Genomic DNA, 72,089 nt, shown 5'->3' on the forward strand with positions numbered 1-72,089 from the left:
CCAGCAAGACCAAAACTCATATTATCATATTTTATCATATATTATCATATATTATCATAGATCACATTTTAACCTGCCTATGCGCATAATTTTATTTTTTTTTGCAGTTACCTTTGCCTCAGTTACCATCAATATGACCTGACTAAAGTGATTTTCAGCTCTGGACTGTGAAATATTTTTTGTAGCAGAGAAAATTTTAAAAAAACAAAACTAATCTGGCAGAAATGTTGGTCGGGTACACATCCTACCAGATGGCTGCAGTGATAAGACTTTTTAAGGTTTCTCTTTTCAAAAGAAAAAAAAAGCCAAACATGAGACAGGCCATATTGTAACATCTGGGAACCCGTGTTGAAACAATGCCCCCCTCCCGTCCGTCCTCCCTCGCGTCCCCCTGTGGACCATTAGGAGACTGATGAGTGAATAGTTAGCTGGACCAACTCAGCATGTCTGCTTCTACTGCTCACTCTTTAATCATTCCTTATCTCCGCTGACATTACCACATCTCAGCCCCTCTCTCTCTCTTCCTGCCTCTCTCACATTTGTCTAACACCCCCTTCCCTCCTCCGCCTCCTCCTGCTTGCTGTTCATGGGTGGTGCTCTGTTTTGTTTTCAGGCACAGGACAACACAATTCTGTGCCATCGTTTGTTGTGTCTGGAAATGGAGTGAAATGCCAAGGAGTGATAAATGCTAGCTGCGGATAGGTTGGATCTGAGTTGTTAGGCCTTAGCCAAAATCATCATCTCATGAATCAGACGTTGCTCTTTAATGACACAACGGAAAATATTTGCTTTCTTAGGCTTCAGTCTCATGTTCAGGCCTTAAAAAAATCACAAAAATAACCATAAATAGTTTCTTTTACTTTATAAGTGAGAGACGTGGTACTCAAAAAATCTTGAACTGTAATCTGACTCTAACCCAGGCAAATAATTCCTTGTACAGTGGAATGCTGGAAGGTCATGCTGGAAGACTCATCCACGACCCATATTCAGTTTTCTGGCTGAGGGAAGAAGAGTTCTCGTCCAAGATTTTACACTGGATGGCCCCGTCCATTAGGCCTTCATTGCGAGAGTCCAGTCTTCATAAGACTGGACTCTCACACATATCACATCACCACATGCACCACCACACATTTCCTATAATTTATAATCTTTATAATCTCTTTCTGCTATTTGCACATTTTTTTACTGTAAATTTCGAAGTTAATTTGTAGATTTTGTAGTAACCTGTAAATTGTAAATACTGTAAAACTTTTTTGTGTCATTTAATGGTCGGGCATTGCACAGCATTTCACCCCCATGTCATACTGTGTATGGTTGTGTGTGTGTGTGACAAATACAATTTGAATTTGAATTTGAAGTTGTCCTGTACTGTTAACAGAAAAACAGCTTCAAAGAAAAATGTTTCCACCTCCGTGTTTCACTGTGGGGGGATAGTGAACTTTGGGTCATGCTCAGCATTTGTCTTGCAAAAACACGGCGACTTGTGTTGATGCTAAAGAGCTTGTTTTGATTTCATCTGACCATAGCACTTTCGCCCAAGGCTTCTGTGAATCATTTAGACTTTCACTACCAAACTCAAGATGGGCCTGTAAATGTGCCTTGTTGACCAGATTTCAATCCAATACTTGTCCACTACATCTTTTCCACCAACAGCTGTCATTTTCTCATCAAAGTTCTTGCTGATGGTCTTGTAGCCTATTCCAGACTTCTGGAGGTCTGTTTTTGTCCCTGATTTCCTTTAAAAGCTTGTTGGTCTTGCCCATGGTGCTGAAGAGTGGCAAATGTAAGACACTGATTCTGTAGACATGTGTCCTTTATACACATAACAACTGAAGATCAGAAGTATTTGTACATGATTGTTTGAGTGATTGCAATCTGTGGGAGCCTAAATTCTGGCAGGGTCCTAGGAGATCAAATACTTATTTCACTCGATGATATGTAATTACATTTATACATTTTTAGTAATGTGGGTTTTTTGTGTCTTTTTTTAGTTGATATTCTTGTCTCTCCCTTAAAATGAAACTACTACTACTACTAAAAAAAAAGAAAAGAAAAGAAAGAAAGGACCGATTCTGGTCCTTGGTGCAACCTTCACTTCATCCTCTGCCTGAAAGGATCTATTTTATCCCTTTCCCCTTTTAGGCCTCAGCGTCTTCTGATTGGCTTCCTGTTGTTAGAGACTTTGACAATGGGTGGGTGGAGCTTCTGAGCCTGAGATCACCATATTAGGCGATCCCCTCCTCTACATGACCTCATAAAGATCCAAGAGTAGAAAAAACAGAGCATCTGGGACAGCAAGAGCCTCATGGGGCTTATTTGTATGTACACTAACCTCATCATATGAAACTCTGCACATGTTTAATTTGAACCTACATCAGTGGAACAGGAAATACATGACAAGGAATAAGAAAAAGCAGAATAGATCCAGACAATAGATCAAGACAAATGACTGCTGCCTGGGTGAAATTTTAAGATATTTCAGGGTGGTATAATTCATCCTGAGATTAAAATGAATCAAATCAATTTATGTTTTGTGGATGATAATAACCATACAGAGCTCGTGACCACACAATATTTTCTCACAAATGTTTGCAGGAGGCGTCTTCTTCTGGCTTATTTTCTCAAAAAATATCTCAGAGCTTATTGTAGAATAAATGGAATTTCATACCGGATTATCTGTTGTTCTGTACTTTTCCATTAGCGTTAAACCTTCACGTCTTTCTTGGTGAAGTTCATTAATTCATATCTCTCCATTGTCAAGCTTCATCTCCAATTACAATATGCCAGGGGAGCTTTTGATGCAGGCATCCCTTGAAGAAACTGTCAATATCAATATAACCATAATCCTCTTGAATTCCAATATTTTCATTACAGCACAGCATCCATGCCACACTGGTTTATGTAAAGTTTTTTTTTCCCGTTTATTTCCATGCTTTACTTTTGTCTCTCATTGTCTTTGAACAAGTTTCGTGGAATCAGTCCCTCCTCTTTTTCGCTTACTGTTAGTGTCTCTTCCCCTCAGGAGGGATGTCATGAGTTTAATTGCCGCCAGGTGACGAGGAGCTTGAAAAAACAGAATTAACCTTGTCAGCCCAGAGCCATCCCTCTTCCTCTCCTCTATCCGATGCATCAATTAAAGTTAAGCCACCGTGGCCCCCTGGTTTCAGCAGGCTCACAGTCAGGTACACAAAGAAAGGTGGAGAGGTACAGTACAGAGGAGGAGGAGAAGAGGGATTTACAGGGGAATGGACAGGGTGGATGAGAGAAACGAGACAATGAGCCAAGGAATGATAGACAGTTAGACTTGGCAGATAGACTGGCGAAGGGATAAAGGGGGATTCGGCTCTAGCAGGATTAGAAAGGAAGGATGATGGCACAAAGGCAGAGAGTAAGAGGGTCAAAAATGTGAGAGAGATGGAAAGAGATATGCATGTCGGTGAGAATCGGGGTAGAAGGCAGGGATCTGGAGGAAGAAAGGGAGAACAGGACAAAGATGAGGATGAACAGAGATCATTCATATTGTGAGTGAAATGTACCGAGGCCACAGGAGGGTTTTCAACCACCTGTTTGAAGACTGAAATCAGAAAAGACTAGAAATTCAAAAAAATGAATTGTATTGGATTTGTGGTATTTCAGTGTACTTGGGGGGAAAAGACACAGCGCATCACATCAAATTAAACAGAATCTTGGTATTAAGTGAACCTGGAGCTTATGAGATACCTGGGCTGTGGGACGGTTGACTTTTGAATTAAGGAGCTAGCAAGCTAAATGATTGCAGTTTGCAAGATATGTAGCTAATTTGCTACCTGTTATGTTAACCCAGCAACATTTAATAAAGCTGAACAGGTGGCCTTAGATCTCACTGTACAGAATCTGGCTGCAGAGCATAGGCCTAAAAAAAGTGCAACATTTTTTGCACACTTTAGGCTTCACAAGTTTTTCTTACAGTCAAGCGGACTTTACCCATAAAATGGCAAAATTCTGCTAATGCATGCTGATTGGTCAGGATTTATAATAGGACACCCATTTCCAAGCATTAGTGAGATGTTAGAGGCGTAGTGATTTCCTGAACTGTTTCCACTGTATCACAAATATTTTGGGCCATGCTGGACCTTCTCTTGAATCAGGAAGTCCAGAGAACAGCAGTCCTCCAGTAGTTATAAGGTCTTTGATGGTAAGTTCTGTATTTTCACTGAATAAATTACAAATGGACATAGTACAAAGACAACATGTTAGATTTTTTTTTGAAGACAGCACAAGAGGAAAAATAGACTGCAAATGTTGGGTACTAATTATAACATTATAACATAGTCTTCACAATGGCACTTACTGGTTTTCAAGGTTCTTACTTAGAGCATGAGCGAGAGACAGATCTGATTGAAAAATCAAAAGACACTGCAAGCTCAAAAAAGAAGCAATTTTTCAGTTAAAAGCCAGCTCATGTCGAAACCCTACCCTAATAATCCTCTACTTTAACCATAAAGGACTGTTATTTACGAAATGAACATCACATTTTATTAGACGAGACTTTAAATTGGTAATTGAGACCATAAAATCATCAGGAAAGTGTTCACTGAGGTCACAGATCAGAAATTAAAAAAGACAAACAGTCAAAGTTTGAACAGTTAATATGCTGTCTTTTTACTGTTTTCAATTAAGAAAAAATAGACTCTAAATTATTTGAAAATTTTTGGTGACCTTTCCACATCATCCCAACTTTATTGGAAACATGATTGTGCAATCAGCATGCTTTAATGGATCTGAACCATTTAACGGATGGCATTTTGACATCCTACAAGTATTTAATGCAATATTCATTTTTGGCAGCATCAGCTTGAGCATACTGGTTATTGTGCGTGTTGTCTCATTGTCATACAGAAGGAAACAGAGGCGCTGTTCATGGTATTAGGAACACCTGTGCTGCGACAAGTGTCTTCTGTGAAAACGATGTTATGGAGGAGCAACAAGGATGAATTTCTGTAATTCTTCACCTTCCTCATTCACAGTGCGAGTGCAGCGGTTTGTCTTGGAAGGCACAATGCTGTTTGTGTTGGCTTCACCTGTCCTCACAGTACTGTCTTTGTGTGATCCTCGAGACCTGTGACGCCAGGCCTGTGCAGCCTGAAAGCGCGATAATGGAGCACACACACACACACACACACTGAAACACACTTTTACGCACTCGTACACAAAGGAGCTCAGAGCTTTTAGTGCCTCTCGGTTACAACCCTCTCACCATCTCCAGTGGCATTCTTATCACCTGCCCCTTTCTCTCACACACACACACACACACACACACACACTCGGTGGGTCTTCACTCTACAGGTGTGCATTTGGGTGCAGGTCACATTTCATTTCAGATGTTCGCTGTCAGATACTTTCCCCCATAATTATACTAATGCAGGTGGCCAGCTAAACAGTCACAATATTATCGTAAAAGAAGACATATTTGTTTGAATGGAGCTTAATGAACTTCGGGAGCCTTTTACTTGGGATTTAAAACATTTTACAGCTTTTAACAGTTACAGCGTGGGTCAGTTGGTCCATGGCTTTGATGGTACCTGCATTGCTATTCCATTTACCTCACATGTCCCTGTGTCAGCCGCTTTTATATTGTTAATCAAACTTCTGTTCAAAGGATACATTTGCTGCTTTTTACCAAAACATACATTTCCCACAATGCTGCATACACACATTTAGACACATAAGCTGCCTGCAACACAACATTAAATATGGACATATCTACAGACTTTGTTGACTAAGCTTTTTAAGATTCTCTACTATGACGTATTAGCGCCACAACTACCATAATGTCCATATTTCAACTTTTCTTGAAATAGTATTTCAACCTTTTTCTAAAAAATGATCAATAATAATTTTTTTTCTCAATGTGGCTATGAAATACGGAGGGCCAAAAGAGCCACGCGCATCAAAATAAAGAATTTATTACTTCAATAATGAATTGTACAATAAAATATACATTAGTGAATTATTAATTATTAATTTTTAGTTCTTTTATATATTTATACATCACTAAAGTAATTTATTTTACTTTTAAGTTGTATTTTAAAAAAAGATTATGAAAATCCATTTTTTAATTTTGAATTTGAAAATGTTTTCAAATGAGGTTTCACTGAGAGTTTAATTCTTCAGTCTTCAATTTAAAGTATTTATAAATTTTTAGGAATGTTGATTTATTAGAAGTGTTTTTATTTTAGTTTAAATAATAAATTACTTTAGTAATGTTTCAATAAATAACAGAATTAAAAAATGCATTCTTAAATAAATTAAATAAATACATTTACTAATGAATATTTTATTCACAGCTCATTGTTGAAGCTCAAAATTCTTTATTTTGATGTGTGTGGCTCTTCTGGTCCTCCATACTAATACTCCTTTGCAGCTTCTCTAAGAAGTGCAAAATAAGCTAGTTTAGAAATTTTCCAAAATACCATGATGAGGTCATTCAGAGGTCAGCTCCCCTTCATATTCATTTTATTAATTCCTCTCTAAGTATTTTGTATTTTTAGTACTAATAATAAACTAATAAAAGGCTGTATCTTAACGGCAGTCATGGTATGTAAAAGCCATCATGGTGTCACGCATCGGTTTGAAGTTAGCATTTTGAAGTTTTATATTTTGGAGTCAAAAGTGACAATGCTTGATGAAGGGGTGAAAAAAAAATACAAGAAAGCTTGGTCAGCAAGTTTAAACGCAGAACATTCAAATAAAATCTTAGAATTTCACTCTCCAAAACTAGAGCATAGACTTCTTGGATAGTCTTTCGGTACATTTAAAGACACAGCAGCCATATTATTGATTAGTTAATTATAATATGGTGAAGCTGCCTATGTTCCCATCCACCTGTTTGTCAGAGAAGTCTTTATGAAATAAAATATCTGGAAGAAAAAAGATGTAAGGTCATTCATCTCAAATTAGCAAATTTTTTAAACATTTTTGGGTTTTTGTTTCTTTTGCACATTTAATCTGAATCATTTGAATACGAATATCTGAAAAACCATTAGAGATAAAAGCCTAAAATTTTCATTGCCCTTTCTTACCAGTAACATGAATGATGATTTGTAATTGGAAATAGAATGACCCTATATAGACCGAAACTTGTTTTTGTATTTGGTGTTAACGTATTTATTTCTTCTGCTTTTAACACTTCTGCACTGCCTTAGAATTCTACTTGCTGCTAATCAGCAAATGTTTGCTAATCTTTGAATATATTAGTAAACTAAGATTGTGACCATGGTAAGGAATGAGTGCAATATGTGCTATTTAGCTAAGTGTGAAAACAGAACCACACAGAGCTGCTGGTGCACTGCTTATGAGTCAAAGTAAGTCAAACTAATGAAGGATGGTTTCTGGTATTGAACCCGTGAATGTGGTGAAGTCTGGAAGGATTAGAGTCCTGCGTGACGTGACCTGCTTCTTCTGTTTTTCATTGTCTAGTAAACGTCAGCTTCTGCATGAACTCTGCTTCCTCATCTCATGGAGTTTGTAGATGTTGAAACCGGTGCAAAGAAAACTGTGAAAGGTAAACTTAGGATGTATTTCCAAAATAAATTTTGTTGATAAATCTTGTGAATTGTTTCTGCATGAGGAAAATCTGGTTCCCTAACAAAGCTGAATGAATGGTTTCACTGTACCAAATCATGCACATCTGGTCTGCTAGCCACATTCTCTTTCGGAAGTATTACGGTTATAAATAAAAATAAATTCCCAACAGACATCTGCTGAGTTATGAAATGTCACAGTTTGTGTTTCTAATATGTATTTGACTTTTTAATTTGCATGGTTAAAATAACAGTATGAGAAAGAAAACTAAATACGGCAGGAAGAAGCAAAGGTCACCATATCATGTCAGCTCAACCGTCCAGTGTACATTAATTAGCTTAATGTGCTTACAAGTGCATACATTAGACCAATTAGCTCGTTAAAATATGCGAATGGGGACGAGTGATGAAGCGTTTAGTGACACGCAGCCATATGTGCTCGCAGCAACCGCAGCAGACGACTCTCACAGCAGGGGGGCGGCTAGGTGCGTCAGTTCAGACGAGAGCTAATTAAATAAAGAAGCTAGTGTGGCTGTTATCTTATCATCACGTCTCTCCCAATTACCCGATCTTCTCCTTCCTGTCCCTCCTCCCTGCCTGTCCCTTTTTCCGTTATGACTTAATTTGTCCAATTCTCCCTCGAGTCGCTCTCTAACTATGGGAAAATATTTGAGCAATAATGGCGCCTGCTTCCTTGATGTTTTGTGTAGTTGTCAGCTCGTGCACCGAGGGGCTCTGAGGCCATGATTTAGTCAATGCAACCTCCCCCCTGCTGCCCTCCCTGTGCTGCCCGCTCACCCTCACTCTGTAGCACTTAACTAACTTTCACAGGCTGATAAAAAATAATTGCTGCCCCAAGGGTGGGGGGCTCCAAATACATTAGCACCACAAAGAGAGGAGCTGGGATCGCATTACAGAGAGCACTGACACTATATTGTGCAGCCTGGAGAGAGGAAAGAAATATCGGGTCAGACACCAGTGCGACGGGCGTGCCCGAGTGCACGCGCTCAAATCGCGTGAACGGCGCCACAAGATAGAGTCAGTACAGAGTCAGAGAAAAAGGAATGCACTCAGTGGTGTTTTTTTTTTTTTTTTTTTTTTCTTATTCGCCTGTTCTTGTATTTCTGTCTGTGTGTCAAAGGACCTCATCTGCCACCATGCTCCATTGCAGACCAATAAGACGGGGGTGCAGGAAGGTGAGGGGGTTTTGTGGTGGGGACGGAGTCAGGAGAGCGTGACTCGGCTGCAGGAAAGCTCTGCTTGTGAAAGAGGAGATGGAGGAGCTTGCTGAAAGGCCTTTAGCTGCTGATCCCATCCTGTTGTGTGTGTGTGTGTATATATATGTGTGTGCGTGTGGTGGTCTATCCAGCAGCTGCACCCTCTCCAGACACCTGTAGGACTTAACATGCCTGCTTGTCCTTCCTAAAGCACGTTCCACTGCTCTTAACCTCTTAACATCCACAAGGTCACCAGTGAACCATACAGTTTGCTTTTGATTAAGTCACATGGTAAAAAGGTAAATACTCATAACGTAAAGATGTTACTTGTAAGATGTGGTCTTTTCTTGCATTTTGGCTTTATAGCTGATAATCAAAGTAGAAAAATTTCAAAATAAAGTGGTAGACGTGATCCTGTGATCTTCGTTTTCTGACTACAGCATGTTGACACTCCTCCCTGTCCTCTGCCAGGACATACAGTTCTTGAACCTTTGTCTTTATCAGCTCCTTCATTGTCCTTATGTAGGTAATGTGCGGTTTACTGTATTTCTGTTATGCCCTTGGGTTGTACTGTACAGTGCATGCTGATGGATTATGTTGTCTGGGGGTTTTCGAAGCCAGTGGCCAAAAGTTCAGACTCTGTTTGACTCCTTTCAACTCTTTTCAAAAGCACCTCTTTGTTTACTTGATATGCTCTCGTGATACTCAGCATGATACGGTGACAGTTATTGGCAAGCTAGTTCTGCTGGTTCTTAATTCGTTGATACAAATTCAAACCTTCTGCACTGTACAGGAAAATTGTTATGTGTGAAAGTGTCATAACTTCAGCTGGGTGGAGATGTATTTGGATTGCCATACTGATTTTAGCTTCTAACAGTAAGTCCAGGCAAAGCTAGTGTTGTGAAAAATTCAATGCAATTTACAAGTACAGTTTTTCCCTTCAAATATACACTTTTTTCCCATGTTTTAACTGACGCCTGGTAGGACACAATGCTGTAGGTTACATTTAGGGTACATTACCAGAACGTGGCAGTAAGTTGCTTGGCAACCACTATTAGCACTAAGGTCCAAGGAATGGTGGTACGCTAACCCTACCCTAATCCTGTTTTTGAAGAAAAAGGCAGGAAATTAAACTAGCAGAGGACACCACAGAAAGAAAAACCCTATTTTATTATAATTTTTCACTATGTTGGGACCATAATGTGAAATCTAAACATACGTTTTATTCAAGCAAACCTAAAACTAGTGATTAAAGTTTGAAAATCATGGGGAAAAAATGCCTACTGAGTCAGTACATGAAGGAAGATGTGTTTTTTTTTTCTTTTTCTCGCAAACTTATATAGAGCTTTACATTTATAGCTCCAACAGTATCAATCAATCAGTCAGTCATTACATCTGATCTCAAATAGCTATGTGTATAAAGCACACCAGTTCAAAAAATCAATTTAATGGATTCCAGCCTCTCCACCACCATGGGCAAAGCCAACGAGCTGTGACAGGACATCAGGACAAAATTGTAGAGGTGCACAAGGCTGAAATGGGCTACAAGACCATCAGCAACAAGCTTGTTGAGAAGATGACAAAGGTTGGTGTGATTATTCAGAAATGGAAGAAATATATGACCATCAGTCGCCCTTGGTCTGGAGTTCCCTGCAAGATTTTGCCTCATTGGGTGAGGATGATTACGAGAAAGGTAGTGGATCAGCCTAGAACTACGCTAGAGGTGCTTCTTACAGATATGAAGGCAGTTGGGATCACAGTCTCGACAGGATGATTTCACAACCTTGAGGGGACAATGGATGGAGCCCTGTACCATAAAGTCTTGGACGAGAACCTCCTTCCCTTAGCCAGATAACTGAAGATGGGTTGTGGGTCAGTCTTCAGGCATGACAATGATGCAAAACATGCTTCCAAGACAACAAAGGAGTTGCTAAAGAAGAAGCATATTAAGGTCATGGAGTGGCCTAGCTAGTCTCCAGACGTCAGTCCCTGAAGCTTTGAGTTGCCAAGCTGCATCCAAGAACTCTAAAGGACTTGAAGACTTTCTGTAAAGACTTGGGGATCAAATATTTACTACAATCATTGACATGCAAATCAATGTAATATGTTTCTTTCTGGATTTTCTTCAATGGTTTTCTGCTTCTCTTTATTAAAATAAAACTGTCATAAAAATTAGTTCTTTGTAAATGAGCAAACTTATAAATTCAGCAGGGATTCAAATAATTATTTCCCCCACTGTTGGCTGTAGCCTTGTGTGTGAAGATCAATGTTTCATCATAGCTGAAATCTCAACAGACACTCTTTTTAATGGGAAAAGGGGAAAGCAGTAGTGTGCATCACTGTGAAGCTCCCTCCACTGTTAAGCGGTTATTACCAGCCTCGTAGAACAGCCGGAGCCTTGACTATCGCCTCTGAGAAACATCTGCTGATCGCTGCTGGCGAGGAAAAAGTGTGATGCTCAGTGGACTGAAAGGCCCTCAGAGAGATGAGAGAATCAAATAGTTTAGCCTCGGAGATTTTTTTTTAGTGACGCTAACTTTCTTTTAATCTTTTTAAACTTAATGTCTTCATATAAAAGTTGGAGTATGCTGACAGATCACGTAAAATGCTTCACTGGGAAGTCCTTGGTGTCTCTTGATCTCTTTCACAACGCTTCAAACTTTTGGTGAAATGTCAAAAGTAAATCCACCCCTCCTACTTTTACAGATTTAATTAAATCTTGAGTGTTAGTGCACTTCTGAAGTGCAGAGCTCAACAGGTACAATCACTGAACCTTAACAATAGACCTTCAACAAATTCATTTGTTTGTATCACAAGTAAAAACTCAGAATAAAAAGTCAGATATCACCTTTTTGGCCTCCAAATGAGAATTTGAGTCACTGCATAAAAAGAAAAAAGAGGGAAACCAGCAATAAAGTGAAATTAAACTTCCATTTAGTTTCACCCGCACCGCTTTTAGCCAGATGACTGTGCTTTTCTCTTAAGATGAGCTGCAATTTTATAAAGTAGAGGGCCTGGGGTTGGCTTTCTAAAAACGGACCTCAAGGTTGCAGCTGGCAGTAACAATGGCCCAGTCCTGCTCGCGTACCTTTTATCTTGGCTGTACCAGCATTGTGCTTTTCCTGGTGAAAGTGGAATTAGGTACAAGGTGAAATGGGAAAGTAGCTCTGCATGATGACCCACTGCATCCAATTCATTAATTTTTAGAGGTTTTTTACCCCCCCCCCCCAAAAAAAAACATGTCATTTATGTCCATTTAGACATCCAGCTGGCATTTACTAAGAACAGATGAAAAAATCGAATTGTGACTCTTTCTTTGATCTCTCTGTCATGAACAATGCAACACTGCATGCAACAATGCATCCTCACGGCAGCTTTGGAAACACTCGTAGAGCTAACAGTTTGAAGGAGACGTTTGGCTTACAGACTACAGGTTGAACCACATGCATTACAATACTTTTGCTCTGGTTTCTGTTTGGATCTAAGTGAAGCTTATGGTTTTATTTAATATAAAGTCTTTCAGGGCTCTAGACTAACTTTTTGACATGGGCGCACCGGTACGCCTAACTTTAAAAATTTAGGCGTACCGGCACAAAAGTTAGGCGCACTCAAATTTTTCAACCGCATCGCTTAACACCGCAGTTTTACATGTGCACTTTCTTTGGGGGGGGAAGTCCATACAGACAATATTAATTTCTAAATTATTAACTAACAAACTTGTGCTTAAAGTGCTTTGTCAATATTGTAGAAAATGTTAAAAACTTAATCATCATCTTGGCCTCCTCTGACGACCTGTTTGCTGCTGTCTGCTGCTGAAAGGCCGTGGGGAGAGGGGACACTTGGGCAGTGCATTTATCGCAGCATATAATGTGTTTCCTGGATACACTGTGCTTTTTCAGCATTCAAATATTGATGGCACCGTGTCAGAGCACTGGCTATGAATTTCAGACAGATCAGGCCTTAACTTAACAAAAAAGTTATCAATAGTTCTTTTCATCTTTTCTTATTACCCACAGCTACAGTACATCCACTTCTCTCAGGCCTAGGCTGCTCACTAGGGCTGAGTATCATCACTGATTTCTATAATCCATTCAATTCCGGTTCTCAAAGTCCTGATTTGATTCAATTTAGCCTCAGACAGTCAGAAATATTATAATTCTGATCATTTATCAGTACTGATACACATGAGACTTCATCAGAATTGTGAAAATCACAGCAGATGCCTTTGTGTGAAAGTAACTGAGAATAAAACACAGGAAAACATGAAGGAGATTTTCCTGGTCTGGCTTTTTATAGCAGATAACCTTAAAAATATTCTGCAATTTTGCATAATTTTAAGAAATTTAAATTTCTTCAGTATTGAACAGCAGAAATTAGGCTTTCTTGTCCGAGGTCATTTAAGTGAAAAAAGAAAAAGCGCTGTAAACAACGCTAGACTGGTGGGTAATAAGCGAATGAATAATGCAGAAAACAGATTTGAGACGGGAAACTGTTCCTCAAGTACAGAGAGAGAGAGAGCTGTGCAGGAAGTGTGATTTTTATCGTGGTGGAAGCAAAACAGCAAAAGTCAGAGGGAATTCATGACGACATTGATCAAATGTGAAGCGCAGTTTGCTGCTTCTTTTGCTGCAGGCTCGGTGAATTTTGGTTGGAGAGAGGCAAAACCTGCAGCTCAGAATCAGCGCAAAAAGACGTAAACACAGCGCGGACCCGAAGAATCGCTAAGCTCCGACAGCGTGTCCGTGTTCAGGCCGTCGGGTGAGAAAGCCGAGAAAGACGAAGCTGATTCTGATGTGTTGGGTCCGCTCCGTGTTTAGGTCTTTGTGTGGAATCCGTTAATGAATTGATATCGCTTTATTCAAGCTACTCACCTCTCTCTTCCACCTGCACTTTCAACTGGACCACGGCCAATCAGAGAGGTCCCGCCCCTGACTATCTCTGATTGGTTTAGTCCACGATAGGTGCATAATGTCTGTCTGTTGTTGACCACACGGAGAGTTACAGAGATTTTTTTTTTGTTACCGGAACAGTTGGTCGCACCTGTGCGACCAAATATTTATTTTTAGTCGCACCACTGAAAATTTGGTCGCATTTGCGACCAAATTGGTCGCACTCTAGAGCCCTGTCTTTACTACATCACTGAAAGTCACATTTTCTGGGTTGCCTGAGTCTCATATTTAAAGATACTTCTGGGGAGGCTGCATAAAATGCATAAAAACAATTAAGGATCCATAATTGACCTATAGACGACTAAAAATACAAGCTCTGAAGCTGGCATGAACATTTTCTTACAACATAAAGTGCTGGTACTAATGGTACCCATTAAGGGAACTGCAGTTTTGATAGTTTGTGCACAGCTCCTGCTTGCACACTGTGTGGGAATGATAACACATACAATGTCCTGCACCATTATGTTGGTCTGTTGTTTGTACTTCATGTCATTTATGTACACAGCAGCAGAACTAGCATGTATACTGTATACATAAGTAATGACGACAAAGCCGATTTGGTGTCAGATACAGATTGTGTAGCTACATAACAGGTAGTGGGCTAATTGCACCTGTGCTGGATGTTGCTGTGGAAAATACATCTTTGCTTTTTGCTATTACAGGATTTACTCTTGGATGAAATCAACTTGGGGGTTGCCCTTGGGTCCACATGTTTGACTTAGCATAGATTTTACACTGGATGCCCATCCTTACACAACCCTCCCATTTTTCAGGACTTGGGACTGACACAAGGACTACAGCAGCTTGTGAGCCCACTGAAGCTTTTGTCTCTTAATGAAATGGAATTGAGGATCATGTTACGCACCAGCACTACTGTGGGCTTCATTAAATAAAGTAGCCCTAGTCCCCCACACCCAACAAAATAAAGCCAAACATTAGTATCACTATCATACTGCTAAAGTCAGGTTTTAATGTTTGAAATCTAAGAAGCAGACCTGTACGATGCTGAGGGCTGCAGCAGAGGGCTGTTTTCACTCTGAATGAATCACTCCTGCTTTGCTAATGAAAATAACAGCTCTTCATCTCCACCTTAGGCCACTTATCTCGTTTCTGAAAACTGAGGTGAATTAAGGAGTGTGAATATGAAGAAACACTTGAATGTCTGTCCAGGCCCATTAGAAACATTCAGCACCCACTTTGCCCTGAATTTGATGTAGCTCGTTTATTAATTTTCAGAGAAATATATTCATTTTAAACCTTTTCTTTTCCCTTTTTATCATCCTGCACACTATTTTTAGCTTCTCTCCTTTGTACTAATCCTTAATGGCCTCTTAGATTTGTCCACGGAGCAGTCCTGGCTGTAATTGTTTGCTGTGTTCAGACTGTATTAACTCTGGACTGTGTTGTTTTCTTCCGTCCCGAACATCTCACCCGAATACACCGTTGAACCCAAGCAAGTGCTAATTTAGCTGATTAATCACCTCTGAGCCAATGCTGACATCACCAGCTCGCTTTCTCCTGGCCGGGTGGAGACAGGAAGGGGTGGGCGGGGGGGGAGGGAAAGGGGAGCGTATCTCTTCTCCTTCCCTGGTTTATTTATAGTGGGGGTGACTGGGGAAGTGGGATGGATCCGGGGGGAGTTGGGCAGGTTAACATCACACTAACTGAACAGGTCAGGTCTGCCCCCAACCTCCCCTCATCCAGTCATTAGTCTGTTCCCTATTGGTCCACAATCCCCACCTCTCATTTCTTTACTCGTCACAGGTTTTCACTCACTGCAGGCGCTGAATTTAAATTGCTGTGCACAAAGTAAGAAAAATCTACAGCTTTGAAGTGGGAGAACCTTTCACCGTGAACACAATCACAGGACCCCTCTCATCGATCTCCTCTGCAAAAGATGTTAAGGTTTTATCTGTTCTCTTAAAAGCAGGTTGCTGGATGCAATGTGGCCCCCTAATGTAAAGTAATATCTCCTGAAGCCCTTTTTGGAATACAGTTTTATTATAAACAAAGGAAACTCTTTCCCACAAACAAGCCCTGCTCACAGTCTGCCTGGGTTATTGTCTCAGTTTAATTCTGCAACTAGGCTTCACAAATTCTCTCCCAATTTTAAGCTTTCATTTGGTAGCCCATCTCTCAGCTTGACTCCTGATCCAGTCTGCAGCCCTGAAGGCTCCCTATGAAGAAATCCTTAAAAACATATTGATGTAATCTCTTAAAACAGCTGCTCATTGTAGATACTAGAAAAGATAATTCAAATAAGAATGATTTGCATTTGTGGGACTATTTCAGTGGTGCATAAAGACAAATTTAATGAGTTTTTTTCTGGTTGCAGGATCGTGTAGAGGCGGTTCGTGTAAGGGCAGACTGAAAAATTGGAAATCAGGTATCAGCTACACATTAAAACTTTGTCCAACAGAAAAAAGTGATTCTCAGCAAAATCACCGTTATTGTCTGATCGGTGCATCATCAGCGGTGTGTTTTGGTGTTGGAACAGTCATCCTCACCTTCAAAGTGGCATGATGGTCCAAGAGTCACAGGACTGAGGTTCATACCCAGGACCTTTTTACTGAAAGAATGGCAACCAACAGTGCTAACCAGCATATGCACCACCATACTGCCATTTGGATATAAAAAGAACAATGTAGAAAAAAGGGTGGGATGCTGACCTAACCCTAAGTGCCACAGTGGGATATGCAGTATCATCCACTGGTGCAGCACAGTCATGTATAGGAGTCCAGTTATTGACCTTTTTGTTGCTGAGTATAACCTTGAAATTCTCTACTTAGGGCTGCGATGATTTTCACCTTTTCCCACGTTACAGAATAAAAATAAAGCGACGTAGGTCCTAAAAATCCTGTGAGGCATCACTGAAAAACATATTTCATAACTGAACACGAAACCTCAAAGAACATCTCAGCCTATTTGGACGAGTCCTGGAGAAATGATGTCTGAGTTGCGTATCTTCATTTTGGTAATTTCATCTCTACTCCATGTCTCTCTTCGCTATCTCTCTCCTCTGAAACTCCACCCAGGTATCCATCTGTCAGCTCCTCTCAGGAGGGCTCATCAGGCTAGAGTCATGAATGCTCCATCTGAACCGTCAGGAATACACTCACCTTGTCCTCCCTCGATACTTCTCGTCTCTCATCTCTTCTTTTTTTCCTCCTCTTCTCACCTTGTGTCACCTCTCATCATGTCATCTGCTTCTCCACCCTTTGCTCGCCCCCACCCCCCTAAGATGCCTCTTGCCATCTCTTTGCTTCACTGTAACCCTCTGCTGTAGAATAAACGCTATACCAAGTGTGGCCACGGGAGTCAGGTAAATAAAACCAGGACAAGGTTATCGGAAAAACATGTTGGTTCAAGATAACTACTACCCCTTTAATGCTTCTCTGTTCTCCACATCTGCTGGAGGCTTGAGCCCAGCGCCATTGAGAGTCTCCTTACGTCGCCATTGCCAGATATTATGACACATTTGGTGTTCTTTTTATGGCCTCAGCCTCTCTGCTGGTGCTGAATGTGGAGCATGAGGTGGCTGCATTTAAAAGGAACCACAATAGTAATAAAAGGTAATGAAGAGTGCACGATGAAGCATCATCTCAGGAGTCCCTGTCTATTAAACCTGCCTGTTATGATGCTAATGAGAGGTGTTTTTTGTGTAGCGATGCTGGGTTAAGCATATTATTGTGCCTGTGGTTGTTATGAACATTAGTTACAAATAGTCTCCCCACAGATCAAGTTTCATGCTGATTTTAGGACTGCTGCTGTGTTTAATGGAGAATAAGAAATGCAGGGAAAGAGGAGAGAGAGGGAGAGCTGGTAGATGTTAGATGACTGATAGAAAGCTTGGGCACGGTCAGATTTGCATTTTAAAATCATTGTTCCTTTAGTTTTTAAAATATATGATAGCTTTCAGACCAAGAATCAGTCAGAGGACAACGCTGGAAGCTCTTTTCAACAGCTGATAACGATGACTGCTGAAAGACAAAAAGTGCCTAAATGCAGCATTATGAGCCCCTGGTGACTCAAAGATATGCATACGGTGTCCTTTGCTCTCGATGTCTAATATTGGAAGGAGCAAAGTCAAACAGTCCTTTGTGAAACACTAAATAAGACTGAATAGACTCTGGACAAATCGACTTCTACTCTTGCATGTATAGCCTGTACAATAGTACCTCTCAGGACTAATTAGTGGAGTAACTATGTGGACTTTTCCAGTGACTAAAAGGTTCACACATGTTCCCAAGCAGTAAAAGGATCACATGAAGCATTCTATATAGCTTATGTTGAACCTAAAACAAAAGAAAATGAGGTGAAATATAATTTTTCTGTCTTGGAAACTGGAAACCTGATTAAATGAAGGCTATTTATTTCATTCTGACTGCTGTCATTCTGTGTCAGTCTCGTGTATCAGTGATGCAGAGGTTTGTTTGCCGTGTGTTTTTTAGGTTTGCTTCGGATTCTTCTGGTTCGTCCCACAGTCTAAAAACAGGTTGTTTTTTTTGGTTAATTAGTGATTCTGAGAGGGCTGTATGTATGTGCATGGATGTGACAAAGCTTTTTTTTTGTATCGTTAAGCTGAACCGTTTTTGGTTTTTTTGGTTCTTTATCCGTCAGAATAGTTGTCTGAAGACCAACAAGGATACCCAATGGATTTTCTTTGCCAAATGGATTATCACGGCCTTGCCGTATTGGTCCATTTGATTGGCCTTTGTTGTTATTATTTATTTTATTTTATTTTCAGTTGTTACAGACGGGACAGACATGACTGAGGGATAGGAAAGGGAGAAAGAAAGAGGAAGGAAAATAAAAACAGAAGGGAAGAGGGACAGTGAGAAAGGGCACTTAAAAAGAGAAAGAAGAAAAAAAATCACGTTAATCGAGCTAAGTGTAAACAGCAGTAAATACTAAATATTGAATGTTGTTGTGTAGCAAGCAGGACCGACAGCGCACAATGTGCCTGGAAATAGCAGCCAATAGAGGTGTAGTTTATGTCTATGAACAGTGAACACCCGTGTGCACACCTGTGTGGATCAGCGTGCTTGTATTCAAAAGGTTTCCCCATGTAATGGTCTGCTAGAGGATGTAGAGAGCCATAGCCCTGTCCCCCAGGGCATGAAGCAGGCATGGAGGAGATCCAGGCCCCAGACATCCAGAGGCCCCAGAGTGCGAGAGCCCAAGGAGGACCATCCGTGCCACCCTCCTGGGAAGAGCTGAGGAGAGCCCCAGATGAGGGGTCACCCAGTAGCCACGGAGCAGAAGCCAGAGGGGGCTGGAGTGGCGTGCCCGCCGGCTCTGCCGGCAGCCAGCTGTGCCAGAGTGAACCGAGCCGCAGGCCCAGAGGCCCGAGGGCCCCCTTTGCCCCGGAAGAAGCCTGACCGAGCAACAGGCACCAGGCCCCACCAAGTAGTCACCGGGAGTGAGCTGGTACCTGAGCGCCCGGCTCCGGACACCAAGAACCACTAACGCACCGACTCCTGAGGGCATCAGTTACAGGCAGGGAGTGTGGTGAGGGGAGATAGGCCTTTGGAGGGCCTGGGAGTTCCCAGAGAGGTGACAAAGCTTTGAGTGGATGGTAAGACTGGAAATGTGCAAAAATATAAATGCTCTTCTATTTTCAAGTGTATATGTGAATAATCCAGAAAAAAATAATAATAACTACTACTTTTGGACCTTTTGTGAACCAGTCCATTATTTTAGTAATACATTTTCATGTTTTCCCAAAACTAAGTTACTATAATGACCAACAGGAGACCAGTGGTATGTGAAGTTATTTTAACTACATTACTACATTACCCAGAAGTAAACATTGGTTAGTTTGGCAACGGTTCATCCTCTGGGGAACTTAAATTTGTGTACAAGGTTTCAAGGCAGTCAATCCAATTGATGTGCATGTTAGTATTTTTGTAATGTTAGTACAATCATGTCATAGTTTTTTTATTTTTGTGTGCATTACTTGACATGAAGAATTAAAAGATATCAACCTTAAAATAGAATTTTATTTTAAGCATGAGTAAGTTCATTAAAAGCAGGTTATTTCATTAGTTCAAAAAAACCCAGAATAATCATTTCTAGACTTGGTTTTAATGCTGTTCTCTGGCTTGTGTGATGCTTAAACTATCTGAACCACTTTCAACTGAAGAAAACTGATGAGTCTGATACAGCAGGATATTTTGAAGCTGGGGGGAGAGTAGCAGGTTTTATAAAGAGAAGAGAATTTACCTGGACCTCACATACCCTTCAGTATGTGAGGGTGGATGATTTTGTTCCTCCGTCCCTTTGCACGAAAGCAGATGAAGCGTGGAGCACAGTAATGATTATTTTTATAGAAGCAGTGTTCTGGGTCACAATGGTCTATGAGGCACATATTGATTTCTAGTTAATTTTAGATCAGCAGTGAGAAACCCTTCATCCGTATTCCCTTTGATTCTCCTGCAGTGTGCAAGCTCAGCTCCCTGCTGTTTTTGTAGTTCTGTTACAGCATAGCCCTCTGCAACCTCGATGATCGGATGCTACGAAATGATTGAAGGGGTCTGTAGACGACTTTACCTTTGCGTGTAATTTCTTGCCACATTAAACACGGTTTTTGAACCAACACACCAATATTTGTAGTGATAACATCAGCCTGTCGATGTTTGCAGTGTTAAAATGTCAAATAAGAGTTGCTTAGCATTGGCTTTGTGGTTTGCTAACCCCCTATTTTTTTCTAGTTACCTGCATTTTTACAGTATGAACTCAGAATAGCAATTCTAAAAATGATATTAGCTGATTTGGGAAACAGCTCACATAACCAAAACAAGTAAATGCAGTAAAAGCAAAGCAGTGCCTCTAAGTATATTCTAAAGTAATTTAATAAAGTGGTATCCAAGTTCATTTATTAGCAGCAAAACTGGGTTTTTTGTTTGTTTTTAAAAATGTGATTTTTTCAAACTTCATTTGTGTGCCCATCCTTAGCTGTAATATTTAATAATAGGGTTTTTATTTTTTACATGTATTGTAAAAGAATGTGAACTTAAACACACAGAAATTAACCTCTACTCCCGCTGATGTATGTAAGTGCTATTTATCATTGCTCTAAAAGGCAGAAAACTAACAATTTTAGTTTTTAATTAAAAAATGTATGAAATTTGAGAAATCTAAAGAAAATCTGCAACTCCAGGAAACTGATGACACGTCAGTGTTGCATGTGAGAAGAGAGTATGCCCACAAATTTCAAAACCCTCCAAATCTGCAGAATTTGGCTCCCATCTGAAAAAACAAGTCTTCCTGAGCCTCTGATTGATGCCTTTGAAAGTGTTTCTTCTTCTTGATACCCTGAGTGTTTCTGAATTTGAAAAAAACATTGATTTTTTCTAATAATATAATAACTCTTGAGATGTATTTGACCACTTTTAGGTACATTTTTGTATAATAAATACCCTTAAAGTCATCTGCTACTTCGGACAATTTTCACAAAGACGATATGTTCACTCCATTTAAATTGAACTTGGGTTTGTTTCCCCCCTTGGTGCAGTTCATTTGTGGAGGTGTAAACACAGTAATCGTGCTCGTGTGCGGACCAAAACAACCGCACGAGACCCTTTGGAGGAAGTGATCTCGGTATGGTTAATTTATGGTGTGAACGTGATCCGAACCAACTACCAGGTGTATGTTACAAGTTTGTGCAAAAAAAAAATCCCCTAGCAAGGTTTTATTCTCAATACGGCAAGGTACCATGGATGTGCAAAGGTCTGTATGGGCTAGAGATGGCACGATACCACTTTTTTATGTCCGATACCGATACCGATATCATAAATTTGGATATCTGCCGATACCGATATGAATCCGATATAGTGTTTTTTAATCAACAAAACTGTTTTTTAAAATATCTTGCTGCATTTTGCAAGTCTGCAAGTTCATACTCAAGTTTAAAACAACAACTACACTAAAGCTATTCTGTTATACCTGTATACAAAAAAAATATTTCATAGTTCAGCAATACTGATCAATCTAATAAACTTAGACCTACACCATCCTCCCTATTCTGGTATTTTAAAGAGTACTTAGCGTAAATATTAAGCAACCTAACTAATAGGGTTCCAACTCCCAGCAACAACAAAAATAAATAAATAAAAAATAGGGAACCACCCCTCACGCGCCACCTCATGATGCTTAATCGACGTAATCAACCTTAATTTGATGCAGTGTGAAAAAAAATGCACAGAAATCAATTATTTTTCAAGAAATATTAAATAGATTCAACATCTTTCTTCAACAAAATTGCAGACTGCACAGATAGTACCTTCCCAAAGGAAAAAGTACTATAGCTTACTAGGGTATATATATTAGACTTAATAGTCACTATATACAGTAATTGACTTCTATTCATTTTACATCAAATTAAAACTTTGTGTGTCAGATAATTATTTATTAAAAGCTAGACATTTTAAATGAGAATAAGTAAGAAAAGTATGTCTTTGTGCCCCCTTTTCCCTGTTCATGCCCTATCGGCCCCCCTGGCTAAACTTTGCTAGATCCGCCCCTGCACAGTTACCAGCGTCAGCTACGTAGAAAAAGATCCTGGTGTAGAAAGTAATATTAAATAAATTCTAACAACAGCTTATCAAGCTTAAACGTGCTGCTGTTGTTCAGCCGCTGGTTTCCTCTTTCTGGTGCAAAGTGGACCAAAAACAAACAAGAGAGACTCACGACAGAAAAGCCGATCAGCTGATCATTTAAGCAGTTTCATGATTGAAGTAGCAGCCGGAGAGCGAGAGGCAGTCGCTCGTTAAGCTTAACGCAGGAATGCTTTACAAACATTCAGAGATGGACTTACACACTTGCTTTACTTCTCTCGGGGATAACTTTGTCGGAGATGAAATGCCAGGTTGCTAGCGAAGCTCCAAATGCTATCCAGACCACAGGTCCCGCATGCCACAGCCGCTCTATCACGTGATGCATACTGCTCCGACATGCTAACGTTCTGAGGTGAGTTACGGCGTGTTGCAAGTTTTGTGAGGTGCTTTCGTGATATTTAATGGATCGGATTACATTTTTTATTTTTCTCCGATATCCGATCCAGTCATTTAGGTCAGTATCGGACCGATACCGATACGTAATATCGGATCGGTCCATCTCTAGTATGGGCTAGCCGTGAAATGGACTTAAACCTTCAGTTTTCCCCAGATAGTCCAGAACACAGAACCTTCTTCCTGTATTTGCTTTTGTTTCTGACCAGAGTAAACGAACTATAGGTGTGAAAACCCTTAATTCCGCACTTATCCCAGTTCTTCTGATAAGTTCAAGTTTAAATTGTCTCAGCTAACTGTAGAATTTCCCTACATTGCAGACAGTTTACCATTCCTGACATCATTTAGTCTGCTCCACATAATAAAGAGCCAGATCCTTAAAAGAATATTATCAATAATCATTTATTTGTGTTTTGTCACAATGACTAATCTCCTCCTCGCCCTGAAACTGCCTGTCGTGTTGACTTAACTCTATGAGATAACCACGGCGACAATGAGTCTGAAATGTTCTGGAAACAGGCACTCGAGAGGCATTCAGGCACGTCAGCGGTGACATTGAGCTGCTTGGGGAAGTCAAAGTCGATGTGAAGCCATTGTGCCAGGGAGTGAAGAAGCAATGATATCAGGATACGTGAGAGAAACAGGTAGGAGGAAACAAAGACATGAGACGCACCAAGTGTGCGCGAGAGGTAAGACAACAGACACAAAGAATTTGAGACGAGATGAAGAAAAAGAACGAGACAGAAAGGAAGCAGACGGGGGACCAAACTGTATATGGGGGGGGGGGGGGCTTCATTTTTGAGACAATGAAAAATTCATAGCACCTTCACTGGCTGCCAGCCTGAATCAAAGAAGGATATGCATCGCTGACGGGCCTTGCAGGAATAAAATCAATTTATCTCTGATTTCACGAGGGGGGTTAAAAATATCCACATCACTTATTTATGTCTGCGTCGTCCCCTGACAACCAGAAAGGGAGGTGACAGCTACGCCGTGGGGAGCCATACTGTTTCTCCACCCCTTCAAGGATGCTAATTCACACAGACGCCAGCTAAAAGGGCCCGGGCATGACATCGATATGCCTGCGCCGCCGCTCACATGCACGTCATGACACATAAAGTCGCTTTGCGCGCTCAGAGAACAAACTACGTCTGCAGCATAGCAAACAAGTGTCACATATAGAGGCCATGTGCATGTCACATGTTTCAAACACATTTATTTATATAAGCTGCTCACTGATTTATTATTAATGTAACATTTCTACAGAACCTCTAACTGTAGGCAACCTAAGAGTTGCATCAAGAGGTAAAGACACAGGACGCACGTTTTAACCAGGCGAGTTTGAGTCTTATTTAGAAGACCCTGGCTCCTTTTGTGAGCTTCTCCTCATCTATAGGTTGATGTGACTTCACTGCATATTTTACATCCACTCATTCACATGGACTGAACAAATTACGTAGTTCTTTGCTAGAAGAGACTCTCAGTATGGGCCAGACATGATAACTTCTTTTTCCTACCTCAGCTACATAAAATACTGCCAGAGGTAAAAGCTGCAGTGATTTATGCAGAGCAGAAATTCTTAAAACTGTAGTATAAACAGAAGATGTGTGGCCTGAAGCAATCAGTTTGACCACTAAATGGGGATCCCCATCCCAGATGAGTTGCTACCAGCTTATTTATCCCTGCTTGCTGGACTGTGTGCATATGCATGGCGGCCCATGTTGGTTGTGGTTAATTCTGTCAGCTCATTTAAATGAAAGTCTGTATTTAAATCTCCTGGTCCTTCTTTGTGGAGTTTGATTGTTCTCTGTTCACTTTGGGTGTTCTGGCTCCCTCCTGCAGGCCAAAGGCATGCAGGCTAGGTTAAATGTCTATTAGCTGTAGGCAGGGTAGATACTGCTCCTTGGTGCATAGAGTAAAGTGCTGAATTGAATGTGACTTGTAGTGTAAAACTGAGCGGAGAAGGAAAACCAACAGGAAAGACAGGAAACTGTTGCTATTTGTGTAACCAATAAGGAAAACTTGGGAAAAGTGATTGTAATAACAGCATATCATCCATCAGCTTTCAGTCACTTACCTCCATTTTCAGCCCTATCAGGTGCATCCTGAAGTCTCTCCACGCCAGCTGTGAAACAAAATCTGTCCTGGCTGGATGTGGCCGAAACACCTCACCAAGGAGGCATCTGTGAGGCATCCTGGTCAGATGCTGAACCACTGAACCCTTCAACTGGCTTCTTTTAATGTGAAGGAGCAGCAGCTGAGCTACTCTCAAATCACTGAACCTATGAAACCCTTCAGAGTAAGTTTATTTCTGCTGCTTGTATCCATCGTCTCATTCTTTCAGTCAGTAGCCAACCTCAACAAAAGAGTAAACTGGCAGCGCTGGGACCTCAGTTTTTTATGGTTATCTACTAAAATGTGCTTTGTAGGGCTCTACTAAAGTTTCAGACAGTGAACGGAAAAAATAAAAATAATAATAGTAGCAATGTGTCCCTTTGGACTTAGCAACAGCCCTGTCTTATCAAACTGTATTTTTTTAACGGATGCTAGAGATACTTGAGGTTGACAGCAAAATTGTTCAGGAGAGGGCTCACGAGGTCGAGGTAAAAGAAGAGGGATAGTGATGGCCCACTGAGATGATCCTAGTTAATATAAATCAGACCTATTTAACCCTTTAAAGCCGGTCAGAGCAGGCATGCTCTGTTTTGCGTAACTATTTTTAAATCCCGGTAGCACTGCACTCACGTAAGCTAGCGCAATAATTCTTTTTGCATATGAAACCGGAGGAGTTGTACTTACATCTTATGCCATCAGCTTGTCCTAGGTCACAGTTTCCTTCCACATATGGCTTTGCAAAAACTGCATAAAAACAACTTGCAGCAACAAAAACACAATATTCCAGAAACACGCTTTGTCGATTCAATCAGCTGTTCGTAACACTTCCTACGTTATATAGACGTCAGCACGAACTATCGCATGTCCGCCATTACCTGCTCGAAACCGGAAGTGATGTCATTTTCGTGGAAATGTACATTTTTTTTTTACCTTCAGGGCCTTAAAAGCCTATAATGGTGTTTTTAAAAGTTATGTTTGACTTTATGACTTTCTGTATTGTTTTTGGGATGTTTAGAACTCAAATTCCACTGCTGGAAATAGTTTATTTTGATGCATATGCTGTTTTTTTGCAAATTTGCATCATAATATTTATTTTCATTTTTCCTGCAGTATATAAAAATTGGTGTATTTAAAAAATAAAACTATGAAGACACTCACAATGCATTTCCTGTGGTGGGAAACTATTTTGTGCAACTTTTTTGTATTTACAGTTTTGAGGGATAAACCTCTTTAAATTTCTCAAACTAGAAATATATGTTAAAAAAACAAAAACGATTTTCAATTTTTTTGTAGTTTATTGCACTTTTTTGCAATTTATGTAATTACTATGCACTTAATGCAGACATATTATTAAAATTTGGGCTAGAATGGTTGTGTTGGTGTACAGCAACTTGAAATGCTCCCAAAAATGGCACCACAGCATGTAAAAATATAATATAAGCTCTGGGCGGACTTGGTTCTATGGCAGGTCTCAAAGGGTTAAATAGAAAATTTTTGATTCTTCTAAGACTACTTCATTTAAATTACTGGAATCTTATTATTACCAAAATCCATATCACCGCTGCGCATGTCAAACATCAGGCTCGATCCACAGTTTCACGCCAAACAAATTTATCTGTAAAGTCCAGGCCTCTACAAATTAATCCTTTTTGATATATTTGATTAACAAAAGAGTGACTAGTAAAGAATCTGCAAATTTTGAATAAATGAGAATTAAAATGCATTTATCTTTGTCACCTGTAAATTCCTTATTTTTCTTAAACTTTTCCTTCTGTGGAGCAGGTGTGTTGGGGTCATCTTGCTTCCTTTCCCATCACGCCCGGGATTTTTTCTTACTGAAAACGTGACATGGATTTATTTACTGGCTGACTTTACAGTTGTGGAGCATTCTCCTACTGCTCCTTGTTTCAGTCCCAGTGAATCAATTTAAAGTGAACCTTTACATTTAATCATACACCCTTCTGTGTGATACACACACACACACACACAAACACTCCAGCCCACAGTAATAGTCCTCGGCTACATGGTCGCTGTATACATCAGATCAGCCCACGAGGCCTCCTGTGCCATCGCTGCTAAGTAATAGAAAAGTAATGTTTCTGCCCTTTCACCACATGCTGTATGATATTCAGCACATGTTAGGTCATTAGAGAAAGTGAGTGTCCACTCAGGGCATCAGATAACGAAGACGATACTTCATCTGTGGGGGGACAGAGAAGTGAGTCATGCATGCACACACTAAAACACACACGGAGCTCGGGGCTCAGTGACTCAGACTGTTGTTCGCTGGTGTTTTCAAGGCTGTGGCGGTGAAGGATGTGAGATAATGTGCCTGTTTGAAGTGTTTATCCAATCACTGGAAAAAAACCTCAAGGCTTTTGACCCTGGATGAATGTGGGCATTTAGGGAAAGGGAAAAAGGAACAAACACAATGCTGATGTATGTTTTCCTCGTGTTGTTAATGGAAATGACATTTTAATGGTTACGAGTTTCAATTATGTGAAAAACTTTCCATTTATTTTTCTGTGAAACAGGACAAAATATCTTGCAGGCCGGTAAAAATGTGCTACTTACACACCAGATAAGACCAATATTGGATGGACGTGATCACTTAGACCAACTTTACCATATCAGACTGGGCTTTATTACACAATTTTCTCTCAGTTATTTTACATTTTCATAGCTTTTTTTTTTTTTACAATCTCGCTATTTCATCATGTATTTAACCCTGCAAAGAGACTGAAGTCCTACTTTCTTAGTCACAAATGTCAATTTTTGTCTTTGTTCTTTGGTTACTAATCATTACTTACCTACTTGATCACCATATAATTATTTTTTTAGCTGTTCTCCCAAATGCTGGCAATCAGTGGACAAAATTAATCATTCTAGCTGCTTCACAAACTATAGACATTTCTCAAAAGATAAATCCTCTTTGCTTTTCTTAAAAACACTGGGTTAGGGTTCATGGCTGGGGTTTGGGTCACAGATAATGACTTAGACCTCACAGGATTAATGTCCACTATGTCATGATGAAAGATGGGTAGAAGTGAACCTACCCCTCACCCTAAACAAGTCACTAATGGCCTGGTGGATCTTGAGAGGTTAAATTAAATGACTGTGATTCTCATAATATAGCTTATTTTAGGAAATTACAAGTTATATCACTAAAAGGAATCATATATGTAAAGCTATTTGCAACAACTTATATGCAAGTACAGCAAAATAAAATAACCAATGTCACATGACATATCCATTTTGGTATAAACATTGTAAACAAATACATTCAGACTTGATTCAGCCACCATATTTGCATGTATACTCTGATATTACCTGTTTATAGTCAATAGCACTATAAGTCCCTGTAAATCCTGCAGGTTAAACTGGACTCGCAAACCATTTTAAGGGCTGACCTACACTGAACGCAACAATGTGATACGCTCTGTAGAGGACTCTTAGTCAGGTTCTGTGTTTGTGAACATGTGAATAAGTAGTTCTATGTCTCTCTGAGAAATAAAGATCGTACGAATGTATTCAAGTTGAAGTCTCCTCAGGAACAACAGATCTATAAAGGTCACTGAGAGAAAGGCTGTAATGTACATGTACCCTGAGTGCAGGGAACAAAATGTCCTGAAAAACTGTATGCACATTTAGAGTGCAGACACTGTAGATGCACTGATAACTGGTCTCGACTGTCACAAATGTACACTACCTCAGCAACTTGGTGGATGGTTTTCTTACATTGAGAAATTGTGGGAAATTTGTTGTTTTCCATTTCAGACTTGGGAAGAAGTGTGACAGAGAAAAACTGCAGTGGACTTTTTTTTTGGTCTTGATTTTAATGAAATGTCAAACTTGAAGACAAAAACTCCGCTCAAACACAAACAAACGACTTCAGCTTTCATTGTCAAAATACCAGTCAAAGGCACCCAATGCAATCTTTTCCCGGAGTGATGAAACACCTCGTCCTTTAGCTCCACACCAGCCTACATTCATCAACCTGTTTCTACCTTCACCAAGCTGCAAATTTAATTGTGAATACTCTGTGTGTTGTAATATGAGAGAAACACTGACTTTTAAAATGTATTTATTTTGCACAGCATGCATGTGTACAAAAACATTCCTTTAGATAGTTGGAAGAGATTTTACAATATATTCAAGACTTGAAGTCAAAGAAAGGCTTGAATTCTCAATAGATGTGATATTTCATTTCGTGTTGTCAAAAAAAGACTGGAAACCTCATTCAGGGATTAACACTGTGCTGTATTATGAGGTGAGACCATAAAAAAGGATTTTTGGCAGATGTTTTGTATTTATTGTATATTGTTGAAAACACGCAGTTCTTTGAATCTTTGGGCTGAAGGAAGGACAATACTCGGTGTATATATGCTCAATCAACAATCATTTATTTCGGTACAATTCAACAGTCAGAGCATTACAACGTCCGGACGGGAGAGATGCCTGCAGAGGTTCGACAGCATGTCTCAAAATGGTGGCAACTTTCACAGACTTTTATAGCTAATCCTGACCCCCCTCTTTGTCATAAAAGCTGCATCTTCACATGTTTTTCTAATTCTTAGTGAGCCTGGCTCCTGACCTTGCCTCCCTGTCTTTCTGTGTGAAACTGGAAGGGGGGTGAAGAATGTGGTTTTATCTCTTCTGCTCAGACACCTAGTCTCCCTGTTATGGCCTTCTTCACATGATTCAGCAGTAAAACATTCTCAAGAAAACAGTGTCAGACATTCACAGCTGATCAAGGATACAGAGTAATGCACATTTATCTAATGAACTAATATGTGAATATGTTCTGTTAACTCAAAAGTATAATGAGAACTAAACTACATACAGATCACACACTCTATTTTAAAGGGTATAATATGATCTACAACAATATCCTAATTCAACTATTTTGATTACATCTATAAGGTAACATATAATAACAGAATAATATCACAATATTCTGGAACAAAATGAAAGTAAACAACAATCTGCTCCCCATGTTAATCAGAAGATAATCCTTTAAAAAGTTCAGTCCCAAAAAAATGATGAACACAAAAAACAAGAAAACAAGAAACAACTGCAATGACTCCAGTCTGAGCCCTCTGTGTGTGGAGCTCGCATGTTCTCCCTGTGTCTGTGTAGATTATCTGCGGGTACGAGATAAGACATAATTTTTCTTATCTTGTGTGTAATATTTGGGCTTACATCCCCCAGTACATACATCTGCTATATTTTACATGATCCAGTTATAGTGTATTAGTCTGAGGTGTGTATTCAGCATCTGAGTTATAGCACAAACTGATTTATAATTCTCTGCTAAGATTTGACATTATAGATCTTCTTTCCACTCATTCAGCTTCCAATTTGAACTCTTTAAGAAGCGGAAACCGATTATAGAACAGTCCTTTATTGTCATTATAAGAACAGCTGTTTGTGGGCATCTGTTATGCTGTTGTGCTTTTATGAAACTGCTCCACTGTAAAGATTTAAAAGAAGTATTCTCTTGATGCTGACTCTATACCTCATTTTTTAAAGGAAACGATAGCATCAGAGTTTGGAGGATTCGAGCCATAAATCTTTTTGAGCCCAAATTTTAAATACAGCTTCTGCTCTTTATAGTGCAAAAAACTGGTTAGTCTGTCCATATTTCTTCCACTTGTCCAATTTCAGGGTCACAGAGGTGGAGGCCATCCCAGTTACCACATGATGAAAGGTGAAGTACCCCTGCTGTTGGGGGTTTTTCACAGGACTGATATGGGAAACAGACAATCATTCATGCGCACATTCACGCCAATGGATGATTTGAAATTAACTAATCACCAGTCGACCTAATGGTGCATGTTTTTGGGCTGTGGGAGGAAGCTGGAGTACCCAGAGATAACCCACCACTGGAGCTGCCTACAGGTTAACCCATCAGCGGCTATACTGATTTAAATTTGGTTATTTTTTTTATTGGAGAACTTTAGTTTCCCACACCAAGGAGTAACACAAAAAGTAAAAACCAATCCAATAAAACGTCCATAAAAGTGTCATCAGCTCAGCACAAACGTGGTTTAAACTTTAAATGAACTTTGGCAAGTTTCTATGTTAGATAACTGCTGTCAACTTCTGCTCCCCTCAGCCCAGGCTCACGGAAGACGGTTTTCACACTTCGCCCTCTTGGAGTGAAATGGATGAAACCATTCTCACCTGGGCTTTTCGTGCGTTTGGTTTAAGTAAGAAGGAAAGTGTCGGTTTACTATGTAATATTCACATGATGCGGAATGTCAGTAGAATATCAGAGGTGGAGTTTTCTCACCTCATTCGTCGTGCTAATGCACATGCTGCAGGGACGTTGTTGGTCGCAGTCTCAGGAAGGGGAACCAGTGACGCTTCCTCTCAGCCTGTGACCAAGTGTGATTTTAAGGCTTAGCGTCTAGACCCGTGACTCCCATCCAAGAGAGCTTTTGGCAATTGGATATAAGAGGCTCTCAGAGTCACAGCAGATAGGCTTAACACTCCATTATTTATTGAAACAGGATTTAAATATGGCATGTTTTAGTCATTGAGAAGCAGCTCAAATGTCCTAATGTCACAGCTTCTCAGATGTGGTGGATTCTGAGAATATACTGATGGCAACACGGTGTTGTCATCTTAAACTCCAACTCTTGAATTGAAGTAACTGAGCCTTTTTGTGCTTCCTGTAATAAAAAAGTGCCTTTTTAACAGGAGCTATGCACCAAAATGCTGCACCCCTCAGAAAAAAAAACCTTTAATTGATGAGTTTGGGATGGAGCAGCTCCAGAATTCAATGAAAATAATATACAAAGAGAAATGGCCAACTTTTCCCTCAGGTTTCAAAGACTTCTACTTTGAAAGATGAACCTGTTGTGCTGGGATTTTGGCAGGCCACAATGATTATTAAATTCATTTAATCTATTAAAGCTGTTCGGCATTACCTAAATGAATTTTTTTTAATGGAGAGCAGGCTGGTGCGGTAAAGACACACGAGGGAACATGTACAGCACTAAAGCAAACGGACATAAACAGAACCAGGCAAGGCTATCTGACTGGTAACTCCCCTGAAGCAGCTCGAACATTATGTGGTTTTAATATCTGAGAGCCCAGCATTATGGCTGCACAGCCTCTTATGAGACAGCCTATTCAATAAAGCCGGACCAGGTCTGCACTTAAAATGCGGCCAGAAACTGTACTGAAAGCAAAAAAATTGGGTTATAGGTATATGAATCAGCACGAGTAAAGGTAGAGACCTCTTAAACAATGATTGTAATTTATTATATGAGTAGATTCAACAGTTTCTTCTCGTCCTTGAATAGTTTCCTTTAAAACAGACAATCTTATAAGTGTAGACATTATGTGATGGGTTTGTGTAATATCTCTTATAAATGTATCTAATTTTGCTCTTGCTTGACTTTGGTAAAACCTGTAGCAAACTCCAAGTTAACAAACTAGGATATATATATATATTTTTTTTACAGAATATTCAATCAGCCTGACTTTTTTCTTGATTAATCTCTTAAATTAGGAGACAGTTGTTTTATGGTCACCAGTACTTGGCTATATCCTTGTTCTCTGAGTGACCTGGTGGCCTGCAAAGCAGTGATGGATTGCTGGGTTGGCTATTGCCGCTGAATATAGGCCTGTTTTTGTGTGTGTGTGTCTTGAGGAACAGTGCAATTTAAGGTTTTCTATGTTGGAAACACAAACAGGAAGGTGCTCTGCATTTAGATTTTCTGTGATATTATCTCTGTTAAAGGTATTTAGTCCAAGTTGGGTTGTTGGGTTCATCATTAGTGATAGGCTCAGGATCTTGTATAGCCTGGGAGCAGGCCAAGGATGAACTGGAAATTGTTGCTGCAGAGAAGAATGTCTGGAACATCCTGTTTAGCTTGCCACTGTCGTGACCACACTAGCAATTGGGAGAGGGAAGGAGGATTAGAACATTACATTACTGCTAAACATAAATGTTAACTTAATTCTTGTTTTTTTCTCCTGGTGTATGAAATGCTGTACTGAACCATATCAATGTTAGTAGTCTCTCTGCTAGTTTCTCTAAGATATTGTTAATTGCTTAACATGAATTTGACGTCTGCATCAGACCAGTGTGCAAAGTTATTAATCTTTCTCAACCTCTGGATTTAACAGTCGTACAGAAGTCAACAGTAGATGGCCCAGAGATTTCAGCTTAAATCAAAAAGTTTATGGTTATGATCATTTTCAAATTTTACTAAATGCTAGATTATCTTCATTTATAAACTGGAGTCCCATTTAGCTTGGAAAATATGGATAAAGCAGGATATGCTTTAGAGCAATCGTTCCCTGTGACTGATAACTAGCTACTGTGTCACCAATATGGCAGCACCCAAAGGACTTCTGTTTGTCACATACTGGTTGATGGTTATTCATTAAGCAACATCTGATATTGCAGAAGCTTCATCTGTCTTTTATAAATGGTTTATGACAACAAGACAGTTGTTTCAGAACTACTCGTCTCCATTCACTCCAGCATTAAAACCTTTTAGCAGCTAACATGATGTTTTATGGGAGAATTAAATTCAGAGAAGAATATAATAATACAAGAACTGCTATATGAGTTTTTATATTATCAGCAAACCTCAAACAATGTCATATTTTTTGCCTATTTGTCAGTTGGTGCCACAGATTGTTACCTTGAAGTCAAGGCCTTACACAGGATCCTGCTTGCATTAAAGTAATCTCAGAACAAAATCCAGACCAGTATATAACTTTGCAGAGTTGACTGGGTCAAGATGCTTTTGTGAAATCTTCCCAAGGTCCAGCCTCATTTTTGTCAAACTTCTTCTACGTGGATAAGCATAAACATCGTGACCAGTAACGCTTTATATGCTGTTACATATCATTGTAACTATGGATACATGAACTCTACAAGAACTCTGACAGATCAGACACGTTCCACGTCCTAGTTAGACTAGTGTCAGTATGATGCTCACTGCTGTTGCCATTTTGGTTATGATCTGACTGAATAATGTGGCTGTAATCATTTGGCCCAATTCTTCCACATCCCACTAGGCGTGGCGCCAGGATTTTGATGTTGGACGGGCCAGTGTAATTTCGGCTGGGCATTGTAATTACACAACTTGATGTTTATATTACTACAGCTTCTATTTACTATAAAGGGGTACATGTGCCTGTATATATTAAGAAAACAATACTTGATCTGTCATTATTTTCTTGGGCTGTGAAGACCCAGAATAGTATAGGTTATCCATTCAGTTAAACAGCACGATCCAAAGTATAATTTAAAAAAATAAATAAGCTGATAACAGAATCTGTTGGATGACCTACGCTGACTTATATGCTTTCAGGAAGGAAATAAAGCTCTGCTGTCTACATTTTTCTGATTTCAATAGAATATTAATTTGCTGCATTAAGTGAGTTCATCCTCACTCTAACCCTGTACTCAAATTCTGTGCAGCAACAATCTCACCATTACTGTATCTTTTTTTATGTAAATACTTATTTTTGAATTAGCTGACAATAAAACCTAAGGAAATACTTTGTCCCTTGCGCAGCGTGGTGGCATCCCACACAAAACTACAAAACCGTTCACTTCAATAACATCCCACATCTTATGCCACTGTTTCATGACGCTCAGCATTATTTGCATCATCTGTGTGCCATCTTGTTACAATGTGTTCCGACGTGTTTTTTTCTCAGTCCAACTAAATCAAGAGCAATTTCCACTTGGGGGAAATAAAGTTAAATTGTTGGGTTTACCATCGTTTACATTCAAGCTTTGGTATTTGAATCTTTGTGGTCGGACTATATTCAAACATATGTTCCTAAAATGCACGCTGTTTTCGCTAAGAGGGAATATTTCTACATCGGGCGACTAAAGCTTTGAGTGCAAAGACCAGAGGAGGCCACAGTGTAGCTTTATTAGCCGGCCTGTTGTATTTAAGGGGGCAGTTGGTATTGATTACCAACACAGTATTGTGATTTATCGGCTCATGAACTGAATCCACTGTGTGTGTATTTGGTTGTTTCTCCCCACTGCAATACCAACCCCTCAATTTTGAACTCTCAGCTAGTTTTTTTTTTTTTTTTTCTGCCATGGCTGCAGGAAGTTTGCATGAATAATGGGTTTGGATGAGAATGTTGGCGCAGTCTCGAAAAAAATTAATCTGTATGATGCTGCATGCATTGCATTTAGTTTTAGTACATGGATGTAATAACAGCACTTGTGTCTTCCAGATTGGTGTCAGCACTAGTTCCCTTCATTCTCCTGACTCATAAACTGTCGGACAGCTTCTTGGCTTTGTTTTCTCTTAAATGTCCCCTTCAAGCACATTTCTCCTTTCCTCTCTCTGGCACTCCTGTGACAATGTTTATTTCCAGTACTTCATACATCTTTGATGCTTTTTGAAGTCAGCAGGAAGTATTTTCATCAGCTACATCACCAGTTTTTTTTTTTTTTCTGGCAGCACATTACACAGATCCATTTCAGCAATTCAGTCACCACTGCTGGGGGCTTGTACTGTTAAACGTGACCGTGATATTCAAGCTCTTTCTTAATGTTCTAACTGATGTGGGCTGGACCAGCGGACCAGACATTGTGGTTGGGATGCAGATGCAATCAGAGGCAAAGTATTCTTTGGATCCATGGCTGTCAGGTTGTATAAACATGTTTCCTAACACTTCAGAAGACCGATGAGTTTAGGCTTGGCAGCAAAAACTTTTGTCACTTCAATCTTTAAAATGGCCTGTAGTGACATTGAAGAGCATGCCCTATATGGCAGCTACCTTGCCAGCATGTAGATTTATGATATTTGTTATCTCTGACCTTCCAATGAGTCAAAACTGTCAGACAATTTAAAGATGAAGAAAATAATATGAATTATCCTACAGTAGCATACAGCAGACAGATCCAAAGACCTCAGTGACTGTGATAAGCACCAAAACATTAGGTCATGATTGGGTAACTGTGCAACTTTTGATTGGTGTCAGCAGTAGTACATCCCAAAGGTGGTTGAATGATATGAATCGTGAAGCAGTAAAAGTGTTTGGTGATATAGGCTTGTTGAAGAAGTCTAATCCATCAGAGGTCCTACAGAGTTGATGCGATAGCCCAAGGGAGACAACAAACATGATGGCTGACAGTTCAGGATGTGGACTGCTGAAACTTTTTTTTTTCACAATCACAGAATTTTCTGCCACAGAAAAAATTGCCATACTGTATTTCAATTAAATTCAGTTTTATTTATATAGTGCCAAATCACAACAACAGTCACCTTAAGGCACTTTATACTGTAGGTAGACCCTACAATCATACATATGGAGAAAAACCCAACAATCAAATGACCCCCTATGAGCAAGCACTTTGGCAGTGAGAAGGAAAAACTCCCTTTTAGCAGGAAGAAACCTCCGGCAGAACCAGGCTCAGGGAGGGTAGGCCATCTGCCGTGACTGGTTGGGGTGAGAGAAGGAAGACAGGATTGAAACATCCTGTGGAAGAGAGCTAGATATTAATAACAAGTAAGATTCAATGCAGAGAGGTCTGTTAACACAGTGCTTGGGAAAGGTGACTAAAGACGAAATACTCAATGCATCATGGGAATTCCCCAGCAGCCTATATCTATTGCAGCATAACTAAGGGAGGATTAAGGGTCACCTGGTCCAGCCCTAACTCTATGCTTTAGGGAAAAGGAACGTTTGAAGCCTAATTTTAAAAGTAGAGATAGTGTCTGTCTCCTGAATCCAAACTGGAAGCTGGTTCCACAGAAGAGGGGCCTGAAAACTGAAGGCTCTCCCTCCCATTCTGCTTTTAAATACTCTAGGAACAACAAGTAAGCCTGCAGTGCGAGAGCGAAGTGCTCTAATGGGGTGATATGGTACTATAAGGTCATTAAGATAAGATGGGGCCTGATTATTCAAGACCTTGTTTGTAAGGAGCAGGATTTTGAATTCAATTCTGGATTTAACAGGGGGCCAATGAAGGGAAGCTAATATAGGAGAAATATGCTCTGTTGTTCTATTCCCTGTCAACACTTTTGCTACAGAAGGAGTTTTTGCATGAAAGCTAAGAGTATTAAGTTACCAGCTCATGCTAGCTTGGTTAGCAAACATAAAATGCGCATGTGTAATGTGCAGACACTGATAGTAATGTCAATTAGTGTAAAATATCAAGTAATAAAATGGTTGTTTCCTAGTCTACAGTTTCTAAAACCTTGAAGATTTCATGTAAATGTCTGTTAACCTCTCATTCATTATGACAAGCTGTCTCTGGTTAGATAATCTGATGGTACGTTCTCTCCTCCTTATTATTAACAACTCCTCACAACTAATCTCTGGTGTTCTGAGTGTTCAGGACTATTGTATATGATGTTTTGTATGAAGGGATTTCTTGTTCTCTGCAGGTGTTGTTGTACAGACTGTATTTACATTAAATATTTTATTCGTCAGATACTTGATTAACATCAGCTCACATCTCTTGATAAAATTCAAAAAGCAGTGTTGCACCCATAGAGCGTGAAATGACTGTCCTGTACTGCACAAACATTGTGTGTGTGCACTGTCTGAGCATAACATCTGTGAATCTGCTTCGATGTGGTCAGGTACACCTGAAAAGATAAACCATGAAAAGCAGCACTGAAGTACCCAGTAACTGGAAGTGTTTTGTCACCAATGAGATTTTCATGCTTCAGCCATGGTGTGAGAAACACATCGTGACATCATCTGAGGCCATTTGTTTGTGGTCGTTGATGCGGTAGATCATGAGCGTGACCTGTGACATGGTGGATGAAATTAATTTATTTTCAGTTTAGGTGAAATTGCCAAATGAAATTGAGTGTTTTCAAATGGATAAAGAGTGTTTTTCCAGCAGATACACATTAAAAAAAAATACAATCTATAATAATATAAAATATATTAAGCCATAAACCTGCATTCTCCTCTAGCAGGGAGCGATTCCTGTGGGTGCTAATAGAAATCTGATTGTACTGAAATCTGTTTGAAAATGATGCACTTGGTCAGTTAATCACTAGTTTTTAGTCATAGGCAGCCATCTAATTGTTGGTGTTTGTTTGTAGCGTCTAAACCTTACAATATACGCACATTGATTTTCCAGATCAAATCTATTGAATTGTTGAATAAAACAATGTCTTCGTTTTGGTTTCATTAGTTTTTTGTGTGGTCTCAGAAAGCTAAGATGAAGACAGATCTCTTTACTAAGCTTGAAAATAAGACGTCACAGTGGGAGAACTGCAGAATATCTTTGTTATGAAGGTGAAGTGATATCGTCATATCTTGGAATACGACTGTAACCAATTACCCCTGGATTACCTCATCCTTATGAGGTGGTTGGATTAGGATGTATCACAGACATTCCCCTTTTTCTGAAATTTTAAGTGAGCTCTTTGATGAACAATGAAAAAAAGAGGATTTACACTCTTTGATTCTTTTGTCTGACAAAACTATTAGATAATTGCTCAGTGAATAGGCAAGTGTTAACTGCTGTTTTGGTATTGTTCAATAACCTGCATGTAAAGGAGTGTGCACACAGGATTGTTTATCCTATTGTTTGGCCTGGGAAAGACTTGGGATCACCTAGAATGTTCTTGTGCTAGAAGCTAAGAACAACCAAGAGCTAGTCTTCAACAAAAAAGGCAGAAAATGGCAGATGTGCCAGTCGCAGATGTTATTTTCCATCAAGATGAACCATATTTTTGATGTCCATATATAAAACAAACATTACGCCTTACTTACTGTTCACATCTGTTCACATATGACAGCTGAAGAATGTGTGGTCTTCAAAGTTTATTCCACCGTTTTCACTTTAATGTGTCTGTAAGCTGTAAACTGTAGCTGCTGATTGCTTAAGCCAGACCTTCCCAAAGTGTGGGGCCCGCCCCCTAGGGGGGGGTGCAGAGCCATTGCAGGGGGGGCAGGGTATGAAAAGGGGGGGGAAAAAACAACGCTTGGACACTGCTAGCACGGGGCGCCCACACAAACGCAAAGCAGGAGATGAAGCATCACTGAATATGTTTCCAAACCATTTTCATTCTAAGCCAAAGACTAGAAAATCTGGTGAAGCATATCTTCCCTTTGGCTTCACCTGCACAAGTGCCAAGGTAGGTCTCCCCTGCAGAATTGGTCTTTCCTTCGTCAGGAGCACACGCTGGACTCTTCAAATCATGGACAAACAGTATCCCACATTCGTGATTTTTAGTTCACAAACACTTGTTGTAATGACTAACTACTCCTGACATTTTGGAGATGTTAGCTCTTTATACAGTAAAGTTACAGTGGGATACAAATAATATCAGGCTGATCCTGCCACAATTTTTTCCCCTGTCCTCTGCGTGTGTATATGTAAGCATGTAAAAACTGAAGATAGAGACAAAATACTATTGTTACTCATGTTAAACATTTTTCTTGTAAAACAAAGGGGGCCCCACCAAAAAAACTTCGGGAACCACTGGCTTAAGCTGTTGTGATTCCAGTTCGTAGGATAAAATCAATGCAAATGCAGCTGTACACAGTGCAGTGCCTCTTTTCTGTCCACATGCTGCTGATGTGTGTGACAGACCTGCTGAAGTGACTCTTAAAGTTCAGCCAGTGAAGCCACTCAGCTTCCTCCGGCTTGTCCCACTGCTTGACCTTGTGGTTTGATTAAATGGCTGATTAAACACAGGGAGGGAGAAAACACCTACGAACACTGGCTCACACACAATATGGCAAGAAGCATCTGCAGCCACAGATAAACACACATATAATAATGATGTTGTTAGAATTACACACACACACACGCACACACACACCCTATCCACCTTCCCTTCCAGCCCACTAAAATCATCAGTGCTTTACTCAAGCTCTCTATAATGACAACAATCAGTAATTTACTGTTGCTTTGTTCTGTTCTGAGGAAAACAAAGCTGTACACTGATGAGCCAAAACATTATGACCACCTGCATGATGTGCTGTTGGTCAGTTGTTTGCCACCAAAACACCTCAGACTTTAGAGGACCTCTGCGGTATCAGACACCCGGACTTGAGCAACATATCCTTTAAGTCCTGTAATATGTTATTGGAGCTGAGTATCAGACTTTGTTCCACCACAGGCTTCTCCCTGCAACAACCTGCCTGTCTGTTACCATCTCCTTCATCGCCCCATCATCTGCTCTCAACAAAAAGTCTCTCAGATTATCACAGCTGCCAATTTCTCCTGTGTCCAGCATGTGGGATACAACAGCTGACTGTCAACTTTTGTCCAATATATCAGACGATGATATGTGGTTGAAAATGACCAAGACTACTCGATTCTTCTGATGGAGGTCACTACAAATGTAATGCCCAGTCACCAGGCTGGACTGTCAATGAATTCCAGTGACAACAACAACACATTAAACAACCATTAGCTGTGCAAAGTGGGTGAAATCAAAATCCCTTTTTTTAGGTCAATAATTCTAATCTTGATTTATTAGTCCATCCATTAATCCATTTAATTATTTAATTCAGGATTGCAGGGTGTAGGGTGTTTTTGCTAATCTTGATTATTTATCATTATCACCAATTATCTTAAGAAACATATACAGGGTCATCTTGACAAGAAGTGGGTGTTTTTGACTCTTGGTGATCCAGCAGATGCTACCATGATGGGCCAAAGAAGAGGGTCAGGCAACAGCACCTTTTAGGATCTACAAAAAAAAAAAAAAAAACAGGAAACAAGGAGGACTTAAGGCAACAACCAACTAAAAGCAGAGCAAGTGAGATACCCTCAATGATCCACAGAGGAAGGCAGGACATGCAACGATTAATAAAAAATAACAAAAAATAATTTCCCCCAGGGATCAATAAAGTATTCTGATTCTGATTCTGATTAATGATCCTTCTATTGGGTCACTTGGAGAAATCTTGTTGCTGTTTTTATTTCCTGTCTATCGATCTGGTTGACCAAACGCTGGAAAACATGAACTCTGTAGCCAAATGAATGCAAGAGAAATAATTTTGTCTGATTACCTTTTCATAACTGATAGAAACCAAAATCATTTAGGGGAATGATGAAAACGGCTGCCACTGTTGAAGGATACAATGAAATTTGCCTCATGGCTAAAACAAAAGCCATCACTAAAACTCAATGGGTGATCGCTGTTGTATAATCTTCTCTGAACATACAAATCAAAGGTAGGGCTGTTCAGTCACTATAATGCCAAACTGTGACCACACAGTTTTTCCCTAATTTGATGATGATGATGATGATCACTGAACATGGAAGACTAAAGTGGTCCCCCAGTGATCATGCTTGTGGTCTTTCATAATGTGCGTGATGCCAACTGGAAGGAGGCTTAAACTTGTAATTTTTAAGGAAAACATTGAAAACAACAGACAACGGCAACCAAAGTGGTGTTAATCAGAATGGTGGTCTAGTCAGTTTCACTCAATTTGATAGGCAGCATCATTCCTCTTCAATTTTGTTTTACAGTCGTACACAGCTGGTCGGTAGGAAGGAAATTCACAGATGGTGGGATACTACAGTTGGTGGAATCTGTGCTCATGTTGCTTAACTTCAAAAAAGTGATACAACCATCAAGCAAAACTAAGAATATAAATAAATAAATGAACATTCCAGTTTGTCTGTTAGGATATCTGGAGGTGTTACAGTTTTGTTTACCATGTATGACACACTTTACAAAGTAAAACAACCAGCTAACATAGCTTAAGCTTCCATTGTCTGTCCTGAATTTGGAATAATGGTAGACATGTTTGGTGTAGAACTCCCTCGTACCTGCCATGAAGCCAGTAGATGGAAATGTGGTGGTTCTGTAAACTTTCAGCCAATGATTCAGCTATGAATTCTGCATCACATCACAGAGGATAACATAGACCATCTGCTCAAAAGCTAAAAATCTGAACTAAAAGTTTATCCAAATGTGCACAGTTAGCTAACTGCAATTTCTGAAAATTCACTGTAGCTTTCTTTAGCTGAACTTTAGAAGGTTATGAGGATGAAATCCAAGCACAGTTAACAATGATCCTTTTTATCCTGATGCCTTAAATAAAAAAGTGTATTTACTCCATGTTCATGTGGGCCCATGTGTAGATCTTCGAGTCTATGTATAAAAGCACTCCACAGGTGTACATGTGTGCTCGACAAAAGCGCAGCCAGACGCTGTTTGAAAGGCGGCACACACGTTCAGTGAATGAGAGAAAACCCCGGGCACTCTGACATCCACTCACAATAGGCAGGTAATATCTTGAGCACAGGAGAATTGAATTCATTCCACACTGTAGAGAGGGGAGCGGAGTTGTAATCCACAGTGATAACAGAGAGGTAATTTAAAAGACACACAAAAGTGATTGGGAATCACTGTCCTCATACATATGTAATGCCTTGCGATGGTGGGTGATACGACGTTACCTGCAAATGTACAAGAGGGGAGCTGCTTGCTTACCGCTCTGGCATTAAACAGAGTGTCGCAGTGTGAGAGAGAAAAGAGGGAGAAATTAATGTTAATCAGACAGCGATTACCCACTGTCTGATTCTTTTATTTGCATTGCAAGATCCTTGTCTGAACTTCAATCAGTTCAACTACAAAGAGGAAAATTACCATCTAATGATTCAACCTTATTACCACTGCGGCCCTTCTAAGGCTGTCACGGTAGTGAAAAGCTGGCTCCATTTTGAATCTAGCTCCTGGTTGCCTGTGTGCTCAGATTTGTGAACCTATGGAGTCAATAAATCTCCTTCCATCCAAGAAACCTGCATCTTGTATCACTCCTGCAGGTCTATAGCCTGCATGATTTGTTGCCTGATAGCTTGGACCTGCAGTCAAGACAACTGTGTGAAAAGAAAGCTCATTCTGTAGCGATACTAACCTTAGAGATTCGGAGATTTTACCCAACAATGTCTAGTAATATTTTTATGTAAATGACTCCATGAGTTTTTGAATAATCCTGCAAACAGACAGATAAACTGGCCCAATCACAAAACCTCTGTGGCGAAGGTAATGGCAAATATCAACAGGATACATTTCATTACCCCGAATACTGCCTTAATTTCCATGACAACGGACACCAGTGCTCACAATGTTGGTAATCTGACTCTGCATGTGTGGCTAAAGTTTTTAAATAAATCTGTTTTGCTTCATTAATATGCACACGCAGAAATTCAGTAAGGTCACAGTTATGTTTGGCTCATTCAGGACACGATAAAGAAGGTAAATCTACTGAGCAATGATTTTCATTTTCAGCATTTGTTAATAATAGAACCGATGAATACATGCTTACCTAAAATGGGCTTAAACTAGGGATAGCTGCAATACATGAAACTAGCCAATGATCAGGGACATTATAAGGTAAGAGTTCACTGAGGGGGGTCGAGGTCCAAATAAAGCCATCACAAGCCTCTGACACCAAACAAGAAAAGAGATCTACTTTTACGTTTATTATAATCTATTTTCTGAACAATGTGAAAAGTTGAATATGTGAAAAGTGTCCATGATTGTGAGAGCATCTAAGTATTCAGCATTTCTTTAATGATAGCAGCACTCGAGCTGTGTGGACTGGATGAAGCCATCTCAGCAACAATGTTTCTAAATGCTTTTTGTCTTGTCAGGAGTTTTTTCTCTCTTTGCTCACCTTTCAAAAATGTTCAGTTTAGTTAAGATCAAGTGACTGTGAAGGACAGTCCATAACAGTCCACCTTTCTGCTGCCACCCAACATCTGTAAGTGTATATCAGAAGATAGGCCTTAGTCTTACTGGTATGTGTTATGGTATTGTCCACATTATCTGGCAGATGCAATAACTTTCACTGACTGTGGAGATGGCCCTGCACTCACTCTGGTAGCATAAAACTGTTTCCAGACATGGACATTGCTGCCTTCTCCCTGAGCCTGGTACTGCCAGAGGTTTCTTCCTGTAAAAATGGAGTTTTTCTTTCCCACTCTTGCCAAGTGTTTATACGAGGTCATCTGATTGTTGGGATTTTCTATGAATTATTGTAGGAGTTTTCCTTCAAAAATAAAACCCTATGATGTAAAGCGCCTTGAGGCGACCGCTGTTGTGATTAGGTGCTATATAAATAAAACTGAATTGAATTGAAAGTTGCAAAGCGAGCGAGGAGAGAAAGTCGCTCCTTTCTAATGGCCCGTCCGTCAGGTGTCCAATGCTGAGATGTTCATCTAATATGTTTATCGCAAACACATCTGAATGATGATGTGTTTTAATGATGTGATGATGTTTTATTGGTGAGTAGTAGTTTCTGGATTTGAATTTAATATAAAACACAATCGAACCGCAGCCTATATCCCATACTTCTAGCCAAACATCAGAACTTTCTATAGTAACACAGGTGTTACTAATAACTTTAACAATGGTTCCTTTCTGTTCCACTGAGTCATGATGGAGAAGCAGCAAATGTGAAACTGAAGCAGCCAAATGGAATTCAGCCATCATCATTTTTATTATTTACAGTTTATCACAATTTGAGCCTATGAAACTCAAAGTGTGTTTAATTTTTCTTGAAAGTTGAGACAGATGGCGCTTCACCAATAATCGCATAGCAATGTGTGCAATGGTGACTATTTCCAATAATAAATGAACCTGAGGGATCAGTAACGCAGCATCCCATTGTACTGTATCATATTCCAGATTACAGAGATTTAACCAGGTAGTCTGAGACAAATTAAGTTTTTAAAGCAGGCTCTTTAACCCCTTTGGTTCATACAATTGCACCTGGAGCCTGACAGCCCCGCTGCACTGCTCCTCCACTTCACTCTAATCCTTTGTGACACAACCTCGTATCCCATCCATTTAGACTTCGCCGGCAAACATATTGAGACCTAACTCTGACCATGTGTGCGTCGCTGTGACAGCTACAGGATTCCAGATGCTGTCCTCCTTTCTCCTCTTGTCAGCCCCATAGGTTTTAAGGGGAATTGAGGCCCCTGGAGACATTCCCACCAGCCACCACATGCTATGCCCAGCAGATGGGACAGCATTGGTGGAAAATAAGAGGAAGAAGAGGGAGAGAGGGTGTAGCTGATGGGATAGCCATGTGTGGAATATGTGACCATCCATGAACTCCAAAGGCCTCAAAATCCTTGTGAAATGGGAAACTAACTAATAAGAGACTTCACATGTGTGACTGTGTGTGTTATCGTATTACACGTGCACATTTTGTTACCCATTCGTGATTTAAGTGCTCGTGAGTCTCCAGGTTTCTGTTATAGCATACAGTAGTCCAGACTCATTACAGACCATCAGGTTCTGCACAAATAGTTTGCTGGTCATCTGGAAAGGAGAGAATAAGACGTATATATGAGAAAATGATAAATGGGATTAGGTGGGTTAGATTCATTAGTCAAGGGAAATTTTGAATATTATTTTAAAGCCAGTGTTTCAAACCACCCCATTGGTTTGTGACCTTTATTTCTTTGTTTTGTTTTTTTTTTGAGTAAACTGAAAAATCTATAGAAATAAAAGTATAGCTTTTTTTGGTATGTTTTTCAAGTGGTCTTTTTCTGCAGGTAAACAAGCCCAAACAGTTCGACTGCAGTCTTCGTGGTAAAATAATTTGAGGATGGTTTCCCCAAAAAATGATTCTGATTTTTGGCTTGAGATCCAAAATCAGCCTTTATGTCACACAAATAAATGGTCAATAAATGTGAGTGTTTGTGTCATCCACTCATGTTGTGGATCGTAGTCAGACTCCAACATGTGCAAATAAATTTAAGCAGTTGCTATTCCCAATCAAATAATATTATTTTTCTCTGTAGGTTTACAGTTATCCCCACAAGCTTGTGGGGATAGGTTAATTGGATAATCCAAATTGCCACTAGGTGTGAATGTGCAAGTGAATGTGAGTGTGAATGGTTGTCTGTCCCTGTGTGTTGGCCCTGCGACAGACTGGCGACCTGTCCAGGGTGTACCCCGCCTTTCGCCCTATGACAGCTGGGATAGGCCCCAGCGCCCCCCGCGACCCTGAAAAGGAGAAGCGGAAGCGAATGGATGGATGGTTTACAGTTATCTTATCACAGATCATTTATCCCAGAAGAAAATTAGAAATAGATCTTGAGGTCTTTTCACTGCCTCTATCTACTGATGCTGTACTGAAAGCTTGATATATGTTCCAAGGTCTTATTTCTTGATGAATACTAAAGCGTTTCTAAGTCCCCTTAACCCTTTACTATTGTCTGTATCAGTTTTAGATTTTCTAATTAGTTTTTATTATAATTTTCTCTTTTTGTTTTTAATTTATTTTAATTTTAGTTCGTTTCCAGAGTGGATTTTCTTGTTTCAGTTTAGTTTTTATTGTTTAAAAATGTTTCATGTTAGCTTCGTTTTTATTTGTTTCGCTGCCAGTTTTAGTATTTTTAGTTGTTATTGTATGGAAGGCATAAGCCAGAGGCAAGATTTTGAAAAAATCAATACAGGGACTGGACATAAATAAAATATGCACATTTCTTTGAAAATATTTGACTCACAGTCTTGAAGACACCCAGAATCTCAATAAACACATCCATCTATGCTCCATCAGGCAAGTTGTAAAAAACCTTTAACAAACTAACAAATGTTAAAATTAAGGATATTTCCTGTGTTTTTAATTTTATTTTTCAAGTTCACAGAAATGTTTCAAGTAGTTTTATTATAGTTAACTAAAAGGATTTTTTTCACATGTAGTTTTCATTTTTAGTTTAGTTTTATTTAGAGATAAGATAGAACTTTATTAATCCCTCGGGTGGGTTCCTCTGGGAAATTCGATTTCCAAAAAGCACAGCACCGACAGAAGTTACAGTTACAGAATATTATATATATATATATACACACACACACACACACACACACACACACACACACACACACACACACACACACACATACACACACATATATAATACAGAGACAAATATAAATAAAATATACGAAGGGGATAAATAGAATAAATAGGAATAAAAATAAAAATACAAGTGAATTGCACATTTCAAGTATTGTTTGAAAATGTTCCTCCGTCTACAGGTCCTGGCTGTCATCAGAGCTCGGTGAAATCTGATGTGCCCCATGTGGACATTAGAAGAACTACAGTTTTTGGTCCTTTCCCATTGGTTTCATATTTATGTCTTGGAGGGTTCTCCCTGTTTATCGGACATCTGAATCATTAACATTATGTCTGAAGGTAAGGCCTGCTTGTTTGAAGGTTTGAGCCTATAGATGGCTTTACTGAGGCCCAGACAGCTCATGAATAAAATAATAAGTTGTGTTATGAAACTTTTCATAACCCATGCAGGCTCAATGTGTGTCTGCAGTGAGCTCTGTAATGCAGTGATGGGTGGGCATGGTGGGTGGGTGGGGGTCAGGCCCTTCTGTCACTGACACCACATGACTCCTCGCTCAACTGATGAGATCTGGTCACCGTGAATCGTCACTCAATTCACCCTGGCATAAACACACGAACCAACCTAATTGAGCATCACCACCTCTGAGCCTTTCCAATTATACATCCACTTCAGAGATGGAATAAATAAATGTGTGTGTGTGTGTGTGTGTGTGTGTGTGTGTGTGTGTGTGTGTGTGTGTGTGTGTGTGCGCGCGTGTGTGAGAGAGAGAGAGAGGGAGAGAGAGAGAGAGAGAGAGAGAACAGAGTGCTGTGCCCTTGCAGAAGTTTTCTTCTTTTTTTCACGGCTTTTATATTGATGCTGTGTGTGAACTTTAGGGCAAAAGGTCAAAAAAGTAAAATTTTATTTTTTTTCCAAAGGTTTTATGACTTTAAAAATGTGCAGCAGGAAGCTGTTACTGACTTCTCTGAGTACTTCGCTGGAGCATATCTGCAGCTCTTCAAAGAGAACTGGAGACCTCACTATAAGAAAGTTGCTTCTACCACATGAATGTTCGGCATGGCCTCATGGAGCATGTGAGGAGGAGGCGTAATTAAATGTAAGTTGATCACTTTTTTAGGATTTTCAATATCACTGGACCCAACAGATCAAACCCTTACAAATTAGTTAAGATCAGCCTTTATGGGAACTTGCATAACTTCTACTGATGGGTCACTGGGTACCCATTGGGGTTAAGTGTATGGGTAGGATTTGGGTTTGGCTATAGAATTTTTGCCTGTTTGAAAAGCCAAATGGAAGAGCTTTTAATAGAAAAATTGTAACTCCAAAATATATGAAACTTAATTTAAAATGCTTAAGAAAATGCAACTATTTTTAGTAAAACAAAAAACACCCATAACCCTTACTGGATTGCTGGTGACTCACTGGTGGGTGTTAAGAGATTAAAATATCAAAAAGTCAAATGTATTACTATCATAACTGTGTTATTCATATTACATGAAATAACACAAATAAATAAAGGTCATAGAAAAATTATATGAACTACTTCCTGACTTTTTGCTATTAGCTTCAGGTGGAGTTCTTAGGCTGCCTTCTCTCCCTGGGTCCGCCTCTGGGTGGAGCTTCTCCATGTTCCCTCCTTCCTACACCTGCTTCACATTTGGCAATCAAGTGCTGGGTATGTCTTTGCCAGGTTATTATCCTCATTATGGTGAACATTAGGCCACCTTCATTACCTGTTGTTTGTAATCACATATCTTCCAGTCACCTGGTCTCAGCTCTTGTAGCACTCTTGTCTCCTTGGAAATACACCCGTCAGCTCCCTGTGGAAACCTCCAGCCAAGCTCACCCAGCTCATTCCCTGTTCTCCCCCCCCCCTCCATGACTCAGTTCACATATAATACAAGTAAGACTGTGTATCCTTACTATTAAGCTGCAGAACCTCCCAACCTGTAGTTCTTCCCAGTTCACTTGTTGTCAGTAAACATCTTAAACTTGCCGAAGGCTGCTCACTGGATCTGCAATTAGCCACACAGCCAAGGAAGCCAGAGACACTGATCATGTTGTCACTCTGGATAATAATAAAGCTGTAATGTCATGTAACTCTGTCCAAAAGGAAGATTGATTTCGTTATACCGCTATTCTGCATGTGCTAAGTGACCAAAATTTCAATCCATTTTTTAACAGTCTTGGATAGGAGTGTCAAAATAAACTAAATAACTATCTGAAAGCATAACCAAAATGACTCCTGTGTGGCAACATGTGCTTCTCGGATATCAACCTGTTAATACTGGGCATCCATCGTTGAAAAATATAACATGTGAAATACAACACGAAATATAAAGATTCAAATAAACCCTGTTTAGTTATTCAGACAAAATGTTTTAGCAAATTTGTAAAACTTATCGTTATGCTTTGCATTTCCAGTGCCAATGAAACTGTAAAGCCTCTGTTACCGATGTGCTCAGTAGAGGTTATGCTTAACCTCATCCCTTTAAAGAAAAAAAAAAAAGGACAAGGGAGAAAACTTTTTAAAACCAAAATGTTTTCTATCAAATCTAGTTTAAAGTTTTCTTCTACAAAACGGCCTCTCAGCCCATTCATATTGCATTTTGTTCCAAAGGATGGAAAGATGCGTGACAACAATATTCAAAGATGCGGTATTTTAAAATTGCGGTATTTTAAAAAAATGCAGCAAATCAAAGCCACACTACATGATAAACAGGCAGATGTCACTGATCTTGTCCTAAACTGGTGCTCCTTTGAGGCATTTGTTGATGGTGCCAAGAAAAGGCAAGACTGTGCAACATCTAATCTGTAAATCTGATGGAAGGAGATCTGTCACAGAGGAAGCTTTTAACGACGGGTTTGGACATCTCAGAGCACGATCACAAGAAACACGATCCCCCTCAGAGTGACTGAGTTCACCGTACCTTGGGAACAGTACAGCTAGCAAAGCTGGATGCTGTGCGTGGGACTGATTTACCACATCAGAGTGGCTCCAAAGACTAAAGCATCCTGACAAGGAAGAGTGGCTGAACTCATGCAGACAAACATGCTAATGGACATGTACATGGTTAAAGAGAGACAGAAAAACAGATACGCATGCTTTGACCCTGACAAATATTCAGTATTTCTGCAGCAGAAAGTTGTTTGAGCATCTCTTGCTTCAGCTTGAAGCCTCTTTTCACTCTGTGTTTTTACACCACTCTACATTTAATCTAGTTCTTATTCATCTCTGGGTCTCTTCCACAGCATGTCTTTTGTCTTGTCTCCTCCTCTTACCTCTAACTGGTCGCAACACATGGCTGCTCCTCCCTCAGCCGAGTTCCATATGAGCATAAAACACAGTGGTTTTTGTAATCTTGTCAAAATGGATGGAATTATGAAGGACCTCAACAGATTGAAGCATACAGTAAGCATACATCCTATATATGCGGCTTTTAATTCTATATTTAGACTTTTTCTCTTATTGTCAGAGCAAAAGACATCCAAAGAGCTTTGACTGTCCTTCAAGTAGCCCAGAGATCTATTCCTGAAGACTACTTTAAGAAAGGACAAGCAAACTGGCTGAGAGAGTTCATACTGCGTCGAATAAAGGCGGTTATATCAAGCTGGTTAGAATTGGAGAAACACTTTTTTTATATACAAAAACAGTGTATTTTTTATATACTATATTTTTTATGTACTGTATTTCCATATATCTTTGTATATCTCTTAACAAATCACTTGACTTATTTTGCATTTTCCTAGGGAAGTACAAAGAAATGGGAGATGGTTCAAGACTTTTGCACAGTACTGTAAGGCACTCAGGCCCCCATATCATTTGTTTTCCAACTTTACCTCCAATTCTTAAAGAGAAAATTGCCGTGGAGTCTGAAATCAGCTCTGAAGCCACAAAACTAATGAGTTTTAGCTATATGAAATTGCAAGCTAGCTCTAGGAAGAGAAGAAAAGAGAAATTTTATTCTCAAAATACAAAAACACATGACATATGTGCCTGGATATACTGTACTGTATATTTAGTGGTATGTGAAGGCAATCCCCAACACTGTGCACTGTTCACAAACCAGGAAAGTAAGGCAGGGTCATTTAGGGGTGATTAACAAATCGAAGCTGCATTATACTCTGCACGGGGTGTAAGCATGAGTCATTCCTGAGGTCAGCGTGAGAGCTTATGTGCGCTTTTTTTATTATATTGTGTGAGAAAATGGAGCCGGCATCAAAGGTAAGCCAGCCCCCGCACAGCCCACTGCATGTTGGTTTGCCAAAAAGTCTCAGTAAGCAGCGATGACCTCTAACCGGGCATCAGACGGAGGCTGAAATTTTCTAACAAAGGTTCAGTAAACATGTCGGGAGAGTCAGATATGACATCCTTTACGTCTAGTTTAGCATTTGCAATAATTGGCCTCTTGATAGTAAACACTGGTTTAAATGGGAAATGTGTGACCAAATGCTCATGCTATGCTAGACTGCATGCCACAACAAATAAATCACGTTCTGCTGGGACAATAATAGGAGAGGAGGTCGCGGGGTTGCTAGCTAAAAGGCGAACGGGGAACAAACCACTGCATGTGATGAACTGCAAAAACAAATGGAGGAAAAGCGTGAAAATGAAGAGGAGAGTGAGAATAATTGCAAGCTGAGACTGAAAGTGCTGTGTCTGTTCATTAAGGCAGATAGATTCTGGTCCTCCTGCATCTGCTGGCTTTATGCTGTCATCGCTTAATGGGGAATACCTCGTCTTCTTCTCCTTTTTGTGTTTCTCTTCTCGGGCATGTCGGCTGTTGGGTTTTTGTGCTTGGATCAGCAGAAATGAAACCATGCAAGAAGGAAAAGAAAGGGAGACGAACATAATGGAAAAAAAGGATGTGTGTATATATATATTAACTGAACAGAGTATGAAAAAAAACAAAAACGAATTGCAATTTAATTATGTCGTAAATTTGACGTTCAAACTTAACTGACATTTTATCTATATAACTGACTTTTCCTCATGCTTTAATGTTTACTCTCGATGCAATTATTCCCTTCGCATTTCACCCTTTTTAAATCTTCTAATTCTGAGTTCAAAGTGGTAATTATGATTTTATAGTTAGAGTTTGAATCTTGTATTTATACTTTCTATCTTGTATTGTATAATTTTGTCCTATTTCATGTTCTTATAATTGTCCAACATCATTTTTTGTCTTGTAATTTGAACTTATCGCGTAATTTATCAAATTCAATTTTCATTTTTATCTCATGATTATCTATAAATATCTTTATTTAAACTTTGTCTCTTGTGTTTTCAACCTCAAGCTATTAACTTTGATTTTCTTCTCGTTTTTATTTAGTTTCCTTTCATCATATCTCATAAATTCAACATCACAGTTGTTGTTTTGACTTTTTTTTAATTGATCAATCTGACATTTTACTTGACTAACTTGCATTCTGCATTTATTTTCACCACATGTCTTGTGGTTCCTTTGTACATATACACCAGTTGATGATGAAGATGTTATTTGTTTCCATAAACGCTATCGACGTGGGGCCATTTAGGAAATGCTATCTGTGAAGGGAAGATGCAGTAATGATAATTTGTCTTCTTTCTTTTTAATTTGGTTCTCCACTGTCATTCTTTTTTCATTTCTGCAATAAAACAAACTATTTTTAAATTCCACTTTTCCTGGTAACACATTAATTGTCATGACAAAAGCTGAAATTCACAAGGTTAAAATGTGTTTCCCTAATGAGGTGTGTGTATGCTCGGGTGTGCGGGCTGCACCCGTGAATGGTAACTTTGACGCTGTCTTTGACAACTGTTGCTCATTAAAATGACAAATGTGTGGCTCAAACAATTGATTATAGCTCCCTTATTGTCTGTGTGTGATGTTGGTGTTGCTGTACAGAATCAGTTTCACGAGAGCTCGGGTCTCTGCACCACAGCTGAAGTAATTGAAGAGGATGAAGAGTCAGTGTGCAGAGGAACATGATGCATTAATAGAAATTGTTCCCTTGCTGATGCTACTCCACACAAACCTAACAGGAACACATAGAAAACATACAATGCACTCAAAGTGAACACTGTGGGTTTCTTTTGAGCATTTTCTCTCCGAGCTGGCGCAATGCTGAGATTGCTCCATTCGTCTTGTTTACTGTACATCAGCCTTATTCGCTCTGCCCACTAAACAGCTCTAAAGTGAGTCAATGTCCCCATAATTCACAGCTAGAGCTGCTTTCAAAGGCCACAGATATCATCTTCTAGTGTCTTCATTTTCCTTCATATGATATATGATGAGAGATGGAAACATGTATATATATATATATAAATATATATATTTTTTTTAAATTAAAGGAAGTTGAGTGAGTTAATTAAAAGTATTAAAACATTTCTCTCCTCTTATATACAAATATGCCTTATGCATAGAGAGATGCATCTGGTTTATATGTGAACTGTGAAGATGGATAAACTTTCCTGTCGTGGAACTTTGAAACAGTCTTTGGCAAACATACTGCTGTTTGAGCTTAATAAATAAATAAATAAAGCATAAACAGTGTACTGTTAGTGTAGAGGATGGAAATCAGCCAGGAAACATGAAACATCTGCTGACATCTGGTTGAATTAAGTTGTCTACATCCACAAAGAGCAGCAGGTCAGCTGATCACAGCCTGTACATTAAGAAAATCTACTGGATCTCTCAATATAAATTATTGTGAGTTCTGATTCTTTCCCACACACATTACAACTGATTTTTGGGTTCCCCCCACCTGCTTCTACTTTGTACTTCTACTTAAGTATAGAATGACTGTACTTTTGCCAACCCTGGCTAAATCTGATTCCCGGCAAAGGATTTTATGTCCCTTTGTGTCCAAATTTTTTAAAGCAATAAGAGAAAAAGTGGTCATTGGTATGCTGTAAAAAAGTTGAAAATGGGTCTATACATACACTTAAGTTTAGATGTCTACAAACCACTAGCTGTCTGACTAATTTTTGATTGAGAGAAAGTTGTGGTCAGACAGCAACTAAACTACAGGTAAACTTTTTAAATAAAAAAAACAACTTTATTTAAAGACAAAGTTGCACTTTCAGTGTTATCTCACTATTTATCAGTGTTGCTCATTTTCTCTTAGATAAAATAGCTACTAAGTACTTTGCAGCAGTTTCTACTTAGTTTGAAACCATGTTTGCTGTTAATAAGCTAAAACATTAAAACTGAACAGGAGAATATTCCTGCTTCCAGGCTTCTTCGGGGCCCCTTTTGCCCACACTAGGCATCCACTTTCCCCTGCACCACACCGCTGGGTGGTCTAAGGGGTAAACAGTTTTTGTGCTTCATTATTTTTTATAAAAGCAAACGAGGCTGAGTTGATGGTTTCATTACAAGTTTGAACGGGGAGTGAAAGAAAGGGCCCCAACAAGCTGAGAGAGAACAAACTGGGTTTTTTTTTTTTCTGATGATTTGATGACAGCTGCAACCTCAAGTACAAATAAAAAATCATCAAACACTTGGATGATTTTCCACTGTGGAGATAGGCGCTCTGGAGTTTTTGGTTGTATTTCATTTATTAGTTATTTTCCAATCGAACATCAGTGTCATAACAAACAAAGCACAACAGGATGGCATTGATGTCACTTATTTGTGTGTATAAATAAACAAATAAAATAAAATTTCAAATGTAGCCATTGTTTTCTAATCCATCAACAGCCTAATTTGCTGTTTTCTTTTCCTTAGAAACAATTGACTTTCCATGAGTGGAGTTTGTGTGGAAAAAAAGTATAATGACTAGGTCCAAAGTCCAATTTATTGATTGTTTAAGGATCAAGAAGCGCCATATAAACTAAGCTGTACAAAGATATTCAAGGAACACTTGATGGGAAACATCAAGCTACACTGATATGGGCTGGATGATTTGTTAAGAACGAAAGGATGTTTGTATGGTACTCAGTAGTTTGTATGGACCCCACATGCTTGTATGCTTGACAACATCTGTGCATGCTCCTCATGATAAGGCAGATCTTGACCAGGACATCATTGAAATCCTGGAGTTTGAGATTCAACCTGGCAGCATCAGATAGAATAAAACATAATATTCCAGAGGTGTTCTATTGGATTTAGGTCATACGAGCATGGCGGCGAGCCAGTGGTGGATATTGTCATCCACCAGGAGGATGCCTCCCCAGATAATCACTGACCCATTACTAAACCAGTCATGCTGAATGATGTTACAGGCAGCATAACCTTCTCCATGGGTTCTCCAGACCCTTTAATGAATCTGCTGTCCGCAATGAAAAGCACCCAATTCCAGTCATGGACTTGCCAATTCTGGTATTCTATGGCAAATGCTGCACAGTGCTGAGCAGTGAGAACAGAGTCTATTCTGTGTCTGTTTAATTCTTTGGACTTTGAGTTCCTGGAGGTCATTTTGTGGGGCTCTGGTAGTGCTCCTCCTGTCTCACCTTGCACAAAAGAGTAGATACCAGCCCTGCTGTTTTATTAACAATTAAACAGCTGAAACTCATTAACAACCCCTTCTGCTACTTTACCACAGTCTTCTTGGTAATTAATCTTTGGCCAGTACTGCCCTACCGGTGCCATTGACTACAGATTGTGGATGCACATGATTTCTTGTTATGTCAGCAATGTTATTATCCATACAGATGTATCCCTACAACCAGATGCAGATGTCCATCTCTCCCTGAGCTTGGTTTCTTCCTGGTAAAAGGGAGTTTTTCCTCTCCATTGTCACCAAGTGTTTAGGGAACTAAGGGAACAGTTATCTAACTTACTCAGCTGCATGTCTTTACCTTGCAATATAATGTGCCTTGAGAGGACTGTTGTTGTAATTTAGTGCTAAATAAATAGAACTAATTTGAAAACTTGTGTACAGCCAGAAATGTCTCAAATACTTCTATGAAACAGACCGTCATGGGTACGGAAATCCCTACTCTGATTGACAGCTGCAGTCATGGAAAAACACGTGTTGGGAAACTGTAGACAAAGCTTTCAGTCATGATGTTACAGCATAGTTTTGTAGCATTAAAAACAATTATTACTTAAAAACAAACCCTAAACAAAGGTGAATCCCATGAACTCTAATCAGAGCAATAAAACCTATTTAAATCCTATCTAAATGTGTGTTTTGAGTTCACATGTGGTCTCATAAGACGTTTTACATGCGCCTCTGTCGGGTAATGTCTACAAAACCTCTGGGATGGATTGGATGGGTAAAAATAGCAATCGACTGACATCACTTATCTACCCATGCTACAAACAAAGTGTTTGTAATTAGTATTTTTTTAATGTTTGGTGATAAACAGAGGTTAAAGCAAATGATAGCTTTTGTTCTTTGAAAAATATTTAAAATGTTTACACATGAAGAATCACAAGGACCATTGTGTACCTGCCGATGGTACAATATGGAGAACTGGACAATTAAAAAGTCTTTCTGCATGAAATGAAACATTCTCTGAGTTTCGTGAGATACTTTGCTCTAGACTTGAGTCCCAACTGACTGTCAGTGGAGCCCTACTGCTAGTTGGCCAAAGGGGAAATAAGTAAAAATGAAAAGCTAGGGACCAACTGAGCAAAACCTCAATAAAGGAGACAGAGAGAGAGAGAGAGAGAGGTAGCTTAAAGAAGAGAGATGTAGAAGTAGAAATTCTTTCTTGAGCTCATACTTCATTTTCTTCCCTCATCTCTCTTCCTCCTTGTCTCTTTTCTCGTTTGTCTCTGAGGCTCCCTCTCTCTCTCTCCCCTTTCTATCACTTCAAAGCGAGGCTGGAATTACAAGCTGGAACAGACGGCCTCACAGCTCATTCATAATGAATGAAGACCCGCTTTAATGACTCTGTCCACTCTGAGACACCCCTTGCCGCCCTGCTCCACCTTCTCCACCTCCTTGCCCAGACTCGGGCCTCTGAATGTGGGCTAATGATGTCACCTTTGGCTCCCAGGAGGCTACAGATAAGCCCCATTCCTCTGTTTGCTGTTATTATACATACGATAAATGCCTTCATCCTGCTGATAGATAATTAGGATGGGATGTCATTGTCTGTGTGCTCCTACAGGTCATAAACAAAGGACCCAGAGAGATCCAAAAAAAAGCAGAGAGGTGACTGGCTGTGGTAGACAGAGAGGATAACAGAAGTAGGAATCTGTCAGTTGCTGCTGTGTTCACCAGATTGACAGGTGAAGCCATAAAAAAAAGAAAAATAACACAGAAACAGGTCGAGAGAGCAAATCTATCACTTTAATGACTGGCTGCAGCCTTCTCTGTTCTTTAGAGGACGATCGGCACAGTGACCTGCCTGCTGTTGGCGTTAGCTGCCAGTGACTGATGAGCCATCGGGATGAATAGTGCTGACAGGGATCTAAGTGCTAATTTCGCCCCAGCAGACAACAGTGCAGTATGGTGCTGAATGTGGCACTCATTCTGCAGCAGTTTTAGGGACCCATGGAAAAAAGGCCTGGTGGCTGGTCAGCGGGGAAGTATATATCACTACGTGTAACACTAGTGCACTTGATGCTAACCAATACCAACACAGAGCTGAACATTGAGTCACACACCTAGAGAGAGGCATCTTGGCGTTTTGTATGATTTGTCTTGTTTTACCTCTCTCCTGTCTTGCTTGTCTTTTGCTTTTATATACTGCAATATAAAAGCATTCCTATCAGAACCCGCTGAATGGATATCAAAACAACAACAAACGATCATTCCACAGACTTCCACTGGGACACACTGTCAAGCAAGTCTGCTGTGAAACGTCTTCTAAGTTTTGGTTAAATACTTTTGACAGTTCAAATTGAGCCTTGTTTGAATTCAGGAATGTGACTGTAATTTAATGAGATGATCAGCACTTCTGTACAGTTATCTGGCCTCATCGTGCAGCTCGAGCGAAAGCTGAATATTTTTATAGCTTTGGATGATTAATCTCAATTTGCATGTCTCAGCAGTGCTGTGAACAGGCACCCATAATGACTTCATTTGGGTCCCGCCGTGGCCCAGGTGCTGTTAAATGGGATTACACAGCTGCTTATTTCAGAGGTCTTGGTGAAGAGGCTCAGTCTGTGAAAGAGGCCACATCAGAGGAGCGCTAATTGAGTGATTGGTCTCCTTAAGAGGGTCTCCATCATGAAAGACACCATGTCACTGAGAGACCCATCAGCACTGTTGGAGAAGAGCCTTGCATTTCATTTTGTTTCATAGTCTTTCTCCCTTGTCATGTGATGGTAGAAATTCCATTTGAGGCCATTATGTGAATGCTGGTTTGTTGTCCACATCCACAAACAAAGGCTTATTTCTTCTATGCTTTTGTCTTGATCTGTTTTGTTGTCCTTTAGCACTAAACATCACAGGCATTTGCTTCCCTTTCAAGGCAGAACTGAGAGTAAGGAGCTTAAAGTTTTCAGGATGGATTGCAAACTATACAACAGATGGTAAGGTGGTTTCACTTAAGTCAAATATAATTTATGTCAGTCCTTAGTCAAACACTTTCTGTAAACTAAGTTTTTATCTAACCCCCTGCACGTCTGTGTTTCATGCAACTCATTTGCAAGGGATAAGCAAAATCTGTGTTATATTCTGATTAGACCTCACATTACTGAATAGAATGCAATATAATACATGCTGCCAAACATCCATCCATCCATCCATCCATTTGCTTCCGCTTATCCTTTTCAGGGTCGCGGGGGGCGCTGGAGCCTATCCCAGCTGTCATGGGGCGAAAGGCTGCCAAACATGTAATTTATTAATTCATGCATTTAGTCATGACATCTGATAGATTTGAGCTTATTTTTTCATGAATGAGTCTTTTGTGACCATAGGTGAGGGAAGAAGAGCTTTATCAAATAATGACGACAGATAATATGTCTTTCTGATTTCTCTTTCTAGGTTAAAATGTAAATAATGATGACATGTTTGGACTATGGGATAGCAGTTGCATTGTTGTGGGCTATCCAGTCCCTGTGCAAACATGGTGAGAGTTTGGTTTGCATTGCTACATGTAAATCAGACTTATTCCCCATTATACTCAAGTAATGGTGCCATTTGTCACAAATTCTGGTTACTTTTATTACTTTTATGGTTAGGATTTCCATGTGCAGCCAAGGGGTGAAGCATAGTTAGTTTGGAGGTCTCAGGATTGCTGCTTCTTGCAGAGGTTGTGGTCCTGTTGGCTTCATCGAGTGATGAAGCATGCATGCTGGGAGAAATCCAACACGAGGGGTGATCATTAAAATTAAAGCTCTGTGATATTAAAGATGACTTCAACCAGGATTAACAAATGAATTGCTTTTTAAGAACTTAATTAAAAGAATTAGATAAGAAATAACAGGATTATGTGATTAGTTTCTTTAAGCCACGTTTGAAGAACAAGGCCCAATCTCATTTTAGTTGTGACAAAGATTACGACTTCTTGGTTTCGGCTTAAATACTTAGAAATCTTTCTATTTGATCCTGATGTCATTTTGCATTTACTAATTTAGAAAACAAAAAGACACAAAGACAGCTTTGTTTGATGCTTATTCACTTTTTTTCTTTTTCTTAACCATAAAAAGTGTTTTTTTATCATCCAAACTCAATAAAAAGTCAATATTTGATATGTTGGTCATGTCTGATCAAAGGAGGAAGCACCACCACTGAAAAACTATAAATAACTCTGCTCTTTTACCACCAGAACCCCCAGATGTTTGAAATACATACCACAAGTTTAAAAAGGCATATTAACTGCATAAAGCTTTGAACTAGAAATTTAAAACTGAGCATCTCCAACTACACATCCGCAGAAAAGAGCCTCGCAATATCAGTCTCATGGCAAAACAAATCAACAGCCATGCAAGCAGTGACACACAGCTGCACAACAAACCCAAAAGATCAGTCTCTATTTTGGTTTGTGGGTGCAGCCGACTCCGAGATTGATTCTGAACAACATCTGAGATGGTTACGTCCGACCTTTCCTCTCCGCTTCCTGGCTGATGATAAACGCGGTCGTCAGGTAGGCCCCTCTGACCCTCCAAGAGCCCATATCCTTTTGAACACAGATCCTGATTACCCTTGAGAACACACGCATAGCCTCGCACACACATATATCCACACAGGCCTTTGGGGAAATGAGAGTGAGAGCAAGATCACTCTGTCTTGTCTTCGGGTCCAGGGAAGGTGGGCACTTTCCCCACTGTGGCTGGTCAGGGGCAAAAAATGTCTGTGTGTGCTCTTGTGTAGGTGAAGCTCTATGTCATGTCTCTCATGTGACTTTGAAATAATGCTCTTTTTATCTCCAGGGAAATAGATAGTGGTTATATACGGCTAATAACCTCTATATGATGTTTGAAATACCTCATATTATTTGTTGTATTTTTGTGTACCACTGACAAAGACAGGTTCATTGACAGAGGAAAAGAGGACAATATTTATTGTATATATATATTATTTATATATATTACAATGATTAGAAATGTGATATTTTTAATATCCACAAGTTTACCAGGGGATGGTGTTGGGTTTTATTTCAGCCGCATGCTAAACAGAATAATTCTTGAACACTTGAGGTAATTCATATGAAGTTTCATTCATCTTGGCTTTGTTGTTGTTCTGTCCCTTTTGAGTGTTACAAACAGGCAAATAATTTGTCAAATATGGTGAACATAAACCAAAATCTAACCCTAAACCGTGTGATTTAAGATAATTCATTATCTTAACAAACACATCTTTAAAAAGGGAATTTACTTAAGTTGAAAGTGTAATTAATAAAAAAGAAAAGAAATTTAGGGGGAAAGGACATGATGGTTCACAGGAGCCTCCACTTACAAGTTAAGCCCAATGCGGTGGAATGACTTATGTGACGGACTCAGGATAAATCAAAAAGATGTGGTGGTTAAACTCACTTCCAAGTGTCTTGCATCAGTAGCTCTCGACGGGCTCCAATACAAAGTCTAACATAAACTCTACGTAAGGACAAAACCCCCCAAAACAAACACAGACATTGTTTTATTCACAACTGAGATAGAGATAATGTTAGCAACCAAATTAAAGTTGGCTGAAGTTTGCTTGGTTTGCTAGTTGCTTTGTGTATCAAGTTATTAGTCCACATTAGCAGGTAAGCTAACATTACCCAAAAGAAAACCAGTTTCATTTAAGACATCTGGAAAACAACAGTCAACATTAGCAGGACATTTGATCCACAAAGGGGTTGTTTGGTTTGAAAAAACACATCTAAACCTTCCTTAAATTATGATTATTTAAGAAAGCTCATCGCAAAAAAGGAAAATTTAGAATGGAAATGCTGCCTGGTCAGTGGCTAGTTTGACACAACACTAGCTAAAATACTACAAAATACTAAGTTGGCTATAGAGTCAGAATGTATGTTCATCAGTAAATCATGTTATGCAGCGGTGGTACAGCGGGTTGTCTACCGCTGTAGACGGTAGACAACCCGCTGTGGTTCAATCCCTGACTCCTCCAGTCTGCATTTTGAACTACCTCCGGCATGATACTGAATACTGGGCTGCATCCATCAGTGTGTACATTTTAGAAAAAGCACTGAAGAACTATTGTGAGTACTCAGCTTTTATAAGCGCCAGTCTATTTAGCATTCCCATTGTAAATGTGCATTTGCTTTCTACAGTGACACCAAACATGAGGATGGTAAACCTGCTAGCTGTACCTTAGCAAAACAGTGCCAAGAGCTCTTCTAAACAAATGGTCAAGGTCATGGTGATGTTTAGCTCTCTGAAGTCCGCATAGGTAGTAACCCTAATCTTATATTTTGGAGAAAACCCAAACATAGTTTATTGTGGAAAAAAATGTAGGTTTTAATGTATGTCAGTTATTATGATTCGTTTCTTTGTACACAGGTTGCCAAGATGTATCAAACGGGTATTCTGATTGCATCGAGTTAGAGTTAGGGCCTCGCTAATGATGGCTTAGTATGAATGAGTTGAAAGAAGCCTTCAGAAAAAAATGGAATCAGATCTTCTGGAGCATTTTGGAGGAATAACTGGAGTGACACATTTCCTGTGAAAGTTCAAGCACAATGCCAGTCACAAAGAAGCAACCTATTCTCAATGATGCATTGTTAAATATGCATGCATGCATGCATATACATAAAAGCAGTCCCTGTACATAATCATATAGGTCCTCTGATAATATCCTATTGATGGGTGACCGTGTGCATCTTGTGGAGGAGTAAAGGCAAGCAGGTATTTAACCCCGAGGTGGTAAATGTTGGCATTATGTCAAGCGGAAGTGAAGAGAAGAAAAAGGTGCCTGTTGAATAATTGAAAGCATGGAGGGACATTTCAAGAACAAAAGAATCACTTTAGATAAATGCCACCTCGACCTGCTTCCCTCAGAGGATAGCATACCCACAATGGCCCTGAGTGCACAAAAGCACAACAGATACACACAAACTATTGAGCACAGAAATATACTGCTGCTAACCATAGATGAAAGCTGCTTCAGTAATGGATGGAAATGGTAGCTGCCTTGTGTACTCCTCCTGGTGTTTAAGGAAAAAGACCGAGTTAATTCATCCAAGAATGTTTCAGGACATGAACCACAGCTCATGTTCTGTAACGCTGCAAAGCATTAGAGACCTACAAAATAAGCCTTGTGAGCTTTAGCTTGATTTACCATTTTTATTAAAGGCAGTGTTGTCACATTAACATCCAAATTGGTTTATGGTGGCGAAGTGTGAGTCACTTAATTAGGGCACAAAAGAGGGGCTACCACTCCTAATTTGTTTTTTGTTTTTGTCAACCCAAACCTCAGATAAAATCTTTTCCTGAACCTAACCAAGTAATTATTTTAGGTATTATTTTTTATAGTAAAATCAGCAAAATAAGAAATCAGAAGATCTAAAATGTCCAAGTGGGATGAAAGCTGTTTTTTGGCATCTGGTATTTTGATTTGAGGCACTGATTGTTTTTCCTTTTGCCTTGTGAGTGGAGTAGCATCCATAACCCTTAGTTTTCCACTCTGTGCTCACATATTTTCCTCTGAAACTTTGCTCATTTAACAGGTACCTTTGAATCATCTGGATGTATAATGTACTTCCCTTTCCCCCGATGGCAAGTTGGCTCATAATAACCACAAATCAGAAAGTAATTCACTTAAAATGGTCTTCGACCCAAATACTGCACAAATCTGGTAATATTTCAAATTGTTTAACAAAACTAATCTCTTTCTGGCAGACCCTAAAATATTTCACTGACCCAAGCTAACTGATGAGGCTGTTTTTTTTTTTCTTTTAAATTAATTAATTTATTATATAAAGACTGGGTGAAATGGAAGCAGTGGGACAATGGAAGATGGCTCCAGGCATGAGGGTGTGCAGAATTCAAACATGATCAGTAATACCAAGCATCTCATCAAAATGAGCTGAAATGTTTCCAGACACTTACATGTTCCTGCATAATCAATCCTTTTATGTCTTAGAGGATCACTCTTGTTTATTTCAGCCTGGCATATTTCCCATTATAGTCTCTATTGTGTCTGTATGCATCATGATTACTTTGTCTCGATTGTCTGGATTCATGGAGACACAAAGCTTTTGCTGGAATAACGACATATTGTTTTGGACAAATTTGCTGCCACGAAGAAGCAAATAAAACAACATGTGAGACAGAATGTGAAAAAAATAAATAATTCACAGTTATTTTAGTCACTGCATGGCTTCATGTATGATAGCTGGAGTCCAGGGTTTGGTAGCTGTGGTCAGACTGCATCATCCATTCAGGACCAACAGGACAGAGCAGTTGAATTGAATAATCTGTCAGCACGTTGTCTTACCTGAGGTGGGGTTGTATTTTTATTTTTCAGAAACTAGCCCCTGACTGAACAGCTCGAGTCCAACTTGTAAAAACTCAGAAGGTTTTCTTTTTTGCTGACAGTGTGACATGCTGCTCTGATTGATTACCACAAAACGTATTTTCTCTGCAGCCTGATGTATTTCATTTAAAAAATTACCTCAGATGTTAGTGGAGGCAATATTATTTTTACGCCTTCACAAAAAAACTCAGCAGGAAGTCGTCGCCGGCTTTCGACAGCTACGCCTCATCACAATTCAGACTCAGACTTGTCCTGAGAAAATAAAATGGGAGGCTGTTTGCATGGTAATTTTAATTTCTCTTGCTTTTGATAAAAAAACAAAATTGTTGGAGATGAAAACTCGAGACAGAGTATGACAAACATTTTATTCTGTCCGGATATGTGATAGCTTGGGTGGCTGAAACACTCATGTGCCGTGCACAGCAGGAGGGCAGGATGGAGGGTAAACACAGACTTGCTTCTCATTTTCTCCTCTTCTTTTATCTTTCTTTATCCAACCCCCCTTTACCCACCTTGGCTAATCTTCACAGGCCGTGGTGGTGGAGAGGAGATGGTGCAGAGGGGTTTAGCGAAGGGCCCTGTGGCCAAAGAGCACCCCCTCCGTAGTCTGCAGTGCATCGCCTTCCTTGAAGGATGGATCCGCCACTCGCTTCCTGGCTGCTCCCAAACTACGTCCCCTCACAAGCTTCCTGTGTATAATTGTCCCCAGCTGTAACACAGGGGATAAATAGGGCCGTGGGGACAACAGATTTGTAATTTTGGGGTGAGAGTGAAAAGGAGGAAAATTGGTAGCAGGCCACAGAAATTAGCATTCTTTTGGCCTTAGAGGGCATTAAACATTAAATAGCTGCAAAGTCCCCTAAGTATTGGGTTCTTGGGAGTGAGGGTGCTGGAGTGGAGAGATGAGAGAGGATGGTGGTGGCGGCAGTAGTGGAGGGGGAGCCGGAGATCAGAGCTTCAGAAGGGTTTTTGTTTGGGCCGCAGATGGCTGGTTTCACCACACTTTGTACCTCCTGGGGTGTATAGCCCAGGAGATAGTGTAACTATCTATTATTGATGCTTGTTTAGAAGTCTGTGCTGCGCTTTGTTGCCTTTGCTTATCAGTTTCCATGTGTCTTCCAGTGAAAGGCTTCCTCACAATGTTAAAAAGAGAAGAAATATAACAATATCAGCAGACAAGGATCTCCCACGGTCTGCTGTCCACATTCACGGCTCTTCCTATTTTGAGCTTTTCAATTCATGGCTTCTGAGAATTGTTACGCAGATGTTCTATAACAGCTTTATTCAAACATAACAGTCGCATGTTGTTCGTTCAGTATTTGCATGTTGCTCTGTGAAAATGGCCATCTGCTGAGCTGAGACAGCGTTCATCTCACTGGCTGCATCACTGATGCACTTCATTTATTTTTATTTTCTCATTGAAGCCTTAACCCTAACATCCTCCAGGTCATGGCCAACCCATCTAAAGTTCAGCTTTTGCTTTGAAACTTGCAAGACTTGCAATGTTCCTTTTGGTTTTACTGTTTTTCTATTTCTCTCTCCCAAACAGGTAGAAATTCAGTAAAAATTATATTATTTGAATCTAAATCCTTCTCCTAACCTTAGACCTGCTGACCCATCTAGGGTTAGGACTGTCCACTTGTTTTTGTTAATATAATTTATGGCTTTTTGGAAAACCCAAGCTCTTAACATCAGTCAGGTCACTGATGGATCACCTGTGGCTGGGGATAATATCATTTTATCCACATGCTCAACAAATCTGAGAAGCTGAAGTTATCTTTGAAATCAGCCCCCTTATTTTGGCCTTGCAGTTCTTCTTTTCACATAAAAAAAAAAATCACATAAAAATGATCCTTTCATTAATCAAGTAAAATGCAGCTGAATTTATTTTTTCAAAGAATTCATTATAAAGGATAAATGTGCTTGGTATAAACTGAATGCACACTGATCAAGTAAGTTTCATTTGACCATAAATGTAACATTTTATACTGGATGTGTGTAACAAAGAATTTGCATGTAAACAAATTACTTACAGTCGGCGCGTGGACATAAATATTTTTTGAGTGCAAGATTTCATTTCGGACATGCAAAATTGGTAACATTTAAATGTGATCTCATTTGAAATTTAATATCTTTTATTTTTAATGAGTGGCACAATAAGCACGAAGCTAAAACTAAACCTGCCCCTAATCCCAGAAGACACCAGGCTGACATCTGGCAGATGTTGAGAGTCAGTAAAGGTGAGAAAGTTGGATCCTCACAGACTTCTCATTTCAGTCTTGAAGAATAATGGGACGGGATTCTTAAATGCATTCCTCAGTACCTTATCACACTCTCTATAATGCATTCATTAAATCATCATTAAATTAAACACTTGACCCCAGTTCATCAAACTGTTTGTCTTTAACAAAGTCATCAAGGTGCTGCAGAGACGTCTGCTGATGATGAGATTAATGGGTTAGTGAGGTATGTTGAGCCTTAAAGCAGAGTTGTCAGTATTATGAAGCTGGTTCTCTCTGAACTTGGTAAGGAAAGTCAAACTCTGGTCCAGACCAGGCAATGCTCAGAGCTTTGAAAAACCAGCTGTTAATCCTGCTTTATTACTGATTCTTTCATTGAGTGTCCTGATTCCCAAGTGCCCCATGCTCTTTCTCTATTTGCTTCGCTCAGGTGGAATTGGGCAGGGCCCTGATCTTTTTTTTTTTTTTTTTTAGTTTTCTCATCTGAGAAGTACAAGAAAGACTAAGGTGGCCATCCAACGTCTCACTTGCCTGTGAATTTCCTGGCAGTCCACGTCCAACATCACCACTACCTTGAAACTATTTTTCATGTCAATTTTCAGGCAGGAGGTAGACAAATAATACAAATGTCTCTGTGCTGCAATATTTACATAATGAAACGGATGATTTCATTCTCATCTGAGTAAATAAAACTCTTCCATTGGTTTTTGATTTTGCATCCATTCATTCTTGCAGATATGGCAGAGAGAAGCTGTACATTGAAGTTTGAGCAGTATAAAGTGTATGTATCTCATTGCCACTTACATTTGCATGGATTCAGTTGGTAAGGCAGAAAATCTATGAGTGTTTTAATGGTTGGTCCTAATCTGCTGCAGAGTCTGTTTTACTGGGCTGGAATTGCAGCTAACAGAGCCCAGATTAGAAAACTGTTCATTCTGTCTTTAGGACATTTATAGCAGAGAATATTAAAAAAAACAAAAACAAAATGCCACTTTGATCTGAACACCAATTCAAGTGATTTCCATGACTCCTGTACTAGCCAATGGGGTGGACTCAAAACTCAATGTGCTGAGGAGCCTTTGATGTTAGTTGCTATTTTAGCTTCACATGATTATGAAAATGACATTAGGATAAAATAATTATTGTTCTACATTTATTTTCTTTATATTATAAATCAGATGTGTCTCTTTACCTTATAGCAGTGAATAGCAGTGCTGTCTCAGTCAGCAAACTTTGTCTAGAGTTGGTGAAACTCTGAAGGTTTCTGCAGGTGAACCTGTAGAAGGATTATTGGCTGCCTTTGTCTTCAGATCACTCTCACAGTCAGCTTTTTGCTGGCATTCAGCAGTTGGCTGTCAGCTTCAGCATACTGTTGCTCTCCCCATGGCTGCCATGCTAAGTCTCCAGAGACATGTGAGTCCATGGCCGCTTGGGGCTGTCTTTGACCCCTCCTGCACCCACAGACTTCCCAAGGTGGAGGCAGGCTGACAGGGGCAGGCGGCTGCCTCCTGTCAAAAACACCCCTTAGTGAATATCTGACTGACTAGTGACCTGTGTCCTCCACGTAAAAACTCAACTCAACTAAAACCCCAGTGTTTTAAACAGCCTGATTTTTAAGCTAATGCGTCATTGTGTTAAATTATTATGAATATGATTTCTGACTGGACAAGTTTAATTAGACTGAGTTTAAATGTTTAAACTAGGGGGTAAAATAAATATATTAAGTCCAATATCCACAAGATTAACAGCATTCATTTTGCCATGTCTATTTGATTTACAGCCTATAGAACATAAGAAGTTGTAGAAGGTGTATTTTATTGTGTTATCTAATTAATTGGGAAAGAAAAACCCACAATAATTTAGTGGTGCATTGTTTGTTAGTGTGTGTTAAAATGTATTCAGAATTTGCATTTAGATGATGCTTCATCTGATAAATCATGACACACTGCTCTCCCCTACATTTATATTGCATTTATAGTTAAAAGTATCAGTACTGGTATCAGCAATCCTGGCTTTTTATTTACTTGGTATGGATAGGACTACTGAACTCCCGCTTATAACCTTATAATCAGTAATAAATGTGAGGGCTGTGATCAATAGACATTGTATATTTATTGTCAGACTATAATCAAATCTGCAGTCTCAATCTTTCTCTGACTCTGTGGACATTTACTGCACAGAGTCCAGGAGTCATAGTTTAAATAAAATTCCCCTGTTTGAAATTATTCTCACACTAAAATCGGAAAAATCAGAAGAACCAGAATCTGACTGCAATAATCTAACTATTCACAAAAATAGAGATTCTAATATAAAACTTTGACATAACGAGTATTAAAATATAAAAAATAAAATAGATATGTACATATATGTTTGTGCCATTGCAACCGCCCTGCAACCCTGAAATTCACTGACGAGGATTTATTAGAGTCTAAAAATGTAAAGTTTGAACCTGTTTGACCAAAATTAAAGATCCAGAATTAAAAATCTGTCTTATCTGTTCGATGCATATTTTTATCTTTAATTGCTGTTGGGTTACAGCTGATTAATTTAAAAGTCAAATGTATAATTTGGTTGGATTCCAGATTTCTATATGAAGGAAAATTTAATTTGATTAAATGGTGACTGAGTGGATGACGCTGATTAAAATGACCCTTTTCCCCTTTCCTGTTTTTTTTTTTTTATTTTAAGATAGATAAACGTGAAAGGCATTCATATATATTTTTAGCAATTTATTGTTTTACGGGATAGGAACAGTCAGCAGGAAAGTGGGGGAGAAGAATGAGAAGGCGGACTGGAACACTGGGAAAGATGCTGCTTCGGTCTAGACTCGAGAAGAAGAGCTATGGTGCCTCCTGAAACACATTCATGATTATATTACTAGCAAATTCAAATAGAGGCTCTTTATTTATGCATTGCCATGGCGAATGGCTCTCACAAGCTTTTCTTAAACCAAAATCTCAGAGCTTAACATCTCAGGGTGTGACTTTGTAGCAGATATCTGCCGGCTAGTCAACATTACATGTTCTCATTGTTTGGATATGCCTCCAATGCAGGGCTGTCAAATGTATTTTTACATTTTAGACTTTTAACTGTATTTTCAAAAGTTTTCCTACTGATAAAGACCTCCCTCCATTGTCATTCATTCATTCATACTACACCAAATTAATAAAGTAACATATAACCAATTAAATCACACAAAAGTTTGTTTTTTAAGTTGCTCTAAAGTGAAAAAAATTGGATATTTTCTGCAAATGAACAAAAACTTTCTGTTTCAAATGTTGCAGAATAGTCAGTGAAATGAGAAACCTGAACTTTTTCAATAATTTCTTAGAAGTTGAGCCTATTTGACCAAAATGACATGTATGGTTATAATCGCACTTCTTTAACTCAGTACAAACTGAAGCAGATATACGATAAGGATTGTTTCCGCTTCAGATGTGTGTTGTTGTGAAGTGGGGCTGTAGTCATACAGTTGAAATGAATGACATACCTCCATGTCAGTGCCTTAAACCCAATAATATACGCATGTTTCAGAATCAAGTACACTGTCCTACATACATAACACACTGCCTGGAACTGGTTTTGGTTTTGATACGTGAGAAGAAAGCATAAGCATTCCTTCACTCCTCAGAATCTGGGCTTACTTTGTACCCATACCCCCCACAAAATGTTTTCAGTTGGAGTTAAAAGTATTTTTATTGTATATATGCTCCAGTGTGTGTTACATTAACGCTTGCCGCAGCTTTTCTTCTTCATTTAGTCTTGCATTTGACACCACCATTAGCTGCTCTCGAGCTTTAGCAGACACTTTCGAGGAGATTACATTTTTATTTGGGCAGAAAGTTGAAGAATTCCAGAAATGTCAAAACTGCAATAAACACACCGTCTCGTGACTGATGTACAGAATATAAGCGTGCACATGTGCGATTGAGTAAAAATGAGCAGGCTGTGCTGTAAAATGTATACACAGTGTTGTGAGTTGGACATAAGAAACACTGAAACCTGCCAAGTCATTAAGAAAGAGCAGAATCTGGCTGTGGCTGTCATGTAATGTAACAAATGGATTCCTGTTTTCTGCAGGCTGAAATTTGCCTGTGACAGTTTCTAATAAATTACAAATCCCTCTCTGAAAAGGCTAAATAACATTTACACTGGGTGCAGTTTGTTCTCTGCAGGTCTCTTTTGGCGAAATTGGAAAATAAAGCCTGCTTCTGCTTTGCGTGACCTCACCTTGCATCCCCATCGCGTGATCCTGCAAATGAAAATGAGACACGACAGACTGCCTGTCATTTCCGCCTTTTCATTAATTACACTCGGAAAAGAAAAGTCACAGAAAAGAACCCAGAGAAACAAACATTTCGTCGGTTGCTTGCTGGCACCCGTCGTTGTTTCTCTTCTTTGAAGTGGCAGCTGATTTGAAAGCGAGTGACCCCAGGTTTTCCTCCCACTCTCATTCTTTCCCTCCAATTTCTCCCATCTGAGCGCTGACTTACTCATCAAGGAGGCTGAAATCAAATTAGCAGCCTCTTAGTCAATCACATGTGGATCTTTGGCTCATTACGATTCTCCCAGAGCTCACCTTCAGCAGAGATATTATTGCTTCTTGCTTTCATTTCATGCTGTCAGCAAACGAGCGCTGAGTGCATCCTAACTTGATTTGCCTGTTCGTATTTACACTTTCCATCACAAAGTGCTCTGACCTAGAAGTCCCCCTGATTTCTCTCGAGTCTTTCTAATGCGCGGTTCTTCGGTTACAACAAAGGTAATAAAAACTCAGTGGGAGGACTTGTTTTCATGAACATATCTCCAAGAGTGTCTCCTCTTGTATTGCTAAACAAACTGACAGAAAGTGCAGCGAGATGAACTTCAGCAGAAGTTGTTCAAGAAATTCAAATCAGCTGTTTTTTTTCTTGGTAAGAAAATCTTTCCTGTATAATATTAGTGTTCTACATCAAAACCAACCAGTTCTTATTTCCACAACTTCTTACTCTTGTTGAGTCAGATCTACCACCAGAGGTGTGTGTCACTAGCTGGTGTATCTAAGATATCCATCTTGGTATTTTTCCTGTGTCATCATAATAATGTTAGTCTAGGATCAACATTGCAACTGGCTAGCTATGTTGCTGTGATGGCACTGCTTTGCAATGTGGGGAAAAATGAAAAAAAAAAAATCATTGTTTATATAAAACTCTCTTCTTGAAGGAATGGTATGTGATTAAGTGATTGCTTTTTTTAATGTATAAAATTTTATAAATATATTATCAAATTAGCCGTTAGCTAAGTTTAGGTTATTCACATTGGTTTGCTAATGATAGCTTTTTAAAGCATTAGCTAATTTCTTGGCAAATGCTAAATGAATGCTCAGACAACGTCACTAACCAGTTACAATGTTGATCTTGGACCAACATTATTATGATGATGTGGGAACAACACAGAGATATCAGATCGCGCGTCACTACCCAGTTTCGGCCGATTAGTTCTAGTATGTTTGTTCTTCCCCAAGTCATTCCTTTGTCTTCTGCCAACAAAGGAATGACTTTGTTGGCAGTTTTAGGTTCAAACTACGGTTAGTTAGGGTTTACTCCAACATCTGTGTTGAAGAGAAATGCAGACTTTGATTAAAGACAAGCACTGTGGAAGCAGAAATACAAAGTATCAAACTGATTCCTTCTGTTGCCAAACTCTTCATCATCTATGTGTGTGTGTGTGTGTGTGTGTGTGTGTGTGTGTGTGTGTGTGTGCGTGCGCGCAAAGGTTTAGATGAATAGGAGTGCTTAGACATCCATTCTAATAAAAATAGGATTAATGTAACTTTTACAAAACATAAAGAATTATTATACATCATTTTTCATAAGGAAAAAATCCCAGTAAAAAAAAAAGAAAAGAGGGTTCCACCTGTTTCAGTTCTGAGGATCAGATATAATTCAAAAAATTACCTGGTGCTAAACGTTTTTAAATACAAGTTTAGATGAATGACACGTATCGTATATCACTTGCTTGGTTCAAGTTTTCAATGGTTCATCATTTCGCAGCATGCCAGCAGTGTTCAAAAGTCAGATACGGGTCATATCTCATTGCATTAGCTCATCTGTAAACAGGGAAATAGGTTTTTATTGTAAAAGTTGTAGTCTCTGAAAGCCGTCCTTGATCGGCACTGAACAGTCGGACTGCTAAAGCTCCATCTTTGAGTTGAGTGTTCAAAGCTCATTTTTTCAAAACACCAGCTTGTTGGCTGTATGTTCAGAACTCTGCACTAATGTGACCTGCATCTGGATCTGTGCAAGACAAAGTCTTTGCTGTCCCAAAACAGTCTGTCTCTCTGATTGTAGATGCAGACTTTCTTTTCCCATCAAATAGTCTCTTCTAGGGGTTAATTTG

The 72,089-nt window shown here is 39.4% G+C and overlaps 1 long non-coding RNA gene across 1 annotated transcript; it reads left to right on the forward strand.

Annotated features, from left to right (window-relative positions):
* Nucleotides 1–21,331: 21,331 nt before the first annotated feature.
* On the forward strand, nt 21,332–49,175 carry LOC309691259. The gene is made up of 6 exons (XR_014271929.1): nt 21,332–22,698; nt 23,259–23,383; nt 24,829–25,038; nt 46,847–47,003; nt 47,583–47,761; nt 48,230–49,175. It is a non-coding gene; the product is annotated as an uncharacterized lncRNA (long non-coding RNA).
* Nucleotides 49,176–72,089: the final 22,914 nt, after the last annotated feature.

Source organism: Aulonocara stuartgranti, assembly GCF_965226115.1.
Source record: "Aulonocara stuartgranti genome assembly, chromosome: 16".
NCBI classification, from domain to species: domain Eukaryota; kingdom Metazoa; phylum Chordata; class Actinopteri; order Cichliformes; family Cichlidae; genus Aulonocara; species Aulonocara stuartgranti.